Source organism: Branchiostoma belcheri, unplaced genomic scaffold (genome assembly GCF_001625305.1).
Source record: "Branchiostoma belcheri isolate BF01 breed outbred unplaced genomic scaffold, Haploidv18h27 scaffold42, whole genome shotgun sequence".
NCBI lineage: Eukaryota > Metazoa > Chordata > Leptocardii > Amphioxiformes > Branchiostomatidae > Branchiostoma > Branchiostoma belcheri.
The window spans coordinates 2,228,119-2,298,909 of NW_017804043.1; the positions used below are offsets into that span (position 1 = coordinate 2,228,119).

General features: G+C 40.8%; 7 protein-coding genes across 7 annotated transcripts in view; 1 reads left to right on the forward strand and 6 right to left on the reverse strand.

Moving 5' to 3' along the window:
- The window catches only part of LOC109478071, a 17,542-nt gene extending 11,415 nt beyond the window's left edge, over positions 1-6,127 (reverse strand). Inside the window, exon 1 of the mRNA XM_019779531.1 lies at positions 6,035-6,127. The gene's annotated coding sequence lies outside the window, so the exon portion shown is untranslated. The remainder of the gene's footprint in view (positions 1-6,034) is intronic.
- Positions 6,128-19,605: 13,478 nt separating this feature from the next.
- Positions 19,606-27,499, reverse strand: LOC109478070. The gene is made up of 4 exons (XM_019779530.1): positions 27,175-27,499; positions 25,373-25,563; positions 22,469-22,624; positions 19,606-19,858 (listed from the first exon to the last, which is right to left on the reverse strand). Exons 2-4 carry the CDS (start codon positions 25,559-25,561, stop codon positions 19,820-19,822), a joined length of 384 nt encoding a protein of 127 aa, XP_019635089.1. The 5' UTR covers positions 25,562-25,563; positions 27,175-27,499; the 3' UTR covers positions 19,606-19,819.
- A 6,747-nt stretch (positions 27,500-34,246) lies between these two features.
- LOC109478069 (golgin subfamily A member 4-like) lies at positions 34,247-46,003 on the reverse strand. Its single transcript, XM_019779529.1, has 9 exons — positions 45,896-46,003; positions 44,419-44,445; positions 42,976-43,100; positions 42,047-42,170; positions 40,846-40,914; positions 38,575-38,706; positions 37,742-37,828; positions 35,461-35,498; positions 34,247-34,347 (listed from the first exon to the last, which is right to left on the reverse strand). The coding sequence occupies exons 1-8, from the start codon at positions 45,989-45,991 to the stop codon at positions 35,493-35,495; spliced, it is 666 nt and encodes a 221-aa protein (XP_019635088.1). The 5' UTR covers positions 45,992-46,003; the 3' UTR covers positions 34,247-34,347; positions 35,461-35,492.
- Positions 46,004-46,452: 449 nt separating this feature from the next.
- LOC109478015 (golgin subfamily A member 4-like) lies at positions 46,453-56,801 on the reverse strand. Its single transcript, XM_019779464.1, has 9 exons — positions 56,702-56,801; positions 54,482-56,353; positions 51,972-54,167; positions 51,027-51,241; positions 50,109-50,727; positions 49,606-49,719; positions 48,537-48,684; positions 47,962-48,092; positions 46,453-46,605 (listed from the first exon to the last, which is right to left on the reverse strand). The coding sequence occupies exons 2-9, from the start codon at positions 56,288-56,290 to the stop codon at positions 46,453-46,455; spliced, it is 5,385 nt and encodes a 1,794-aa protein (XP_019635023.1). The 5' UTR covers positions 56,291-56,353; positions 56,702-56,801.
- Positions 56,802-56,917: 116 nt separating this feature from the next.
- LOC109478016 lies at positions 56,918-57,946 on the reverse strand. The gene is made up of 3 exons (XM_019779465.1): positions 57,814-57,946; positions 57,085-57,214; positions 56,918-56,926 (listed from the first exon to the last, which is right to left on the reverse strand). Exons 1-3 carry the CDS (start codon positions 57,927-57,929, stop codon positions 56,918-56,920), a joined length of 255 nt encoding a protein of 84 aa, XP_019635024.1. The 5' UTR covers positions 57,930-57,946.
- A 2,078-nt stretch (positions 57,947-60,024) lies between these two features.
- LOC109478017 (golgin subfamily A member 4-like) overlaps positions 60,025-70,791 on the reverse strand; it is a 34,248-nt gene continuing 23,481 nt past the window's right edge. Inside the window, exons 7-14 of the mRNA XM_019779466.1 lie at positions 65,997-66,095; positions 65,029-65,107; positions 64,346-64,530; positions 63,987-64,115; positions 63,783-63,846; positions 61,717-61,808; positions 61,104-61,253; positions 60,025-60,174 (exon numbers count right to left, since the gene is read on the reverse strand). Of these exons, the coding sequence (XP_019635025.1) occupies positions 60,025-60,174; positions 61,104-61,253; positions 61,717-61,808; positions 63,783-63,846; positions 63,987-64,115; positions 64,346-64,530; positions 65,029-65,107; positions 65,997-66,095 (948 nt within the window). The remainder of the gene's footprint in view (positions 60,175-61,103; positions 61,254-61,716; positions 61,809-63,782; positions 63,847-63,986; positions 64,116-64,345; positions 64,531-65,028; positions 65,108-65,996; positions 66,096-70,791) is intronic.
- Positions 66,113-70,791, forward strand: part of LOC109478066 (reticulon-4 receptor-like 2) — a 5,416-nt gene continuing 737 nt past the window's right edge. The window contains exons 1-3 of the mRNA XM_019779526.1: positions 66,113-66,840; positions 68,091-68,161; positions 69,560-70,791. The exon at positions 69,560-70,791 is cut by the window's right edge and continues 737 nt beyond it. Coding sequence (XP_019635085.1) covers positions 69,565-70,791 — 1,227 coding nt within the window. The 5' untranslated portion in view covers positions 66,113-66,840; positions 68,091-68,161; positions 69,560-69,564. The remainder of the gene's footprint in view (positions 66,841-68,090; positions 68,162-69,559) is intronic.

Consider the following 70,791-nt stretch of genomic DNA (forward strand, 5'->3'; position numbering starts at 1 on the left):
CTGGTATTAGGTACTTAGTAGTTGGGACGTCCACCAGTTTTTTAGTCATTTCATCGCAGTTACCGTTGGCCCACCAGGGAAGCTAGTAAGAAGCCGGTGGTAGATGCGGCGTGTGGGACCCAGGCTAGAACGGTCGTGGTGGAGACGGTAAAAATTACCAAAAAATGGACAAAAAAATGTTGACAAAAACACTACAGAGGCATTTTCTTAAGTGGAATATTCTGTTCATCCCCATTTCACTTATGACTTGAGATTCAGACACTGACAAGCACACAACTTCTCCAGAGAGTCTATACAGTATGGGACGAAGATGTGTTGTAATTTAATGTAATTTAATTTTATATTTATATCAGAAAGTTTATTGCAAATACTTGCCCGAAGGCTAATTGCAGTTCCAAACAACATAGAAAGAAAGTACAGTGGTATGTGAGACTATATCTACTTCTAACATTATACTATATTCTACAACATGACATGACACTAGTTTTACTGGGTTTGACTTCTTCTTTTTAGGCAGTGGAAGACGAATTTACCCACTTCTTCTGTAATATGTGGGTTCTTTGATTTTAGTAGTAAAAATGTTTTTTTGTGGTAGGGAACGGTGGGGAAGTAAGGCAGCATTTTGGAGCATTTAATATAACCAGCCGCCTCCACATGCCTGCAAGGCTGGTGTGTTACATTGAAGAACGGCTATAGCCGCTATACTACCAAAAACAACACAGAAACATGTGGATGAGTGACAATGATAGACTACCAGTGCCAGCCCTGTCGGATGTACACATGAATCACACCTTTCGGCATGATCCACACGCGAAACTGGTGCTCACGGGGACATATACAGACGTCATAACCGTGAACATCGTCATCAGCGTGGCAGAAAACATTTCCTTGACGATTTAAAGATCCTGTTTTGAAAGTGAAGATTTCTGTTCTGTTTTATTGAGGAAATAATTTCTGTCGCAATAGAGCAATTATGACCATCCAATATAAAATTTAACCAAACATCAAATGCCCCATGGTCTCAAATGTTATTTCATTGCCTGTCGTATATAATATACCTTTGGCCGCGGGGTTTGTTGCAATATTGCATCATTAAACATCAAGGTGGTGCGATACAAACATCCATTTCTAAGTTTCAGTAATATCAGAATTACTCTTTGGTCACAAGAAAATGATCCTCCCATTCGTCAGCTGCCATGCTGATTACTTTTGGTTTGGAAAAAATATGAACCTGAAATGAGTCGGACCTGGAATATTTTAGAACTATGTACGTTTATTTATTTTTTTTATTCCGAAACATGCAATCACAAGACGAGGTGACGGCACACTCAAGTTTTTTTCAACTTATATTAATGCCGCCACCAACACAGGGACAGTACAATACTCATTTTCACCTGAGCGAAGTGAGGAAAGTCGTGTAAAGTGCCTTTCCCAAGGGCACAAGATCGGTGGCATGTCAGGACTCGAACTCGGGGCCTCTGGTTCCGAGTCGAGAACGCTGCCGCTACACGCCACACGACCCCACTAACGTTTATTGGAAACCTAAGTTCTTGTACACTGTTCAAACCACTAACACCTTAGAACAGTCTCTTTTACTTGTAGCACCTGAAAATTTGCTATGTACTCTTCAGATTATACCTTTGTACCTGAAGCTGATATAACCAAAAAAACAATCAATTCAATTGTCAGATGTGACAGGATTTTGAGAAAATCGTACTTGCGTGTTGCCTCTCTTTGTTGAATGTTTGGGAGAAGCTGTGCTAAGTACGACGGCCGTACTTATGTATGGGACCTATTGCGTGACTTGATACTTAATTTCAGTGCGTCTTTGTACATTTTTTTTACTTTACTTTACTTTATTCATAAAAAATCAACATAGCAGTAGTACATGGTACAACTGAATTGGGTTGACCTAACAAAAAGTAAACACGAGTCAACTTAGCAAAAGTACATTAGAGACATCACAACACTTACATTATACATAGAGGCACTAAGCCTTCATTTGGCTGTTGTATAGACGGATTGAGTAATGTAAGAATGAATTATACAGTCTGTTTGTTCTAGCCCTGGGTACCCTGATCCCCCCCGAGTTCCTGAGAGACATTCCCGTTCCTGCTGGCCTCACGTCCGGTACCAAGTCATGCAGTGGATGCTCCGGGTTTAGCATGTTTTTGAGCAGTTTAACTGCCGCCAGTTCACGACGTTCCCTAAGAGTGGGAAGGACAGGGACACATTTTCTTTGACGCATATTAGTCTGATCCTAGCGTGTGGCAATCCGGATCTAACCGGGGATCAACCTGTAATCCCCACATCATTTAGACGAGATCCACTCAGCGGAATCTGCTTGTACGATGATCCGCCTTAGCAACACCCGACAAATATGACTATAATGCTCAGCCTGCTAATTCTCGTACAAATTTAATGACTGTCTCATGTACAGTGGGAATGCTGTCTCGTGTATAAAGTTGAGAAAAGACTGTCTTGAATGGAGGGTAGAGTGAAAAGAAAGTTACATAGACCACTTACCTGAGCCAGCATGGCTCTCCAAACAAGTACGGCAAAGCAATCAGCGCGTTGGTGCTTCTTTTTACTAGTTTACTATGTATACGTGGTAGCTTTATATAAGATACTTGAGTGCGCTACCACTTTGCGTTGTACTATGTTATACTGTTATACTGTGAGAACAATAAAACATTCGTTGATGTTGGCCGCCAAACAACAAAGAAGAGAAGGACTCCCATGGCCCACGCACCTTTCAGGCCCGCTGGAGAAGTTAAGTTACGGAGTCGTTGAGATATTGTTTTCATAAAAACAAAACTGAGAGAAAGGCGTGAAAGATGGTCACCTTAAGGGTTTGATAGAAAAAGGTCAGCACAGGCCAATGCAAGAAACATCGAGCTCGTTTCTTTTCTCGAAAATGGTAAGGGCGAAAGAAGGGGCTTGCCTAAAGTACCTTGGAACATTGCCCAAACTTGCCGGAAACTTTCGGGCAGGTCACGGGTGACGAGTGCGATGAAAGCACTAAAACATGAAAGGAATCCATGTAGATACAACCCATAAAGTTTAACTCATGTATATCTTTGTTTTACCCGTATCCACCGCCACAGGATACTCCTTAGCATCATGCTCAAAGGTACCAAGCCTCATTGCAGACAAGCCCACAAGGGGAGTACAAAGAACTTCGATTCTTATTAGATCTTAAATATTCATGGATTCTTATTGATTTCATTCCGGACGTAGGTGTTCCTATGCGGGTAATTTCTTGTGGGGTCACAAACAGATACAAAACAACACAAAGACAACGGCGGCGTAAAAAGAGGGGAAGTCATGTGGTGAATTGTTGAAACGTCGTCTGAAAATGACGTGTATGAGATGAGTTTTCCGGTGGTATTTCCTCTGGGGGTGGTCGTTATTGGAAACTGTCGAACATGAGCAGAGTGAAGGCGACAAGGGCGTTTTAGATGTGGGTTAGGTCCCAACTCCTTTTCTGCCTGTTAGATTTTGGACCCCTGGTGGCTTGTTTTGTGTTCGTTAGTGTCTATTTGTGACACCAGGTACTAGTTAAGTTATCCACCACACCATAGCACGCCACAGTATCTTAAATCAGATATAACTTGTCTCGATATGAACATATATTCTACCAGAATAGTACTGCCAAAAGTGAAGCAGAGACAATTGCCCTTGATAGAGCTGGCTGGAAGTACCTGGCAGAGGGGAGCAAGGGGCCAGTACCTGGCCTGTGCATATAGGCAGTAGGCAGGCAGGGTATATTCTACCTCACGACTGTACGAACGTTTAATTGCATGTTAATTAAGAAGTTGGAAAGGCTTGCACGACCGGTGTCTTACACAACTGACCACCTGTCGCAAGTAGCGTCTAGCCTTAATCGTCTTAGCGACAAGTATCCGAGGATCTTAACAGTTTAAGACTTCTAGACACCTGGCAAAGCTTATGACTCACGAAAAACAACTTTACTCACAATTCGCAGACAAAGACGATTAAGATCCCGCCTACTGAGGTGTTACTCGTGTAAAAGCCTTGTTCATATCCGCCTTTCCATTTTTAAGCTTCTATTTTTATAGCTGTCTATTAGTGCTGCAATTTGATGTCTATAATTTATCCTCTCTCTAGAAGCAAATCATTGTTACAGTACTTCATTTTACTTCAGTAAGCGTTTTTCCTCAAAATAGATGACAAAATGTCCAACTTTCTGTACACTAATTCCCTGAACATTTTTGCTCATTCCCTTAGCTTTAGAGTGATGATAGACATTAGACGCATGTAGTGCAAATACTTGCTCATCTTTCCCTCATGGTAAATGATAATTAATAACGAAAGGTGGAACCATACCTTCTCTACTTCCTACAAGGTAAAACATAACGCAGTCGGTGGCACCTTTTAAACCATTTTACTCCATTAAGTTTTACTTTCCATCGGACTTTTTTTTAGCGAACTCAGAGGTTGGTCCATGTACCACCCACGTAAGGCATTAGCCGTGCTCGCACAGAAATGGAACTCTTGCCAGGAAGTTAATAAGAGTGAAGATTGTAGCGTGTTCTGATGACTGAACTCGTACACATGTCACGTTACCGGCCGCGAGTGGCGCCGAGGGGCTATTACAGGACGGTTTTGTCTTCTGAAGTCTGTCAGTGACAGTTTTTTTTAGTGCCTCGCGACACGGATTTCAATCAAGTCAATTTTCGTTCAGGGGAGACCCTAGACGGCTGTATGTGAGTTTGGAATATAAAGCGCACAACCAGAAAGTTCCACACTAGTTTTGTAGCTACTGTAGGTACGTATAATGTAAAGTAACTGGTCTGGGCCACTCCATACTTCTGTAACCGACGTGTGTGGTTCTTTAACATGATCAATGTGTGGTGCTTTTCGTCCACCGTCTTGCTCGAGCTTACTCCCCTCCCAGAACTGATAGGGATAGAGACGGGATTACTAAACACTACACCACGGCACACTAGATCACTGTGGAATACCTTTCTTGAACAGCGCTAGCCTTTTAATACCTTTGGCATGCATAACATAACATACTGACACTGTACATGTATCATTTAGTTGTGCATAGGAATCAGATCACAGGAGAATGTAGTTTTGAATAGCTATTCTAAAACCACTGTCAGTATGACGCAAAAGCTGCGTCATAGTTGGATTGGACCAGATAAGTGGAGAAAGTAGTTTTGAATAGCTAGCCTAGAATCATTGTAAGAATGACGCAAAAAGCTACATCATAGTTGGGTGGGAATTACTTTTTTGAATAGTCAATCTGGTACTCCTGTATACATGACCAAAGTGCATGTCTTGGGTATTTCTTCAATGGCCATTCTAAACCATTGTATAAATGACGCAAGACACGATTCAAATTATACTAAATGTCCACCTTTTCTTTTTATACTGTGACTTATGGGTTAAATGCTTCATTGAAACCACACCTTTTGCAGCCTACATCCAATTTTAACGTTTGGTACAATGCATTCCGTACGTATTAACACAGTTAATAATTCATAAAAACTGCGTGGTGTATAATTGTATACCTGTGTATGTAAAAGGTCCCCCTTAAATAAAAACAGACAGAAAGGGCTCTTTGTTGCTCTTTTCGTGTCCTCTCTAATGCCATAAGTAAGTTGGTGGGACCAGAACTTAACGGGTTATTTGTAGTGCTAGGGACAGGTGACAATGTGTTTCTAACGAGTCGCATTCTTCTGTAACAAGGTCATACATATGCTCCCAAAAACTTGTTATTTCCTCGTACTTTTCACATATTTGAGAAGATATTTTCTTATCCAACTATGGTGTTTAAGAGTATCATTAAAAATTTATTAACACTTTATGTGTTGTGTAGCGTATAGCAGCGAGTCAAACACACATCACCACTTATAGATTGCATAAACCAAGGAGCTCTCACAAGGGCTTGAAACTCCCTTACATAAACATAAACGTCCTAAAATCATTGAATTAGCTAGTTTGTACTTATCCGATCATAATTAAATCAACAAGACATAAAGCAACGATACAAAGCTCTTACCTGTTCTGTTCTGTATTGCTCTGGTCGTCCCCAAGTTGGCGGTGTCTGTCCCGACGCGTCTGTTCTGTCCTTGGCGGCCGAAGTAAGCCTGGAACGCCCGAGTTATATGGACCCAGCCCGCCCGCGCTTTACGGAACGGTTTCCCTGGAGACCAGAACGTCACGCGGTCTGTCTGGCAGCTGATTGGTCAGCTGTACTCTCGCGAGATGAATTGCGCAAGATCGTCGTTAACGTTTGGCAGCCCCCCTCATGTTCTTGTACCCGGTGTCAAGCCAAATACATGATCCTGCCAAATACATGACTCCGACACTACTTGAGGGTTTCCAACGTACCTAAGACAAGGGGTGGGATGGGTTTAGTCGTGATGTGGGAGACTAAACCTAACCTAACCCTAGCCCTGAACAATGATCCCAACTCTAACCCTAACCCTAACCCTAACTCCTAACTCTAATACCAACCCTAACCTGAACCCTAGCCTGACCTCTCACGTATGTGGCAGCTCAAGGGTTTGGCTCAACACCGGAATGTTGGGTGCCGCAAATGCCTTTTCATTCATTAATATAAATTGTACTGCACAGTTTCGCATTGACAAAGCAGTTAAACTATCCAGACATGCCCCATTACGCAAGTAGGCCGTACTTGCTGCAATATCTTGCACATGAATTGCCTCCTCGCAAGAAAAATTGTTAGTGCGGGAAAGTCCGTTCAACGACACTTGAACAAGGCAGTTGGACAGACAGCCTATTTAAATGGCACCTCCTAGCGGAATTCTGACTAACTGCATCTAGTACGGTAGTATGAGCCACTGATACTGTGACTATGTGATTACGTTATAATGCATTTTCAGAGCTTCGTCTCACTTCAAAATCATTTAAGGAACTATTTTGCATGAGCTTTCAAGGCCAAGTTCCTTTGATATATAATTCAACACCTTGACTAAAGATAGAAGGGGTTACAGCGATTTTGGACATTTGCATGATAGAGTGCGAATGTCTTACCATATGTCGCTGTTACTGTTGTGCAGCTGGCGAACACGTCCAGTAAGACAACCCTGGTCTCTTGTAGTGTTGCTAGACGGTCTAGGGCTTCTGTAAGTAATATTCATTTATTTATTTCATCTTAAGACGACTGGGTAGCCCCATTCAGCTTACTTTAGCTGTTTTCCAAGGGGGCCCAGCAAAATTACACAAGACATTGTTACATACAGTAAGACAACATACAGTAAACATAAAAGTCCGATGCGTCAAAACAGAGTCATAGTCCTATACTCAAAGTTCTAGCCATTCAAAGGTCAAAAACACGAAAATCAAGGAATGGAGGTCAGAGGTCAGGTTTCATGTGACATATGTTTCAAGCCTGCTTTAAACTGAGATAGTGTAGGTACATGTCTTAGGTCTGCTGGAAGTGTTAATAAAATAACACGCAGACGTAACATAAGGACATCAACAACAGAGACATTTAGACAACGAGCGATCACCATGGCATCACAGCCAGCGAGAGGTAGGGAAAAAACGGGCGAGAGTTGGCTGATTTGCCTACCAATAATTTGCATATGTCTTCAAATAATCTGCATGTATATGATGTAAACAAAAGCAGCGACCGATCATGAAGCTATATTATATGTTTGCATGAAATGCCACCCTGACTTGTCAAAATACAAACTCAAGAATGATAATAATGCTAACCTTTTCTTCAAGTCACAAAGGGGGTGGGTACTTATTCAGGACCAGTAACATACTATGTAGTTACTATAGTGTCGAATCGTATATAGCTGTTTATCGTGCATGTATGGAGTCATCGGGTTGCTAAATCGAATTCACGGTAGTGTTTCCGGTATCTTTCGGCATAATACCGACTAGTTTTAGGGCTATATCTATTGATATGTCTTCTTTGTTTGTGTGCGAAGGCTGTATATGTCGTAAATTGTGAGTAAGATACAGAAACATCTAAGAAAAGGACGATTTTACCCACCTCTTGACACTTTGTCGTCCGACTCCCATGTTCTGAGGCAAAGGTCAAAGGTTACCTTGCCCATCTCGTACTCATGGTACTAACCTCGTCCCCAGGGCATCCGGCCATTATAAGCAAACCATGTTTTCAGCACCAAGGACAGGGCCAACATAAGTGTTAATAGGATGTATCCACAGGCTAGGAGGGCTCCAAACGTCACAGTAGTTTAAGGTATCAGCGTTGTGGAGGTATAGAATGTGTTTGATTTAAAAGATCCATCATTTTGTGGAATATGAAATTTTGTGGAATATGAATCTTTATTGCATGTTCTTGCCCAGATGGGCTAAATGCACAATATGACATGCAGTATGCAAAACATGAGTATTGCATACTGGAACGCTATATTCTAATGCTAATTGCTAGGAATCTATACATTACAACAATACTTAACACACACACACACATATACAGTTTCCTCCCTGCAACCCTGCTATTATTCTCTTCAAGCATCGCCATCGGATAGTTCGTTGTACAGAAAGTTCCCGAGTGACTCTACTCAGCAGCGCTACCTTACGGAGTTTCTTTGAACTTCAGCGTATCTTCCCTTAGTTCTATAGCAAATCAGTTGGCAAATCACACTAAGAACACAGACGTCTTTACGTTTAATAAGTTTAATAAGTCACAATACTCTTTATTCAACAAAGATATATCTTTATCCTTTTCCACATTCAGTATCATGGTAACTTAGCATGTTTGAAAGTCGATGAAAAAAAGAAATTCATCTAACAAGTTCAATATGGATCCTTGGGTTTCCGCTGTATTAAAATGGAATAAATGGACAATCCAGTAATTAGGGGGGGGGGTAAACATCTTGTCAATTGTTTAAATGTGGTCGCATTGGTTTGCATGGGAATACAACGAGGTAGTTCTCAAAACGAACAGTAAACAACCACAAAGAACTAGACATAAATATCTAGATGTGAACGTTGTGTGCTTCATCATAGAAGTTCTGTTTTTCATTTTCTGGTGTGTCACCTTTCCTTTTATCATAAAGCATAAAGGCGCTACATTCGAGAGGAAATAGATAAAGTTGCTATGGCATTGTCCTAAAATGGATCTTGTGTATTCTATAGCTTCCAGTCCTCATCGTCCAATACTCAAAATGCAGAACTCCATATTCCGACATGGTGTAACCCTTTACATGGTGTAACCCTTTAGCTACATATAAATATCAAACAACGATAAATATTCTCATACAACTTTTTCTTAGAGACTATAGACAATTGGGACAAAGTTAATAGCATAGAATCGCCTCGAACTTCGCTGATGACTTAGTAGAGATCATCCACGACGCATGCGTATTCTGGAGTCAGTAAAGGCTTCGGTGGCTCAGGGCATGATGGGATAGCCACGTCACCAGCGGACCCTGTTCTCGGCCTTGCTGGGATCTCCCTGCAGAAAAGTAGATCGATAAACAATACAAGATTTACTGATACTGACTGTATGTGTTTCAAGGAAACACCTTAGACCTAAGGGATATGGCATTTGTAGGGGCTCTGGAAATGGTTTCCTTGACCGGAGGTTTACCTCTAAATGTACTTACGCGGGGTCTCTCTGGAGAGAAATAAAACACAAGAAAAGGAGACGATTTTCAGACTGTGCGTTTCAAAATGACACCTTCGCGGCTCCCATATCTGCAAGCATCCCTGGCAGTCCATCCTTTATCACAGGTTTGCTTGAAGATGTACTTACCCATGGTCTCTCTGGAGAGAACGAAACAACTGCAGGAACAAAGACTTAACAGCTGTGCGTTTTAAAATGCACCTTTGAGAGTTCCTACATCTCCTGGCATCCCTGTCATTCTATCCCCGAGCAATAGTTTGCCTCAAACTGTACTAATCAGACGACGTCTTTATTGGTTTTCCAACCGCAAACATACATATGCAGGGAAGGACACAAGTCTCCCTGAATTGGGTAGTTTGTTACAATAAACACATAATACAGTACAATCGATAAGCAATAAACAGTAGTAAAATACAGCATAAAGATAGCAAAATTGGATGCAGATACAGCATGGGGTAGTTTATGAAACAGACTTGTTGTACAGTTTTATCGCACAATGAACAAATGACCTTTTCAACCGCTTAGTCCTGGCTTTTGGCACAGTGAAGGCACTGTCGTTCCGCAAACATCTACCTACGTTTATATTGGGTCTCCCTGAAGAAGACGGAAAGATTCGAAGGCAGAGCCAGGACACACGTACTTGATGTACAGACTAAGCTAACTATTCATAGGAATCTAAACCCATAACACAAGTTTTGTGTGTATGATGTACAGATGTGTTATTCTGTTCAGTGTCCGCGTTGCTGGTCGTTTTAAACTTTTAATAGCATGTATCTTCGGGGACTGAAGTGTTTTCTGGCACCTGTTCAATACTGTTAGAAACCAGCCTGCGGAAATGTCGTGTTAGCAACAGGAATAGTAATCCTAACGCGCACTCTTCCTCTGTTGTGTGAATAAATGGCTTCAATGATTCAAGTCGATCTCTGTATCCTGTACGCAGAATGGCATATATACCTTTTGGTCATTTTGAGTTTCTTTAGAACATTCTCTCTACTATACAAGATAAATTGACTAACAGATAATGATGCAGTACTTATTCATATCACAATATGTTTCATAATATGATATCAAGATTGTATCTTAATAGTGTTCACCTTACAGATTCAACGCGAGTTCTATCTGATTCTATCAAGCGAGATGCCGTAGAATGACTCTAGCTCCATTCTGTTGGTGATTTATTCCACTGCTGTGTCTCTCGGTCTTTGATGTTGTCCAGATACTCAACGATTCATGCCTAAGTAAACGGACCGTGAAGAGGGAGGAAGTGATACTTTGTAGGTGTAAATGGCCCTTTCCCGGGGACATGCATTCAACCTGTCGCCGTTCTATTGATGTTTTGTAAAGGCACGGCCACATTTGTCCTGGGCCGTTGTACGATTTTGATTCCGTAGGATTTACAAGCAGGTTGTGAGAGAACCAATCGACGATACGGGTCTAAGATTAAGACATCCTTGTCGATAATAAGACAGCTAATTTTTGGTAGATATCTGTCTTCAGACTTTTTAGAATACTTGTGATAGTTTCTAAAGATTTTAATACAATACTGAAGAATGGTCTGAGAACTTCAGAAATGACGATATCACAAAAACTTACATTAGACTACATTATGTTGACCGTCACGTTTACATTGAGTTCTACACAACCTTCATTTTTATTCCGTACGATGTTTGGCTCTTAGTTCACATCTAACTACAGATATGGGTATTATAAGTTCGCAAGGGGGTCATCAAGGTCATAATGCATCACGAGCGCAAGAACAACTTTTGATGTATGCTTTCCAAGGACACAGGATGCCCGGTTACGTCTGGTCCAGTGGCTCCACCTTCTGGGCCTTCCTCCAATTAGGACTACCTCTCAAGGTTTTTAAGATTTCACGTATCAGGGAAAGCAATGGAAAAAGGTCATCTCCTTAATGTTAATGTGAGAACAGGTGGTTGGAGTGAACTTAAAGTCCACTTAGAACGAGCTTTTGAATCTGAGTCAGCAATTTTTCTGTTGACGGTTACGCTTTTCAGTGTGAGAAAGCAGTGACCCAGACATTTGTGCTGGGCCTAGGGCATCGCACATAACTCGCACATCTACAGAACGTACTGCGCCTACGCGAAACCTGTGATGCATGCCACTCCAGGGATGTCGAATTCGGAAGATTCGAGGACGAATCTTGTAAAGAAAAGGGGGAGTAGTGTAGCAGTGGGGGGTTTATAGGCGCTACCAACAGATCCGGCAAACGGGTCTAGACCTGCTGCCATGCTGATTACTTTTGGTTTGAAAAAAATATGAACCTGGAATAAGTTGGACCTGGAATATTTTAGAACTATGTACGTTTATTGGAAACCTAACTTCTTGTACACTGTTCAAACCACTAACACCTTAGAACCGTCTCTTTTACTTGTAGCACCTGAAAATTTACTCTGTGCTCTTCAGATTATACCTCTGTACCTGAAGCTGATATAACCAAAAAAACAATCAATTCAATTGTCCGATGTGACAGGATTTTGAGAAAATCGTACTTGCGTGTTGTCTCTCTTTGTTGAATGTTTGGGAGAAGCTGTGCTAAGTCCGACGGCCGTACCTATGTATACTTGCTCCCCCCCTCCCGTGGGCAGACAAGTAACAGGCACACAAGACATTGTAACGATCTAGACACAATCAGAACTAGAACTGAAAGATCTAGAAACAGTAGCATACCTTTCCTTGTAAGACTACTGAACAAATACAACAATCTGTCATGACACGGTATATGCTATTGTAAATACTTTTAACAATTTTGCTGTTTTTAACCGCTTGACTATGATCGCCACCTATTGTAAATACTTTTAATAATTGCTGTTTTTAACTGTCTTTAATAATCGCTTTTAATATTTGTGCCAACCGTTTTTAACAATTTGTAATGGGGCAGATCAATTCAGGGCCCTGCGGGGACCCTGCTACTCTGTACAGCATAGTGAAAGAAATAAACCAGTATTATTATTATTATGAGACCTATTGCGTGACTTGATACTTAATTTCAGTGCGTCTTTATACATTTCCTTTGACGCATATTAGTCTGATCCTAGCGTGTGGCAATCCGGATCTAACCAGGGATCAACCCATAATCCCCACATCATTTAGACGAGATCCACTCAGCGGAATCTGCTTGTATGATGATCCGCCTTAGCAACACCCGACAAATATGACTATAATGCTGCTAATTCTCGTACAAATTTAATGACCGTCTCATGCACAGTGGGAATGCTGTCTCGTGTATAAAGTTGAGAAAAGACTGTCTTGAATGGAGAGTAGAGTGAAGAGAAAGTTAGATAGTCCGCTAACTTGTCCTGTATTAACATACCAACCTGGGCCAGCACGGCTCTCCAAATAAGAACGGCGAAGCAATCAGCACGTTGGTGCTTCTTTTTACTAGTTTACTATGTATACGTGGTAGCTTTATATAAGATACTTGAGTGCGCTACCACTTTGCGTTGTACTATGTTATTATACTGTTATACTGTGAGAACAATAAAACATTCGTTGATGTTGACCGCCAAACAACAAAGAAGAGAAGAACTCCCATGGCCCACGCACTTTCACGCCCGCTGTAGAAGTTAAGTTACGGAGTCGTTGAGATATTGTTTTCATAAAAACAAAACTGAGAGAAAGGCGTGAAGGATGGTTACCTTAAGGGTTTGATAGCAAAAGGTCATCACAGGCCAAGAAACATCTCGTTTCTTTTCTCGAAAATGGGAATGGCGAGAGAAGGGGCTTGCCTAAAGTACCTTGGAACATTGCCCAAACTTGCCGGAAACTTTCGGGCAGGTCACGGGTGACGATGAAAGCACTAAAACATGAAAGGAATCCATGTAGATACAACCCATAAAGTTTAGCTCATGTATATATCTTTGTTTTACCCGTATCCACCGCCACAGGATACTCCTTAGCAACATGCTCAACGGGACCAAGCCTCATTGCAGACAAGCCCACAAGGGGAGTACAAAGAACTTCGATTCTTATTAGATCTTAAATATTCATGGATTCTTATTGATTTTCATTCCGAATGTAGGTGTTCCTATGCGGGTAATTTCTTGTGGGGTCACAAACAGATACAAAACAACACAAAGACAACGGCGGCGTAAAAAGAGCGGGAGTCATGTGGGGAATTGTTGAAACGTCGTCTGAAAATGACGTGTATGAGATGAGTTTTCCGGTGGTATTTCCTCTGGGGAGGGTCGTTATTGGAAACTGTCGAACATGAGCAGAGTGAAGGCGACAAGGGCGTTTTAGATGGGGGTTAGGTCCCAACTCCCTTTCCGCCTGTTAGATTTTGGACCCCTGGTGGCTTGTTTTGTGTTCGTTAGTGTCTAATTGTGAGACCAGGTACCAGTTACTTTATCCACTACACCATAGCACGCCACAGTATCTTAAATCAAATATAACATGTATTGATGTGGACATATATTCTACCAGTATAGCACTGCCAAAAGTGAAGCAGAGACGATAGCCCTTGATAGAGCTGGCTGGAAGTACCTGGCAGAGGGGAGCAAGGGGCCAGTACCTGGCCTGTGCATATAGGCAGTAGGCAGGCAGGGTATATTCTACCTCATGACTCTACGAATGTCTTATTGCATGTTAATTAAGAAGTTGGAAAGGCTTGCACGACCGATGTCTTACACAACTAACCACCTGTCGCAAGTAGCGTCTAGTCTTAATCGTCTTAGCGACAAGTATCTGAGGATCTTAACAGTTTAAGACTTCTAGACACCTGGCAAAGCTTATGACTCATGAAAAACAACTTTACTCACGATTCGCAGACAAAGACGATTAAAGCTCCCGCCTACTGAGGTGTTACTCATGTAAAAGCCTTGCTCATATCCGCCTTTCCATTTTTAAGCTTCTATATTCATAGCTGTCCATTACTGCTGCAATTTGATGTGTATAATTTATCCTCTCTCTGGAAGCAAATCATTGTTACAGTACTTCATTTTACTTCAGTAAGCGTTTTTCCTCAAAATAGATGACAAAATTTCCAACTTTCTGTACACTAATTCCCTGAACATTTTTGCTCATTCCCTTAGCTTTAGAGTGATGATAGACATTAGACGCATGTAGTGCAAATACTTGCTCATCAACCCTTCATGGTAAATGATAACGAAAGGTGGAACCATACCTTCTCTACTTCCTACAACCTAAAACACGACGCCGTCGGTGGCACCTTTTAAACCATTTGGCTCCATTAAGTTTTACTTTCCATCGAACTTTTTTTGCGAACTCAGAGGTTGGTCCATGTACCACCCACGTAAGACATTAGCCGTGCTCGCACAGAAATGGAACTCTTGCCAGGAAGTTAATAAGAGTGAAGGTTGTAGCGTGTTCTGATGACTGAACTCGTACACATGTCACGTTACCGGCCGCGAGTGGCGCCGCGGGGCTATTACAGGACGGTTCTGTCTTCTGAAGTCTCTCAGTTTTTTTTTAGTGCCTTGAGACACGGATTTCAATCAAGTCAATTTTCATTCAGGGGAGACCGTAGACGGCTGTATGTGAGTTTGGAATATAAAGCGCACAACCAGAAAGTTCCACACTAGTTTTGTAGCTACTGTAGGTACGTATAATATAAAGTGACTGGTCTGGGCGCCACACCACACTTATGTAACCGACGTGTGTTCTTTAACATGATCAATGTGTGGTGCTTTCCGTCCAACGTCTTGCTCGAGCTTACTTCCCTCCCGAACTGATAGGAAGACGGGATTACCATACACTACACCACGGCACACTAGATCATTGTGAAATACCTTTCTTTAGCCTTTCTAATACCTTTGGCATGCATAACATAACATACTGACACTGTACATGTATCATTTAGTTGTGAATAGGAATTAGATCACAGGAGAATGTAGTTTTGAATAGCAAATCTAAAACCACTGTCAGCATGACGCAAAAGCTGCGTCATAGTTGGATTGGACCAGATAAGAGGAGAAAGTAGTTTTGAAAAGCTAGTCTATAATCATTGTAAGAATGACGCAAAAAGCTACATCATAGTTGGGTGGAATTACTTTTTTGAATAGTCAGTCTGGAACTCCTGTAGACATGACCAAAGTGCATGTCTTGGGTATTTCTTCAATGGCCATTCTAAACCATTGTATAAATGACGCAAGACACGAGTCAAATGATACTAAATGTACCCTTCAAAACCTTTTCTTTTTATACTGTGACTTATGGGTTGAATGCTTCATTGAAACCACACCTTTTGCAGCCTACATACAATTTTAAAGTTTGGTAGAATGCATTCCGTACGTCTTAACACGTTAATAATTCATAAAAACTGTGTGGCGTATAATTGTATACCTGTGTATGTAAACGGTCCCCCTTAAATAAAAACAGGCAGAAAGGGCCCCTTGTTGGTCTTTTTCGTGTCCTCTCTAATGCCATAAGTAAGTTGTTGGGATCCAGAACTGAACGGGTTATCTGTAGTGCTAGGGACAGGTGACAATGTCTTTCTAACGGGTCGCATTCTTCTGTAACAAGGTCATACATATGCTCCCCAAATCTTGTTTTTTCCTCGTACTTTTCACATATTTGTAAAGATATTTTCTTATCCAACTATGGTGTTTAAGAGTATCATTAAAAATCTATTAACACTTTATGTGTTGTGTAGCGTATAGCAGCGAGTCAAACACACATCACCACTTATAGATTGCATAAACCAAGGAGCTCTCACAAGGGCTTGAAACTCCCTTACATAAACATAAACGTCCTAAAATCATTGAATTAGCTAGTTTGTACGTACCTAGTCATAGTTAAATATATCAGACATAAAGCAACAATACAAAGATCTTACCTGTCCTGTTCTGTATTGCTCTGGTCGTCACCAAGTTGGCGGTGTCTGTCCCGACGCGTCTGTTCTGTCCTTGGCGGCCGAAGTAAGGGTGGAACGCCCGAGTTATATGGACCCAGCCCGCCCGCGCTTTACGGAACTCTCTCGCGGTTTCCCTGGAGACCAGAACGTCACGCGGTCTGTCTGGCAGCTGATTGGTCAGTTGTACTCTCGCGAGATGAATTGTGAAAGATCATCGCTTGACAGCCCCCCTCATGTTCTTGTACCCGGTGTCAAGCCAAATACATGATCCTGCCAAATACATGACTCCGACACTACTTGAGGGTTTCCAACGTACCTATGACAAGGGGTGGGAGGGGTTTAGTCGTGATGTGGGAGACTAAACCTAACCTAACCCTAGCCCTGAACAATGATCCCAACTCTAACCCTAAGCCTAACCCTAACTCTAATACCAACCCTAACCTGAACCCTAGCCTGACCTCTCACGTATGTGGCAGCTCAAGGATTTGGCTCAACACCGGAATTGGGTGCCGCAAATGCCTTTTCATTCATAAATTGTTCTGCACAGTTTCGCATTGACAAAGCAGTAAAACTATCCAGACATGCCCCATTACGCAAGTAGGCCGTACTTGCTGCAATATCTTGCACATGAATTGCCTCCTCGCAAGAAAAATTGTTAGTGCGGGAAAGTCCGTTCAACGACACTTGAACAAGGCAGTTGCACAGAAAGCCTATTTAAATCGCACCTCCTAGCGAAACTCTGACTAACCTGCATCTAGTACGGTAGTATGAGCCACTGATACTGTGACTGTGATTGCGTTATAATTTTTAGAGCTACGTCTCACTTCAAAATCATTTAAGGAACTCTTTTGCATGAGCTTTCAAGGTCAAGTTCCTTTGATATATCATTCAACACACTGACTGAAGGTATTTCCTCTGGAGATAGAGGTGGGTTACACCGATTTGGGACATTTGCATGACAGAATGCGCATGTCTTACCATTTACTGTTATTGTTGTGCAGCTGACGTAACACAGGGACATATGTGGGGTCGTGTGGCGTAGCGGCAGAGTGCTCGACTCAGAATCAAGAGGTCCCGGGTTCGAGTCCTGACGTGCCACCGATCTTGTGCCCTTGGGAAAGGCACTTTCCTCACTTCGCTCAGGTGAAAATGAGTACTGTATTGTCCCCTGTGTTGGTGGCGGCATTAATATAACTTGGAAAAACTTGAGTGTGCCGTCACCACGTCTTGTGATTAGATGTTAGAATATGTATATGTAAAAAAGGACATCACAACATTTAGACAACGAGCGATCGCCATGACAACAGGGCCAGTGAGTGGTAGGGAAAAACCGGCGAGAGTTGGCAGATTTGCCTACCAATAATCTGCATATGTCTTCAAATAATTTGCATGTATATGATGTAAACAAAAGCAGCGTTCGATAATGAAGCTATATTATATGTTTGCATGAAATTCCACCGTGGCTTGTCAAAATACAAACTCAAGAATGATAATAATGCTAACCTTTTCCTCAAGTCACAGAGGGGGTGGGTACTAATTCAGGACCAGTAACATACTATGCAGTTAGCTATAGTGTCGAATCGTATACGGCTGTGTATCGTGCATGTATAGTGTCATCAGGGTGTCAAATCGGATTCACGGTAGTGTTTCCGCTATCTTTTAGCATAATACTGACTAGTTTAGGGCTATATCTATTGGTATGTCTTCTTTGTTTGTTTGTGAAGGCTGTATATGTCGTAAATTGTGAGTAAGATACAGAAACATCTAAGAAAAGGACGATTTTACCCACCTCTTGACACTTTGTCGTCCGACTCCCATGTTCTGAGGCAAAGGTCAAAGGTTACCTTGCCCATCTCGTACTCATGGTACTAACCTCGTCCCCAGGGCATCCGGTCATTATAAGGAAACCATGTTTTCAGCACCAAGGACAGGGCCAACATTAGTGTTAATAGGATGTAGACGTAGGTTAGAAAGGCTCCAAACGCCACAGTACTAGTAGTTTAAGGTATCAGCGTTGTGGAGGTATAGAATGTGTTTGATTGAAAAGATCCATCATTTTGTGGAATAAAACACACACACACACACACACACACACACACACATATGCCTTGTATTTATGCACTTATGTGTCAGTGGTAGCCGCTACCAGCCTTGTTGCTGCCTGGTTGCCACTTCTTATGCACTGTTGCATTTAAATAAACAAACAAACAAACAAACACACATACAGTTTCCCCCCTGCAACCCTGCTATTATTCTCTTCAACTTCAAGCATCGCCATCGGATAGTTCGTTGTACAGAAAGTTCCCGAGTGACTCTACTCAGCAGCGCTACCTTTCGGAGTTTCTTTGAACTTCAGGGTATCTTCCCTTAGTTCTACAGTAAATCAGTTGGCAAATCACACTAAGAACACAGACGTCTTTACGTTTAATAAGTTTAATAAGTCACAATACTCTTTATTCAACAAAGATATATCTTTATCCTTTTCCACATTCAGTATCATGGTAACTTAGCATGTTTGAAAGTCGATGAAAAAAAGAAATTCATCTAACAAGTTCAATATGGATTCTTGGGTTTCCGCTGTATTAAAATGGAATAAATGGACGATTCACTAATTGGAGGGGGTTTAAACAGTTTGTCAATTGTTTTTTTTATTCCAACATGTAATCACCAGACGTGGTGAGGGCACACTCAAGTTTTTTCAAGTTATATTAATGCCGCCACCAACACAGGGGACAAATACATGACAGGACGATACTCATGTTCACCTGAGCGAAGTGAGGAAAGTCGTGTAAAGTGCCTTTCCCAAGGGCACAAGATCGGTGGCATGTCAGGACTCGAACCCGGGACCTCTAGGTTTCAATGTGGTCGCATTGGTTTGTATGGGAATACAACGAGGTAGGTCTCAAAACGAACAGTAAACAACTACAAAGAATTAGACATAAATATTTAGATGTGAACGTTGTGTGGTTCATAGAAGTTCTGGTTTTCATTTTCTGGTGTGTCACCATTCCTTTTATCATAAAGGCGACTACATTCGAGAAGAAATAGAAGAAGTTGCTATGGCATTGTCCTAAAATGGATCTTGTGTATTTTATAGCTTTCAGTCCTCACCGTCCAACACTTTGTTCAACGGAAGCAAAATGCAGAACTCCATAATATCCCGACATCGTGTAACCCTTTATCGCTACATATAAATATCAAACAACGATAAATATTCTTATACAACTTTGTTAGAGACTATTATAGACAATTGGGACAAAGTTAATAGCATAGAATCGCCTCGAACTTCGCTGATGACTTAGTAGAGATCATCCACGACGCATGCGTATTCTGGAGTCAGTAAAGGCTTCGGTGGCGCTGGGCATGATGGGATAGCCACGTCACCAGCGGACCCTGTTCTCGGCCTTGCTGGGATCTCCCTGCAGAAAAGTAGATCGATAAACAATACAAGATTTACTGATACTGACTATGTGTTTCAAGGAAACACCTTAGACCTAAGGGACTATGGCATTTGTAGGTGGTCTGGAAATGGTTTCCTTGACCGGAGGTTTACCTCCAAATGTACTTACGCGGGGTCTCTCTGGAGAGAAATAAAACACAGGAAAAGGAGACGATTTACAGACTGTGCGTTTTAAAATGGCACGTTCGGGGCTCCCATATCTGCAAGCATCCCTGGCAGTCCATCCTTTATCACAGGTTTGCTTGAAGATGTATTTACCCAGGGTCTCTCTGGAGAGAACGAAACAACTGCAGGAACAAAGGTTTAACAGCTGTGCGTTTTAAAATGCACCTTTGGGAGTTAGTACACCTCCTGGCATCCCTGACATTCCCTGAGCAATAGTTTGCCTCAAACTGTACTAATCAGACGACGTCTTTATTGGTTTTCCAACCGCAAACATACACATGCAGGGAAGGACACAAGTCTCCCTGAATTGGGTAGTTTGTTACAATAAACACATAATACAGTACAATCGATAAGCAATAAACAGTAGTAAAATACAGCATAAAGATAACAAAATTGGATGCAGATACAGCATGGGGTAGTTTATGAAACAGACTTCTTGTACAGTTTTATCGCACAATGAACAAATGACCTTTTCAACCGCTTAGTCCTGGCTTTTGGCACAGTGAAGGCACTGTCGTTCCGCAAACATCTACCTACGTTTATATTGGGTCTCCCTGAAGAAGACGGAAAGATTCGAAGGCAGAGCCAGGACACACGTACTTGATGTACAGACTAAGCTAACTATTCATAGGAATCTAAACCTATAACACAGGTTTTGTGTGTATGATGTACAGATGTGTTATTCTGTTCAGTGTCCGCGTTGCTGGTCGTTTTAAACTTTTAATAGCATGTATCTTCGGGGACTGAAGTGTTTTCTGGCACCTGTTCAATACTGTTAGAAACCAGCCTGCGGAAATGTCGTGTTAGCAACAGGAATAGTAATCCTAACGCGCACTCTTCCTCTGTTGTGTGAATAAATGGCTTCAATGATTCAAGTCGATCTCTGTATCCTGTACGCAGAATGGCATATATACCTTTTGGTCATTTTGAGTTTCTTTAGAACATTCTCTCTACTATACAAGATAAATTGACTAACAGATAATGATGCAGTACTTATTCATATCACAATATGTTTCATAATATGATATCAAGATTGTATCTTAATAGTGTTCACCTTACAGATTCAACGCGAGTTCTATCTGATTCTATGAAGCGAGATGTCGTAGAATGACTCTAGCCCCATTCTCCTAGTGATTTATTCCACTGCTGTGTCTCCCAGTCTTTGATGTTGTCCAGATACTCAACGATTCATGCCCAAGTAAACGGACCGTGAAGAGGGAGGAAGTGATACTTTGTAGGTGTAAATGGCCCTTTCCCGGGACCATACATTCAACCTGTCGCGGCTCTATTGATGTTTTGTAAAGGCACGGCCACATTCGTCCTGGGCCGTTGTGCGATTTTGATTCCGTAGGATTTACAAGCAAGCTGTGAGGTAACCAATCGACGATACGGGTCTAAGACAGCTAATTTTTGGTAGATATCTGTCTTCAGACTTAAGAATACTTGTGATAGTTTCTAAAGATTTTAATGCAATACTGAAGAATGGTCTAAGAACTTCAAAATAGGCGATATCACAAAATACTTACATTAGACTACATTATGTTGACCGTCACGTTTACATTGAGTTCTACACAACCTTCATTTTTATTCCGTACGATGTTTGGCTATTAGTTCACATCTAACTACAGATATGGGTATTATAAGTTTGCCCGGGGGTCATCAAGGTCATATAGCATCACGAGCGCAAGATCAACTTTTGATGTATGCTTTCCAAGGACACAGGATGCCCTGTTACTTCTGGTCCAGTGGCTCCACCTTCTGGGCCTTCCTCCAATTAGGACTACCTCTTAAGGTTTTTAAGATTTCACGTCTCAGGGAAAGCAATGGAAAAAGGTCATCTCCTTAATGTTAATGTGAGAACAGGTGGTTGGAGTGAACTTAAAGTCCACTTAGAACGAGCGCCTGAATCTGCTTCGGCAATTTTTCTGTTGACGGTAACGCTTTTCAGTCTGAAGAGGCAGTGACCCAGAGATGTATGCTGGGCCTTGGGCATCGCACATAACTCGCACATCTACAGAACGTACTGCGCCTACGCGAAACCCGTAATGTATTATGTACTGCACTTTGGCAGAACGTCTAGTTTAAGGCCGTATTCGGGAAATGGAGGACGACATCCTATCTGTAGTTTTGAATTGTTTGTGTCGGAAAAGATAGCGTCTCCATGCAACGGGAGAAATTCTGGCGCAACGTTGACCAAACATCCGACGAAAAACGTAAAATATTTCGCGGGCGCAGTACGTTCAGTCGATTTTTTGCATGTTATCGCATGTTATCATCAGTAAAAATAAACAATCATACAGAAAACAATAAGTGAAAATAGGCTGTGACACATGGCCTTTCAAAAAATGACGTGTCTATACAGGAAGTGACGCGAGAACTAACAGGAAGTGACGTATGTTCTTACCCTACAGAATCGCCACTTTCCAGTTTTCTGGTTGAAACAGACGTACATCCGGGCGAGTCTGTCCTGTAGCGTCTGTACGTCCACCGGCAGGGCGTCCCTGTCTACACCGTACGGAACCGCCCCTTCCACCGGATCACCTTCCGTCTCGTCTTCGTTCTGTTAGAAAAGTAACAATGATAAAGTTTTTTTTCCGAAACATGTAATCACAAGACGTGGTGACGACAAACTCAAGTTTTTTCAACTTATATTAATGCCGACACCAACACAGGGACAGTACAATACTCATTTACACCTGAGCGAAGTGAGGAAAATGCCTTTCCCAAAGTGTAAAGTGCCTTTCCCAAGGGCACAAGATCGGTGACATGTCAGGACTCGAACCCGGGGCCTCTGGTTCCGAGTCGAGAACGCTGCCGCTGCGCCACACGACCCCACAATAATAAAGTTGACCAGTGACTAGAACACTTTATATTAGCCTAGTATAGTACCCTTGTATGTTCCTTATGTATGTATGTCTAAGTCAAGTAGTGCATCTCTTGTCTCCAATTTTCTATATGCGTTTGTTTATGTGTCTGTCTTGACCTGTACCTAGCCCGTCGTGGCATGAATGTACAATAAAGGTATTTCATTTCAATATTAATGAAAGTTTATTGCAAATACTTGCCCGAGGGCTAATTGCAGTTACAAACAACATAAGAAAGAAAATACAGTGGTATGTGAGACTATATCTACGCCTAGCATTATACTATATTCTACAACATACATGGTATACTAGTTTTACTGGGTTTGACTTCTTCTTTATATGAAGACGAATTTACCCACTTTTTCTATAATATGTGGGTTCTTTGATTTTAATAGTTAATAGTCTGGTTAGTTTATGTCCGCTCCCACAGTCGCTACCGACCAACCATGCAACTGTGGGAGCGAACGTTCTCTAACCAGAATGGTACCCAGGCTATCAAAGCCATCCAATGCAATCTCGGGGTGAAAATCTGTCTGACATTGAAATTATTGCCATTTCTTGGCACATTGTCGTCATCAGTTCATACTTACATCGTTTGAAATAGCCAAGAAACAAGCTACGTGAGGAGTGCCGTTTTTAGGTGCCACCAATAAATATCTATAACCACACAGAATTGAGGCGTTTGGTATTGCTAAAAACATACACATGCTAAGTCCAAAACGACAGTTTTAAGTTATTTGAACTGTACATGCCGTACATAATAAACAATTTCAGTTAATCCTAAATGTGACAAATATGTCATTTTGCCATAGAATAAAACATCTCCTAATAGAAACATACAGATTACATTAAAATGACACCTCAGTATTTTGAGGGCGTCCCTAAACACCGTCTTGTTAGTTCGCCTCCTGTGTCCAGGCAAGCTTAATGGGAGTTTTTGACGTCTTGAATAGGTCACTCCAGATCTCTGAGCTTACCCTTTTGACACGAAAGATCATTTAGCGACCTTCTAGGGTCCCCAAGGAGGGCCAATTTGTCGCAACATTTTTAACAGACTGCGAAGAAGAGCCAACATTCTGTTAAAGTTTTCCCGTAGGATCAGGCAGGATTTTCTGTCTGACAGCACGGCGACTTACATGTCAATAATACATGCCGGATCACGCTCGTGTGCTGAACCAACACCTCGGGAGACATAATTAACACAGAGTAAATGAGTTGGAATTGACGGAAGTTCCTATTTTAGACGTTTCTATAAATCTATAGGGCCCCATTATACAAAAGAGGTTTGACTCCAAAAAACCTTGTCAAGTACATCTAGAAAAAGTACGATAATTTCCTTTTGGCTGCAATGAGGGGAGAAATTACATTAGTACGAAGCAATGCCTTCCGTATCAGAGCTATAACCAAGATATGATCATATTATGTGCTATGTACATATAGCGTAAACCATTTAGATCTGATGAAGATCTATGGGCCGTAATGTTATCAGCATCAAAATGTACGACTTAAAAGGGCGATGAATTTTGAGGACATAAAACGGCAAATATGTTTATCCCAAAGCATCACATTTGGCGCCAAAGGGTATTGTACAAGCGATATCGCAATCTGGCCTGAAACTCACAACGATACTATGGCCTAATATTCTTTCTGGGCGACTAATGGATACCCAAATAAAGTTATGTGAACAAGACTGTTACTTGTAAGCTTAGTTTACCATAATTGTCGTTTCCCTGCCTCTTTTTGTTTCTGCATATAATGTATAAAATCTCCTTAGAGTTTGTTTAATGGGGCGTAATTGTGAGGGGACCTACGGATCAACCAAACACACAAAGTAGTTTAAATATAGTAGGAAACCTTTGGGGGTATCTCTGACAGTTTAATTGCATCAGGTGACCACTAGAGGACTTAGATCGATGGATTAATCATTAACCGTTACCCGGAGGAAAGAGGCTGGTTTCAGGTAAGTCACGATCTGGAAATGATAGATTAATTGCACCCCCTCTAGGAGAATTGATTTCTTCATCAGTGCCCTCGTCCGATGACGTCTGTTAGACGTAGGACATGTCAAAGTTCGTGCAGTGATTGACAATGATTGACACAAGCCTCAGGCTTAATTATAATACCTACGGTTATACAAAATCGATAAATATTGGCAGATGAAGACTTGGCGACTTGAATTTTCTTTACTGATTAGCATTTTGTTTTGCATCTTTAGGCCACGTATTTATGGAATGAGTGGTATGGCTAATTTCATAACTTTAAGTGGCCAAATGAGATTGGGCACTTCTTTTGGGGCTACATATTCCTTCCTTCATGTCCCCTTCCTTCCCTCCCTTCCTCTCTTCCCCCTTCCTTCCTTCCACCTTCAATCCTCTTCTCTTCCCTTTCTTCCTTCCTTCCTCCCTTCCTTCCTTCCCTCCTTCCATCCTTCCTCCCATCCTGACCTGTGAAGTGGTCCCGTCCATGGGCAGCATGACGTCGAAGTCGTCCCCCGCCGCCGGCCTCCTGCCCCGGCCTGCCGCCGCCCTCTTGAACTCGTACCAGGGGAAGATGTGGTTGTGCATCGCGGATTGGGCCAGGCATGTCGTCGTGGCCATCACCAGGAGCACAAGGACCAGCGTCGAGGGCCTCATTGCTGAAACAGAAGAAGTCAAACTGAAATGTTTAGAGCAGAGCTCGAAATACCACCTGCATATGCAGGTTAGTGCAGGTAGAATTGGAGCAGTGTAGGTACATTTTTATATGTCTAATGTACCTAATCTGCATGCACCGGTCTAAGTACTGTTTTTGTATATACACGTACTACGTACTAGGTATTTGTGTATTGTCATTTGCTGCAATGGCTGTTGGCTCGTCTCAGTTTGAATGTAAGTAGTATATTCTTTTAACACTTGCCTCATGGCTTCAGTGGAGGGAGCTATAGAGATACAGCCGCTATCTAAGTTACAGTACCTATAAAAACTCAATTTGCTCATGGTCATGTTTCAGTGAGGTACCGAATGTTAGATACAAATAAAAAAAGACGCCAAGGGAATTACTTCCCACATTCCCAATTGATATCAGAAGCGCCACCTAAGATACAATCGTACAAACTAGCAACATTAGACGGCACGTTACGTTATGCCTTTGGCAGCGGCCCAAATGTAACATTTAAAGGCTTTGTAATTTCCTACAACGTTACGGTCGACTTGAGATCTCTACTATAACATAAATAACAAGGCGGAAAATTAACACATGATGTTGTCGCTATTCATAATCCACCTCACCGGGGCTGATAAATCCCAAAGTACGATCCCTGATTTAAAAAGAGACCATTATCAAAATATGAGAAACCCTTAATTGGACTGCTATCTGCAACGAATGTTCGCCAAAATTTACCGCGAGGCTTGGAACAACAACCTGCACAACAATTTTGTCTCATACCGACATTTTCGTCATAATTTCAGAATTATACCATTTGAGTAGCCCGAAAAGCAAGCTACGTGATGAGTCCCTTTATTTTTTGGTACCACCAATAAATAGCTAGAGACAGCCTATAATATGAAACAAGCAACCGTTTTCCGTCAGCATCATCGCATTTTTGCCTCACAGATTGGTATGTACATAGTGGATTGCTATGGGATATATAGAGGTTATTGAACTTGAAAATTCAGTATGACTGCACTGAAAACGCTTTGGGTGCCTTTACGGTACACGACAGAGCTTAGCTTTCCACCAAAGTGGTTTGTACACACCTTTAGGATGTAACCATAGCTTAAAGCACAAACCTCCGGTAAAAGCTAACAAATGGGCGCGCCCGGAGGGAAACACGTACGGGCGTGTCGAAATAGACAAATCGAAACGCTTGCTTCCATGCCCGGAGTAACATACTTAGTAGCTCGACAAAAACATTTGTCAAGATCTGGAGACGATCCTTGTACAAAATACCTCACACAGCATGCAAATACATGATATCACATTCAGACAAATCTTCAAAGACATTTGCCACAATCGGCACTCTTATGTACGTACAAGGTGGTTAGACATCTTCGATGGTCGCACGATCCTACAAATCCTTTTACGATATTCGGAAAACTGCCAAAAACGACACCCCAATTCCTCAAGACATTATTAAAAAGATACTTAGACATCTTAAATGGTCACGCTACCTTAACCTTTACGGACAGTCGGCAACGGTCACAAACGGCACCCCAACGTACTCTAAGACATTACAAAGCTGTTCTGACATCTTTTAGTAAACACTTACCGTATCCCTAATACTGAGAAGGCGGAGAGAAACGTCCTGTCCTGTCTGACACTCCCGATCACCCGGTCCTCCTCTCACCGACTGACGCTGACTGCTCGCCTGTCAGAGGGTGACTTCCTGGCAGGGAGGTTTTAAACAGATCACCGCCCGGCAGCTCTGCTTGGTTGGCTGTCCCAAAAGATCGCCGTGACGATAACGTGGGAAGGAATGGAGTTTTCCAGGCCGATCTCTGGCGGAGTCTCCTCTGAGATACAGTCACAGAGGACGCGCTCATCGCCCACGATCTACATCCATCACTGAGAGATGCATAGATTTATATGGCCGAGTTTCGGATGTTGCGCAACCTATTAAAGTTTCACATTCGGAAAATCCTGCAAGGGATGAACAGTGCCTTGTATATAATGTTGCATAGGAATCAATCATCCAGCTATCTGGTATTCCTACAAAAGACGTTTATGATTCGGTAATGCGCGATTCCCTGTCTCCCGATTACTTCAATATCTGACTAGATTGCAGGCACAACATAACATAACATTACGTCTACATCAATCTATGACCCAATAGAGCTAGCCAGTAGTGAGCAAGAGGCGTTTAGTCGGCGCTAGTCCGCAGTGTACTATTTGATTAAATGCTTGGAATAAAGTAATAAATGGGACCTACTGGGCGATGTCGATAACATCACCGCAAGTCACACATCTATGCACAGTGACGCTGGAAGGAAAACGATATGTGTGTGTTAAGTTGTACGTATGTGTGAACTTTCACGGGTAGGGGGAGAAGTTAGCCTGGAACATCGATAACTCCGCGGTTCCCGCCAGGCAAAGGAGCGCGTAGGGCCAGGAGCTGCAGATGAGCAACAGGCAGCAATGGGTCATGATAACAAATGGACTAGATATACAAAGTGCCTCCATTAATTAACATACAATGGTCGCTCTGGATTTTGAGAGAGAGCATCTTAGAAACCGGATGTGCACTACTGAGTCAAGAGCACTCACATGGGCTCAACTAATACACCACTTATGACCATATTTCCGGTAGATATAGAATAAATCCAGTTTAATCGTCGTTTTGGGTGACTCTTAAACTTCGATCCACACAGGGCGTCGCTATGGGGATTGTGTCTCTCGAGGGCATAATTCGTGATGTATTTGCCTTCAAACAGGAGCAAATTATCCAGTCGGAGCGGGTCCTAGGGTACCAAGAGAATCATTAGAGCCAACAGCAGAAGTTCTTTAATCCTTTAGTCCTACTTTGTGCTTACCGTTTCGTGGAAAAGGGATTTGAAGACCGGTTGAGTTGTACCCCAAGGGAATCGTTGGGAGGATTTCACAACGGACCGAGGACTCCCGCCGTATTTTGTCATGGCTCTGCGGGTCAAAAAGTCCCCTACTGCCGTGCTTGACTATGCTCCATGGGACCACGGGCTCAAGCGATGTTTGTTATGGGGTTAGATGCCAACACATTTGGGAGAGATCTAGGAGGCCCAAACAAATTAATCTATAAAGAGATTACCAGAAATACCCGACGACAGTTCAGAACCATCAATCATATGAACATATGGATTATGTTTGGTAAAGTCCCTGTTACACATAGCCTAAGATGGCCTCCCGAACACTGCCGAACTCCCCCAACCATGGTTAGGAGTGGGTCAGGAGCAAGGTCTGCTGTGGTACATGTAGGCTGGTGTTCAAAGGGATTTAGTCTCTACCAGGCTTGGGGAGGCGGATGGAAAGAGTAGAAATCGGCCAAATAGAGAGATAAGCATGCCAACATGTCCGTTAAGGGATTTGTTCTTTCAACGGACAAACTCCCTTGGCATGCTTATCTCTCTATTTGGCCGATTTCTACTCTTTCCAGCCGCCTCCCCAAGCCCGGTAGAGGCTAGATGAGATCTGCTACTATTCGGCTGCGTCATACAGCAGTACAGAGACATTATTTTACTTTCATGCATGTATAGAACGGGTCATATGTCTGACATGTGCTTTACAGTGTTGCTTTGATTACAAGCGTGACCTTTGGCGATCGGAAACGGCATCATTAACGTTTCCAGCGCTAATGCGATTTCAAAGAGGACGGGATCCCTCCCGAACCGGGTTCAATAGTTCCGACACCACATGACAAGTTGTAACCGCCAGACCTTTTAATTGCACTTTAGAGACGAAAACGTATGTGGAGAATGGAGATGATACGTACACTTTCCTTGTGACGAAGTGGTTTTCAGTCTTGAACTGTTACAGATTGTACAATTGATGACACATGTTCCAATGGTTATATTTTCCACTGATAAGGCCTAAGAACCTGAACATGGCTGTAGTAAGTTCGGGTTAACATTCTCTATTGTGTTGCAATACAGTTCAGTTACAGTTCAATTATAACTTTGTGCTGGTATTAATGGCTCTCTTTGCAATCAAGTTGATGGCGGAAGAGAGTTGGCAATTATACTAATGATGTTTTGTTTGTTAAGTGTCACTGAGAAACCTCCGGTTCTTAAGAGGGAAGAAAATGGTCTTAAGCATGGCAATTATCAGCTGTTGTATGTGATTGAGTTGGGAATACCGTAGGATCACCGGACCTTGAAAAACGAACATGTTGCGTCGGTGGCGCAACGGTTAGAGCGTTGGACTCGGAGCCAATAAATCCCGGGTCCGATACCCGCCGCTGTGCCCTTGAGAAAGGCACTTTACACGACTTCCCTCCCTGTACGGTGGAGTGACGCCCACCGAGCCTCTTTGGCTAATCATAGGTTGTCTAAACGTTTGTCAAAAACACACTGCGGATTTGGTGCGCCAATGTGCCAACAACTGCACATTTGCGACCGAGAGCCGCATATTTTTAATGAATGAATGAATGAACGAAGACCTTTATTGCACATTTCTGCCACACTTGGCTAAGTACAGGTCACAACAAAACAAGATGAATGGACACGGTTAACAGATACAAAATTAACTAACTAATTATATAAATACGAAGCACACCCTTTTTCGACGCCCCTTTTTTCTACCGCACAGTCTTTCGAAAAAACAAACTGGTCAGAGATTGTCTTCTCGGAGATCACATGCCAAGGTTCTATTTCCCACGGTTACGTATGATGCTCCGAATTGAGGATGACAAGTTGAGAGCCTGACCGCTTTACTGATGGATACCTGATCTATCTCTTCAGACAGCCCATACTATAGTGCGGAGTAAGGGCAGGTGAACAAGTAATTGGGCGCTAGATGAAGGCAAAACTATTCATAACACTAGAAAAAGGTAACTTTTGCAAAGCAAATACATAATGTTTACCTTCGCATATGGTCTGCCCTGTTAATTCTTACTCAAACACATAAATAGTGACACGAGTCTAAATCCCTCCTACTAAAAATTGTAACATTATGAACCCTGTATGTAACCCAACACCAGTTACCATGGTGAGAGACAGTCTGGTTCAGGTCATTGACCAGGTCAGAGGTCAGTGTTTTGATTTAATTTATTGATTTATTTGAGAGGAAGAAACGGTAAACATGAAAAGCACGTAGGTGTAGATAACCATCTACATTAGAGTGAGGATACTCTTTTGAGAGATTGAAGTCAGACCGATTTTTTATAATTTCGGCATAACGCCTTAAATCCCCGAATATGGATTAATTGAAGTGATTAATGAAGAATGGCTTAGAACAGGACGGACAGAAGCACGTACTAAATTTAAACATATTCTCAGAAACCATTTAAGTAACGACTCGGACACAAATAGACCTGTTGGATTCCAATTTCAGCACACCAACCCAATCAAACCTGAGCGAATTGTTACAGGGAAACAAAACGGGTCATATTCATCCAATTCTGGGGGGAAATTGTCCTCAGGGACACGAAGAAACCAATTTACATCTCAGTTGTATCCAGAACCGTGCCTAGCTAGATCTGTGCCTGTGATGTAGGCATTTCGTCGGTCTTACAAGACCATGAAAGTACTCAATCTACACCATGTACTTATTTTTGGTTTTGCGCTTAAAGCTTCTCAGTTCTGATGCGTGTCTCTGTGCCTGATTGGGATAGGATCAGGTACGGTTCTAGAGTCTCCAAGAATAGTACCCAAGAACGTAGATTTGTTCCGAGTATGTCTTGATACAAGGACCATCCTTGCCCTGTTGCAGAGAAAGTATATCTGCACGGAAAAAAGTTTATGACCAACAACACATACGTCTTGTGTGATTTATTAACTCACCAAGCGCCATCTACTCCAACATAATACACAAATCAACCATTTAATTTGATGAATTGAAAAAAAAGTCTCTAGCATAGGCCTTGACAGATAACTGTTCCAAATTTTTTCTTTTACACTTTTTTAATCACATTTTCAGTATTCTATTCTGTCTTAAAGCATTATATTTACATTGCCTTATGCACACACTTTTCTGTACAGCTGAATTCTACCTATAGTTATACAATTGTAGGCTTACTGAACATTGTCGTTGCACAAATTGAGTCTTAATTCACACAACTTACCAGCGTCTTGCACTGAAACATTTCTAATCGGATAAGAAAACTGCAGTTTCTTTCTGACAAACAGAATCACTATACTGGAATATGTGCACACTTTTCTTGTGTGTCATTCTTTCTTTCTAAAAGCATTCTTCTTAATATTCTACACTTACTGTTGACTTGTTTCTTGGCTACCATAACGACATAACACTTATTTGTAGTATTTACATTTTGGAAGACCAGATATACAGTTGGCATAATGTTTTTGGACTCTTGTACCACATATTACTGTTTGCTCTGAAATCCAAATGCAAAAGGCATCCGCGGTCGAGTGATTTCATCTTAAGTTAGTTACACATTTTGCCTTTTATAGTATACCAAAAGGTTCAATGTTCATGTACATCTGCTTATTCCTGTGAATCTCATACTACCAGAGGAGCTAATTTAAAATGATCCCAATGGTCATATCTGTGACAGTTTTCACCCTATGTAAATGATTCTTGGATAGCAACATTAAGTCTTTTGTTACAAGAAAATGGACAATGCAGAAAAGATTACCTAGTTACCTACATGTATGTGACCATTGAGTTACATGTACAATGTATCACCACATATCACACATACTCTTACTAATCAGAATGGACAAATCCAGCACAGAAAAAAGATGATGTTGACATTTTTTCCCTTAACAAGGATTGAAGGAAAGCACATATTTTCCAAATGGAAAGATATTGAATGTGCAATAACTGATAGAAACTCATTTAAGGTGAATCGTGCAATATGGGCCATCCCGTATTCATGGCACATCTGTAGAAATATCCTCATCTACACATGTTCATGTTCTTCTTAAAATGTTAAACTACAGTAACTGCAAACTGCTTGAGCATTATAATGTATACTTGCCAAGTAGAAGATGGATTGGACTACTGTAACCAATCCGATCCTGTTTCACATGACCCTAGTATGATCTTACTTGCTAAGCAGATATTTGATAGGAATACTGTTACCAATCTGGTCCTGTTTCATCATATAACCCTATGATCTAAAAATATGATACCTGTGCCTCTTGTATATCTGCCCTAGATAATCAATGTAACAGCACCTAGAAGTGTTTAGCCATACATAAAGATTTATCACTTGCCTTAAACACCAGGCATCCCCATTACCATGCCCCAAACCTCCCACATCAATAACTCTCGCTCCTGTAACCACAGAAGTAAAGCCCTCTGGGGCAGCAGTGCTTCTCCTGTAAATCTGCCTAAGTGTTTTAACGATGATTTACAGCCTCCCCTCAGACCATTAACACCAAACAAACTGTGCATATTCACCCATAAAACAGATGGGGATGAATATCTATAACAAAGATAATACTTTGATCTTTTAAAAGAGGTGTAATCGTGGTGTTTAGTAGTCTAAGAGTAATGATTGTGCTGTGAGCTTGACAATGTTGGGTGTGATTAGATGTAAATGTAGGGAGATTATGTCGGCTTCTGAAAGGCTTCTGGCTATGTGTGGAGGTGCCAGGTTTATTGCATAACTAACATTAGTTAGACCAGACACTGTCGCACTTATATTATAGGCCCTTCCACTGGTCAGGCCTATAGAAGCCTGATGACAGACTCTAATAGACCCATTCGACTTTCAGGGATCGCATAAACTGCATACGTCACAGAATAACCTTAAATTGTTGTACGGAATGCCACCATACAAAGTTGGTGCCTGTTTTCCTGTCATTTCCGCATATATTGCCGAGAAGATAGACACCTACCTTTTAGAAAAAAAATGATCTGCCAGGGGAGACACCGCGAGCGCAAGCCGCGTTCGACTTCAGCGTCCTAGAACAACGTTCTTTCGAAATGTCCCCCCTGTGACGCAAGTAGTTTATGCGATCCGTGAAAGTTGAATGGGTTTATTGAGCAGAACTTGGGAGAGGAGACCCATTCAGCCCTTAATGGCAAGAGATAGTGGCTAGATTTTCTACTACAGTTTCTTGTGGATCAATTCTCCTTTAACTGCCTACTCATAGGTGACAGCTATTGCTCAAGGTGAGGGTATGGAATAAAACACAATCACCACCCTTTACTATATAACGTATGATAACATATTCATGTAATATGCAACTTATTCAGAATTAATTAATTTAAAAAATTCAATGAGCATTCTTAACAGAAACATAAAATTTGACACCAACCAAATTGCACACACAAGATAACCAATAAGATACAGAAACAAATACAATCATATTGGAACACTCCTTCTACCAACCCAACTTTAACCATAATATTGCATCATATATTAAGGCTCTAATGCACTAATCCTTGAACACATAACAGTTCAAACATTTTCTTTTCCTACTGAATGTTTTATACTACATTGTGCTAACCATTCTGTTTGTAAGATACCTGCGTAGCTAACAGGACAGTATTCTTCTTGAGTTACATTTTAAATATATTTTTATAATTATGTACAACAATTCTGGTACTAACCGTAGCCACTATAGTGGTAATAAAAGAAATATGATTGCTGTTACAGTAGTATTATAATATACATCTTTGCAATAATTGTGCTTTTTAATTATTAAATAATACATTCTGTAACTTTAGCACTTTGTATCAAACTACAGTTAAACTTGCTGGACTGCAGTAGTGGGAAACAGGAATAAGCTTCTCTGTGATGTTGTCTGAGTTAAGGTGATGTCAGTGGTGACAGCCACCCCTGAAATGCACAGAAAACACAAAATATTAATTTATGAAGTATACAAAGAGATACATTGTAACTATTCAATGTAAAATACAATAGCAGACTAAAGAGATTCTGGTCTGGCAAAAACATTCTGAGAGAGGGGAGCGCTTTTTACACAGGCTAAGGTTCTCTACTGTGGCAGAGGGAGTTATGCTGTGGGAGCACGTCGGCAGAACGTACTGCACCTGTGCAAAACCCGTAATGTATTGTACATAGCATTTCGGCAGAATGTCTCATATAAGGTCGTATTCGCTCATATAAGGTTAGCATTTCGACAGTCATTTCCAAATGTTGTGTCGGAAAAGATATCCTCTGCAACAGGCAAAATTCTGATGCAACGTTGACCAAAAATCCAACTAAAAACGCGAAAATCCAGAGTTCTGCGCAGGCGCAGTATGTTCTGCCGACGTGCTTGCTGTGGGGGAGTTATGCCTCTCTCTCCATGGATACAGCTCTCACATTAAAATAGCCCTTCCCCCGAAAAGAAACCACCACCCAAGCCAATCGCTGCCCCACTAGAAGTTTGCACAGGAGGTTAATTTTCCTATCATGTGAGAAATGTTATGAAAGCTTGCTGCAGAAGCAAAGGCATGAAATGGTGTCCCTGGCACCCTGCTTTGAATGAGCAAAAATCCATGGCCAGATGGTTTCATCAGCTTAACCTTTCTGTAAAGCATACAACATTCTTTCATGTAACAGTAGAAACCCAAGACATTAGTGTTAACAGTGATTGTAGCAAGACAGAGACAGGCTTGGTCAAATTACTCCAAATATGTAGCTCCTTACAACACTGAATGAAATTTTCTATGTTGATGTTAGAGATCCAGGTATGGAGAAACAAAATTTAATTACTCAAGCAACTGCAGTGGATAGATTTAAATCTATCCACATACAGCTGCTTGAGAAACTTTTTCCTTGTGTGAGCTGAATTTCCATTTTTGCTCTGATATGCTTTCAATTTGCAGAGAATATTCTCCATAAAATAAGCTGCCTAGAAAACCTTACAGAGAGGAGTAAGGAGATATAGATGGCAGAGATAAAGGCAGATTAATGCAAGAGAATATCAAACAACAGAGGCCAACTAACCATCCACGTGTGCCACACCATACAAGCGCACACTATGACTGCATGAAACATGACAAACAAACACAGGGTTAATAAGGAATGCAGCACAACAAAAGGAGAGCAGCTGTTGTTATACTGTAGTACAGTAGTTTCTAGTATAGTGTCATAGGGTTGTTGCTAAATAGAAGAGGTTGCTATGTATACTTTTTTTGTATAGCATCTTCTACAAATGTTGTGCAATAAAGTTATCACTACTGGTATCAAAGTTATCAAAACAGAAAAAAAAATACAATCATGTAGGCCATTTACGTGATCGGATTCTATATTAACCAACATACATGTACAAAGACAAAAGGCTAAAGAAGTTCCTATGGTCTACAAGCTTATTCACAGCTATGGTTTATTAGGAGGAATATAAAAGCTAAGAGTGTAAATAAACTCAATGTTCTTAAACATCTGAGCATGGTGGCATTATGACAGTAGCTGCTTTTGGCCATATAGTTGTAAATGAATGAAAATGATGTCCTACATGTAAATCATAAAAAAAAGGAACAGCTTATTTCATGATTATATTATAATAGTAAATGTGTTCTATCTACAGCTGATGTGTTATTCATTTTCTACACCACTAACTGATTCAAAGATCTGTGACTCACACTATACATGTACATGTATGCCCTACCGCTTTCCCACCCACAACTTATCGGAAATTCTATCTACCCTGTGGTGCAAGGAACACAGACAGACTTGACCGTGGGATAAATTTGCCTGCAGTTGAGTTACTTTCCACAGACAATGATTTTAAGATTGAGGCCCAAAGTTCAATCACCTACCTGAGGTATATAATATTTTGTCCATAAAAAAGGATGTTAAGCTATAAAGTTCTGAAAGATAGAGCTGTATTAACTTCATTTCAAAAGAATAATAAGTGTAACAAAAAAGTACCTTTAAAGTTTAAATGAGTTTTTCTTTTTTAAAAAAAGGAATTGAAAGTCAAAACTGAAAATATGATCATGGTTGCCATGTCCTTTGGGAAGATACCATTATAAGAAGGCTATAATTTTCATATATCTGGAGAGATTCCAAGTTGCAAATGATGCCCATAAGACAGATTGTCTTCCGGACTGCTGAAAGTTAGATTTTCTGCTTATTAAGAGTAAGAATGATTAATGGCAGTAATTTGGAAAGAACAGAAACAAATTTGTGGTTGAAACCCTCTGGGGGAAAGGAGTTTCTGGTAGATGGTATCTTTGCTTATCGGAACCGTGATAGAACGGACTGTACATAATTATTGTAAATTGGTTCATACATAATGTGAAAGCAGAACACAGAAGAACATTCCTGTATGTGTCTGTTTTTCATTACAAGTAAACACTTCAGACAAATTCACACAACATTGTATGCAACTGGACTATCATAAATTATATTCATTGTACTTTATTTTAGATGTTTGCTTGCTCAAAGGTTGGTACAAGTTGGAAGTATCTAGTCTTAGTGGAATTTTTCTGCAATGAAATATTGCCAGACTTGCTAATCAACTAACAAACATCAAGCATGAATTCAAAAGATAGGAGAAGCTTTTTCACATTTTTGGTGTGTGAAGGAAGTGGGGCAGTTCTATGTCTAGGTACATAATTGTATAGTTGACAGGATTTTTCACTCTTGTGGGACTGGGCCAATTTCTTATGACGTCTCATTCCTTCTCATTTACTCATTTACACATTTATCTAAACCAGGAACGAGGGGGTGGCAAACCCTGAGTTTAAACCCTGTCCACTGGTGTATCCTAATGACTTCCTGAGGGCATACACCACGTTCTTCTCCACAACCTCTGGATCAAAGAGGTCGAAACGAGGCAGCTTCTGCACTGATTGATTAGCTAATTTTGCAGCCGTCACGAAGTTGGAGTATTGATCACGCACTTTGAGTAACACTTCCTGGGTGTCCCTGATTGTGTTATAATTAAGCTACACGTAATCTCATAATTACTTCAATTCATCAATCTGACAGATAATCGGAAGTCTTAAGTTGTATCTGGTGCTTTAAAATCTCCTTGGCTACTACTCCCCACCTACATAACAAATCACACCTTTAAACTCAGTAGTATTTACATTGTACTGTAGCCTCTCTTAATTGCATGGATATAGCAATACAGAAGACTAAGTGGAAGATTTGAAATGAAACAGAAATGAAGAGAACAAAGTTACCATCATGATTGATTTTGTCTCTCCAGAATTGGCCAAAAAATGTGAAAGAAAAAAATGAAGAGAAATTAAGAAAAGAAATTTTAAAAGAAGTTTACCGTAGTTTTTGTTTCCTCCTGCTCCAGGATTTGCCTGGTCTGTTCTGCTGGGAACTTCAAGATGGCGGCTATGACCTTGGCCATAGTCTGTGGAACAAGCAAGGTCAAACAACAGATGAAAATCTTTATGATCAGCTAGGATTGCTCACTTTATCCCAAAGCTGATTCAGCTCTGGCTACAATGGACCTACACCATTATTACGTCACAGTTTGTTTACCGCAATGAATGCCGGTCAATCAACATTTATATTGTACAGGGGTGCGTAGCACGGTGTGTGTTTGTGTAGCGTTAGCCTAATATAAGGCTTTTAATACAGTACTACTTTTGTCTAATGTCACAACTAAATCACCCATGCGGCATGCAATGCTGTGTGAACACAGCTAAACGCAGCAAAAATCAGACATACCATTCTTTGAAAACTTTGAAATGATCTTTATTCTTTAACTGACGGTTCTAGAATGTTCATTAGAACAGGTAAACAAACTGTGACGTAATAATGGTATAGGTCCATTAAGTGTGACAAAAGTTGTATTGTTTTACACATCATGCATTCAAACAAGACTTTTTGAAATCACATCAAAGTACTCTGCTTTGTGTCCCCATTCTGTAATAATAATAATAATCACAATCATCCAAACAGTCTTCCAAGGGAGATCGCTAAGATCAGGGACAGACAAAGATTCAAACGTGAGGTTAATTCTTTCCTCAGCGCAAAACTTTGACAGCGTTCTGTCTACTAAGGCAGTCCTGCTGCTAATGCTGAGTGAGAGCTGACATAGATAAAAAAACAAAACAAATTGTCAACACACTTCTTTCTCAAAGTCTAACTCACCTTTGTTTCTCTGCCCATCATGTATTCGAACAAGACTTTCTTTAAGTACTCTGTTTCGGTGGGTTCTGTGAGCAGGGGACCGAACGCATCAGCCTCTACATCATCCTCTTCTCTACCCATCGCTGAGGCAAGCTGGGAGACAAAAACAGATTAACGTTAAACTTTTAATTGCTGAAACATTTCAAGAAATATATCTTTATAGCTCTGTAGGGAAAAAAGGAAAGCATAAAGTGGCAGAAGAAACAGTCAACAAGATTTTTATTTTATTCACATTTATTTTCCGAGGATGAGGCAAAAAGTTATAAAACTTATCTCAGCCCTCTCCTCACACATAAAAGGATACAATAAAACAAAATAATAATAATAATAAGAAATGACAAGGGTACATAGTAGGCTGGTGTACAAATCAAAATGAATCAACTAAATCAAACAAAACGTCCTGTCTGCAAAATAAAGTTGAAAACCACATCAAATATGTTACAGTTGTTGACAAACGACAATGAGGGGTTACCCCTGAGAATGGTTGAACATAAAGTGTTGTCGGTGACGTTGTTTGTGTCAAATGGCAAAATGTTAGTTAGAGATGATAACATGTCAATGCGTTCGTCAGTGTACAGTGGGCAGTGTAGGAAGTAGTGTACAGCTGTTTCGTTGAAGTGACCACATTTGCACGCAGGACTGGGCACACATTGATGCGTCAACAAGATGAATATGGATTGAAAAAACAAATTGATATTCCTGAGAATTTTTTGTGTTGGAACAAAAGATTTAACTTTAAACAATGTAACTACCAACACAGATGAACTTTCATGATTGTAAATTGATATTCTGTTTCCCCTTTATAATGTACATGGATATGGGTGAAAAATACATCATACTTAAAAAGGGATACTAAGTCTTGCAAGAATCAAGGAAGAAGTATATTGTGTGTAAAGTAGATAAGAAAGCTTACAGTGTTGTTAATATTAGCATCTATAGTCTGCTATAGGATGACTAAAACAACAACAAAAAATCTTGCTTTATGCCCCCAATGGGCCATGATTAAATTAAAAATAAAATACATTACACTATAAGAACAAAACAAACAAATCAGAATGAAATCTGAACAAAAGTTACACTATGAATGATTAACAAATGGTAGAATATAAGTAAAATTGATAGGGATTTCTATCATATATAAACATATTATAAAGAAAAATAAGTAAAAGTAAAGAATCAAATATCAATCAATTAGAATCAAATGAAACAAAATTGGAAACAATTTCCTCGCATTAAGTAATTAAGATAATGCATTACAACATAAATAATCATAAATACAACAAGGAGAACACAGGTTAGGTACATGTAGACAAGGACAGGAATAGTTGCAAGCATCAAGGAAGTCGTGAATAGGGAAGACAGCTGACAATGTTGTGAAATATTAGCCGCTATAGTTTGCTAAAGGATGACTAATACATGTATAACAACAACAAATCCTTATTTGCTTTTTACCCCCAGTGGGCCTGACCATTATTTTGATGAATGTTCTGGATGTGTAAAAACATCCCCCATCACTAATCCATGTAGTTTTACCTTCAATAAAAGGATTGACACTTATGATGAAGAAGCTTTCCAGCATAAGAGACTCAAATACTCCTTAAGTCCTCTTAAGCACCGACATTTCCTAATAATGGTCTAATAATTTCCTTCATCAGAGAGTACCAACTACAAATGTACTTCATTACTACTTGGGATGTGTGAAAATGTTGGAGCTTCAGAGATTAAACACTGATCCATGTGAGATGTTTGTGTGCGACTTTTCACATTAAGGAACAGCAGGAGACTTGTTAAGTACTCATAAAGTCTTCCTGAGCGCTGACAATTGTTCAGCGGAGAGTTGGGATCAGTGAGGTATCCATCGTTCCTACCCTCTGTTTCAGCTGTTTCTCTTGCTGCCACTGATCACACTGATCCATGACAATATGTTTGTGTGTGACTTTCACATTAAGAGACAGCAGGATACTTCTTAAGTACTCCTGAAGTCTTCCTTAGCACTGACAATTGTTCAGCGGAGAGTTGGGATCAGTGAGGTATCCATCGTTCCTACCCTCTGTTTCAACTGTCTCTCTCACTGCCACTGATCACACTGATCCATGACAATATGTTTGTGTGCGACTTTCACATTAAGGGACAGCAGGAGACTTGTTAAGTAGTCCTCAAGTCTTCCTTAACGCTGAGTGTTCAGCGGAGAGTTGGACACAGTGACAGAAGTGAGATATTGATCGTTCCTACCCTCTGTTTCAGCTGTCTCTCTCGCTGCCTCAGACCTTCCAGCTCTGCAGTCTGCTGGGACAACTGAGCCTGAGGAGATGGAGAGAGGATTGGCAGGAAGACATTCCATTAATGCAACAACCATGACAAGGAAAGGCAAAGGTTCAGTAGGCTTTATGTGGCTGTAAGCTAAGGGCAGTTACGTAGGTTGTGAATCCGTGTCTTAATTGGGCATGGTATTGGAAGGTGGAGGCCATCCTTCTCTTTCATTGCCTTGTACATGATTGTACCTTGAAGTTCCCTACTGAAGTTGGGTACCCATTTTACACCTGGGTGGACATGTGTGATGTGCCTTTCCCGAGGACATAATGTCTAGCCAGGAATCTCAGAAGTTGAACCTGTGATTCCTCAACCCCATCTCTGCTAGCCAAGCTTTTCACTTATTGCTGCCACTTTTCAAAAGGTCACAACACACATTTCAAAGATGTAGACTTGTAGGCCAATGTGTGGGTTTGTGAGCAATAAGGCATTCATTACAGGGCCTCAAGGGACTCAAGGAAAGGCTCAAAAGTTCTCTAGGGTAGACTAACATTTAAAAAAAACTTGATACAAATGTAAGACTTGAATGTGAAGTTTGGTTTGATAGCTCTGATCTACAGGATCCTGTTTTATAGCTCCTCACCAGAGACACTCATTGTTGATTCCCATGCATCTTTAGCAGATGGTGGGCAGGAGCAAAAGTGTACTTAAGAAACAAATCTATGCCAAGGTACATCTCAAAACATAAGTCCTTGGCAGCATACGCATACGTGTACTACCTCTAACTCTTCAACAATGATGTAAATGGGAAAGGAGCTACAAATGGTAAATACTCTAAGACTTACAATCCTGTCTATAGTGACCATCTGTCCACATAGACCAGATTTTATTGGCCCTCAGAGCAGTCTTCTTTATATAGGTAGTTTTGACTGTACCTTGGGGATGAAATAAAATGTTTTTTTGTATCGCACCTGCAGCTCCCTGTTGAACTCTATCCACTGGGATACAAGTTAAGACATTCAACACTTTATTTCAAAAGCAGGTAAATACACTTACAATCCTGTCTATAGTGACCATCTGTCCACATAGACCAGATTTTATTGGCCCCCAGAGCAGTCTTCTTTATATAGGTAGTTTTGACTGTACCTTGGGGGTGAAATAAAAATGTTTTCTTGTGTCCCACCTGCAGCTCCCTGTTGAACTCTATCCACTGAGCAGCAGGGTCCTTACTGACGTCCCCGTCTGGAGGCAGCTGGGGCCGGTTCTGTTGGGCACGGACCGCGTCACGCGCCTGGTCCAGATCTTTCCTGCAACATTATGACATAAAACAAATACAGTTATTTCCAGGAAAGTAAAATTGAATCTGTTTCCAGAAATATCATCGGGCTAATGGGTCATAGGGAAATAAATTATGTTCTTGTGACACAACCTAAAGAAAATTTACCTGGCTGATGTTATACAGGCAGGGAGATGCAGTTTATATCAATAATATCAAGATTAAGACTTGATGAATTTTCAAATGTACATTCCCAAACTCTGAAATCTCACTTAACTGATGGAAATGCTTGCAATAAGATGTTTGAAGCATTGCAGTTGCATAAGAGCAGCCTCTTCGGGCAGCTCTTCCCTACACAGATTTAAGTGGTCTTAAAAATGTAGACTTCCTAACTCTAAAATCTTGGTAAACTGATAAAGATCCTGCAGTTGTCAGTTTGACATGGGCAGCCTCTTGAGCCTGATCTAGCTCTTTTGTAATTTTGTAATTTCATACAACATTGAATTTACTAAATCAAGATACAGTGGAAGACATCTCAGTGGAAGACACTGATTTAAAGTCAGGCCCTAGAAGACATATAACATGTACTATCAACACAAATGTTTGTACAAGTGGATTTCAGTTTGAAATGGGCAGCCTCTTGGGCCTGATCTAGCTCATCAATGTAATTTCATACAATAGTAAATTTACTTATATCAAGATTCAGTGGAAGACTTAAAGCCAGGCCCCGGAAGACATACATAACATGTACTATCAACACAAACATTTGTACATGACATTTATAGCATTTAGTACTTTTTAATTTATTTCCATGGGCATGATGATTTCTGTAGTACCTGAGTTGTTTCTTAAGCTGTTTGATCTGTCTTGCGTGCTCCTCAGCCTGAGTCTTAAGTAGCTGGGCCACGTCTTCCTTCCCCTCCAGGGCCAGCCGAGCCAGCATGTTCTGTTCCTCAAGAACCTGAGCAAGGGAAGGCTCAAGACGTGAAAGTCACTCTCCACACAAGTGACAGTACTTAGTAAAAAAAACACCATGCTGAAAAAATGACAGCTACCAATTCTAATACATCATCTACCAAAATGTGACAACCTCTACATGTAGGTAATACTATGCACAGTTAAGATGTGCAGGTCCTGGAGTGCTTTAGACTGGGGGACATTGTATTGAAGATCTTATAATAGTAATAATACATGATTTTTCAGGATAGCAGATATATGTGACCCGGCAATGTATGCTTTTTTAATACACTAGATGATCATGATCATGTTAACTTATAATGTAATTTTATCTGTCCCTTTTTGGGTCCAGTTGTGCTGAAACGTGACCCTAAAAAAGCATGAAGCAATGCTTACACAACTTCTTTCACAGCTATAAAGAATATGTCAGTTGCTCCAATAATCAACTGTGTGATGGCAACAGTAACCATGACAATGCAGATGACAACATGAGGCTGAAGTGATGCAATGTCTGTATATTGTACACAGGTCTGGGGGTAATGGGCACAAATTAGGACACGCACAGATGGACTTTAAAAAAATAAAAATGAAAATGGATATAAAAAAGAAATACTGATGATAGCAACAATGAAAATTTCAACCACTGGTAAATGTTGGATGGTTGTGAAGTTGTGAGGTGGCATGAAATATACATGTACGATAGCCCATAGGTACAAATCAGTTTTCAGAAAATATGCCAGCTAATTTGTATTTGTGGGCCTTCGTACAAATGTAATGCAGTATGTAAATTTTGAATGTTAAGTTGATACAGAGCATTTTTTGTGTTTTGAAAATTTGGTTAGTTATCGATAATCCTGTCCAAAAACTTTCTGAACTTGGATGCCATATTATTATTATTCCAGTTCACTACAAATGAAAGGTTTTGTAGCTGAGAAACTGAAATGATGATAATACTAAACATAACGCCATGCAAACTTGATTTTATGGTTGACATCAGTGTACGCCTTTGGCTGTTAACTGTACAGAAAGATGCTCTTGTCATCTGGCAGATTGTCATAAATCCACTACTTTTTACTCAGCAAATAGCAAAACTTTAATTTTTGTAAAAAAAGGGAAGATATGCTCAGTAGTAGATCTACAAACAAGATTTGTATTATACAGAATCTTAAGAAATGAGTTGTATATACTATATTGACTTTATCACAAAATAAGATGATTCTACTCTTTCATTCATCAGAATGGCAAGTTGTATCAGATCATGGGTTTCCATGTCAACCATAAAATCAACTTTGTTTGGTTGAAAGTCCAGGGTGTGGTTTTACCTGTGCCTCAGGGTCTCCTGCCTCCCACTGTAACACAAACACAGCACCAACAAAACGTCACAACAAGCACAGGTCACGTCACAAGTACGCTGCAAGGAACGTGCTACTCAGAAGACATCAAGAACTACAAAGTAAGCAGCATTGTGCAATGAAAAATACAAACTACTGTGTCAGAAAAGTTCCAAAGGAGTTACAGTTGTAGCAAGTTTTTAAAATGAAGGTGTCAGAAATCCTTTTGCATAGAAGACTATAATAATTACAGTGGCAGAAAATTCTTGAAAGGTAATCAACAACAAATTTAAAATAAAAGTAACACAAACGTCAAGGAAATATAACTTGTAGAAAAATAACTAGTACATAAAATTAGCCAAAAAATTCAATATAAAAGAAACAAATAAATATTGAACATTAGACATTGAAAAATATCATAATATTTCAAAGGTCTTCATGCAAACAATATGGGTGTAGACAAAGACTGTCAGTATAAACACAAGGGAAGAGCTGGGAGCAGTAAGAAGGTGCAGTGTGTATGCTGTATCTCACACATGTATGTTTGTCATTGCTGTATGAGAAGCTACAAAACTATCAAGGTTTGCATCACATGCTGTTTTACAAGTGTATAAAAATACAAAAATGTATATGTTATGTAACAGATGCACCTTTGTACTGATTTAACAAATTCCAGAATGGCTTACATAGTAACAGTTGTCTATCAGCAGTAAGGTTTTCTTGAATTTAAACTATATTTTTCCATACCACTTTTTTCCCCAAACAGGAACAATGTCATCAATTTTGAATACATGCAGACCCTGATAATTTGTGAAACTGCAAGGAAGGATTATGTTTGAAATAAATTATATAATATATATCATATTATTTGTTCAATAATTGAAGCCAAAGCTTATTGCAACTGCTTGTGCACAAAAACAGCACATATAGAAAAAGCAAAGTAACAGTAAGCCAAAAGTGACCAACACCTTTCCACACACTACAAAATACTCACCAAACTCTGACATCACAAAAGTTGGACATACAAGTAGTACCAAGTTTTAACTTTAAATTGTTGTTGTCAAATATGTGTCTAGAATGAAAAGTATGGATACAAGAGATATCTGTGTAGGAAAAATACATGTAGTACAGACTGTCAGAAAAAATACAAAAATAGAACTTCTAGGACACTTAAAGTTGGTTTATGTGTATATTTGTAGTTGAAGTTGGCCTAAAAAGATGTTCCATGAGTGTTGGCCGCAAACCACAATTCCTTATATGTGTCTTTTGTCTCTTTATGTCTCAAAGCATTAGATTTTACCCTTTTTGCATGATATACAAAATGTACATGTAGTTCCTGCATGTGCTCACCACCTGTTCTTTCCTGATATCTGTATACATGGACATGAACCAGTGTCTACCTGATGACACTCCACCCCCCTATTCTACACACTTGACCCCCCTCCCCCCTACACCCCAGTGCACAAACCTGTCTCTCCTGGTGCCACTCCTCGGTCAGACTCTGTACCTCGTCCTGGTGCCTGTCTTCTCCCTCCTTCTCTTGACGTCTCAGGGCGTCCTTCATTCTTTTTTCCAGTGCCTGAAAAGTTGACAGCATTTTGGTATACAGTTTTGGTATTATCAAATACATGTACATTGACTACATGTACATTACTTTTCTCACTGGAAAAGAACATTTGTTTTTAACATTAAGCAAAGTAGCTGTTTGGCTACCAATTCTCTATTGGAAATGGGTTAAGGCAGCAGAGAGAAGGGTTTTTTTTTTTATTCCAACATGTCATCATCAGATGTGGTGACGACACACTCACGTTTTTTCAACTTATATTAATGCCGCCACCAACACAGGGGACAAATACATGACAGGACAATACTCATTTACACCTGAGCTAAGTGAGGAAAGTCGTGTAAATTGCCTTTCCCAAGGGCACAAGATCGGTGGCATGTCAGGACTCGAACCAGGGACTCTTAGTTCCGAGTCACGCACTCTGTCGCTACGCCACACGACCCCACATGAAAGAGAGAAGTTTAAAGTGATACCTGTAGTTCAGCAGCATGACTGGTCCTCTCAGAGTCCAGGTGCTGCTGTATGCTGGCCAGCGCTGCCTGGTGGGAGTAGTCCTGCTGTTGTAGCTGTGTCTGCAGCTGTTCCACACGGCTGGACATCTCAACTTCTCGCTCCTGAGGGACAGAAATAAACAAACAAACAAATAAATATCTGCAGACTAGGGGTAATAGTCTTGTTGCTGCAGCTGTTCCACACGGATCGACATCTCAACTTCTCGCTCCTGAGGGGACACAAACAAACAAACAAACAAATAAGTAAGTAAACATCTGCAGACTTGTGGGAATAGTCCTGTGTCTGTAGCTGTTCCACACGGCTCAACATCTCAACTTCTCGCTCCTGAGGGAAAAGAAATAAACACACAAACAAACAAACAAATAAATAAACATCTGCAGACTTGGGAGAATAGTCCTGTTGCTGTAGCTGGATCTGTAGCTGCTCTACTCCAATAGACATCTCAACTTCAAGCTCCTAGTCCTAGGGCACAGAAATAAAGTTTTTTTTAATAAACAATTGCACACAGAACCAACCATGCTGCAAGTGGAAAATAAGAATCCATCTACATGTTCTTCAGGGCCCTATAACCATTGCTCAACTGATCATCCATTACTCACGCGTGTTTCATTTGCATAGCGTGATGTCACAGAAGCTGTGCACTGGATTGATCATTCCAGTTGTGCAGTCAAAAATTTGGATAATTACATGACTAGTCTAACTTTTTGTATTGGCAATTGATTCAGAATGACTCCAACCAACAGAGATGAACTTACAACCTACAGCACAACAACCTGTTGGCCTTCTATGTCAAAATGACAAAGTGTTACCTACACCATGAATAGTCAACTTGGCCAGGAGACAACCCTTAAAGAGGCTCCATCTGCCCTTATTGATTGTTCTCTAACATCTAGTTTGCTTCAGGAAAAGATCACTTCGTTCAAAACAAAATCATGGACGGGCAAAGACCTCTTACAACACATTGATTTGCAATGCATACCCCAAGGTTAACATAACATACACAACTTTGCACACAATTGGACTAGGGTACAAATTACATCCATCTTTCCAAAAAAATATATTACTCATCAAAATTTGTATCTATTTGTGGTTAACACGTCTTTGGAACTGGGTAATTTGATAAACTCTTCCAGGCCTGTTTCTTCATCACCCTCTAGATGATGACAAAAGAGTTATCGACCAAGAATTGAGGTATTCAAAAACTCGTATTTCCCCAGAACTATCGTAGACTGGAACTCGTTGCCACCAAGCACAGTTGGGGCATCATCACTAGAAAGCTTTAAACAACTCCTGCAATCAAATGTGCAAACTTTAAGATTAAGTGTAACAAGTCGTTCGGTGTGATATAGCTAGCTGCCGCCGCGCCGCGTGCCTGCGAAGCTGGTGTGTTACGCCGAAGGGCAGTTATACCGGCTATACCGATACAGAAAAGAAAATAATTATCAAAAAGAAAGTACCTCCAGTTGAAGCTCATGTCTCTGGATGGCCTCGTCGATCTCCTTGTCCTTGGCCTTGAGTTCCCTCCGTACCTGCAGCAGCTCCTCCTTATACTGCTGCTCCAGGTCATCCTCTATACGCTGCCCCCTACCTGTAGCAGGGAGAAGTGCAGTAGCTTTACATAGAACCTGATGTACAACGCACTTGACAAGGAACACATAATACCCTGACTTCCTCACATACATGTACATATAGCCTCTCTCATTTGTTACTAAAACTCCTATTCCTTTTGGCTTATTTTGATGGAGAATTCCCTGAACCTCCCTCCTCTGTTTAATGTTACTTGTACATATTGTTATAATATGTTGGTTTTACTGTAGTACTACAGCCCAAAAAAGAAAAGAAAGAAAAAGAACTGTAGTTGAAAGTTTACTGTAAAGCTCGGCACAATTCAGCTGTGGCTGCAAGGCCAATCTACAGTTTTTTAACAATAAAGCAATCACTACTACTACTACTACTACTACTACTACTCTGTACCCCCCTCCTCTCTACATGGTACCCCCTCCCCTGTACCCCCTTTAGTCCACCCCCTCACCTATAGCCTCCCTCAGCTGTTCCTGAAACTCCTGCTCCTGTTTGCTCATCTTCATGGAGAACTCTCGGACCAGCTGTTTGAGTTTGGAGCCGTGTGTGTTCTCCTTCTCCTCCAGTTTTCCCTCGTATTCCTGACGCTGGGCTAACAACTGAGAGGAAAAAAAAGACAGTCTGTTTATTTGTGCCTTGTTTGTTTACCATATGGTACAATGGAGGGGGAGACAAAACACTAGATATAAAAATCACCTTTACAAGTTGTCTCCATTAATAGCTGAAGTCAGTTATACATGTATTGCACTTGAAGAGGAAACTTTGGTCACAAAATAAAAATAAATGTAGCTTTCCCAAAAATTTTGAATACAACAGAAAACAAAATCTACCCACTGGCGACATAAAATGAGGGAGCCAGTAACTTTGCATTATCGATAAACATACATGTACTACTAGTACTACACACAAATAATATATTTGTGTTCAAATTCTTGAAGCAAAAATCTGTAAGGGGTGAGCAATGAAAAATTGTACAATTTTAAAACAAACTGCACTTGGAGAAAATGCTCAGATTCTAACAACATGTGACAATGGAAGAAGGATAATATTGAACAAGTTCAACAGAATAGGTATTAGTAGACAATAGTCATCTCTTTGGTTGCATGGAGAATCATACCTTCCCTTCTACTTCCTTCTGCTGCTTTGGGTACAAAGATGTCCAGCATTAAAAATGGAAAACAAGTGAAACAAAACAAACTAAATGTGAAATGGACAAGCACTACACTCCATTGGACAAATAGTGAAATGGTGAATGAATTAGCATGTTAGATGAGGAAAAATTATATGATCATGTTAAATCAAGGTAGATTAATATAATATGATGAAGATCAAGAAATATAAATTTAATGTCATGCAAAATGGTTATCAGCAGTCAAAATACATGCTTTAATCATGTAATTCTGCATTATGATAGGTCAAACCAGTGCCTGAATGCCATGCTGAAGGTTGGTAAACTAAGAAAAAAAGACTCTGAGGTATCTAAATTTTCAAGTCACTTCTTCTTTTATTCAAAACTTCACCTTCTCATTCATCTCCTTCTCGTGTGTCTCAGTGTCAAACTGGAGTTCTGCCCTCAAGTCTTCCAGTTCCTTCTTCATTGTTTTGGCCTCCTTCTTCATGGATGACTTTTCCTTCTGAAATCCCCAAAAAAAGGAACACTTAAAGATTATCTGCACTCTGTATTCACGTTCCGAAATTTTTCTAGAACTATTCATAGAATCTGAAGTACATTGTAAAAGCAAACATATCTCTGTCCAATCTTGATTTCTGCATTTGCCATATTCTATATTACCTTGTACATTGTACCTTTACATGTAGCTGCTCTACTCATACATTGTAGTTGACTTACACTACACTGGATTCTCTGGTAAATTTCACACTCCTAGACATAGTAGGAAGTGTAGGAAGTGTGATAAGGTATGCTCAAAATTGTGTTCAAACATATACCGCACTATTGCATTTCAAGCTTCTTCTCTACGCTTCTTTGCTCACATTCTTAGACATTCAACAACAATTCTCTTACCTTAACCTCTTCTAGAGTCTTCTCCGTCTGTTCCAACTGAGTCTTTAACTTCTCCACCAGACTAGTATTACCACCAGTTTCAGGCGGTGACGTCCCTTGCATGGATGCCTCCTCCTTCTGCTGAACCACTTCTGTGACTGGCACTTCCGTGGCTTGCTGTGGCTCTTTGCTATTCTGGAGTTGCTCTTCAGCTTGTTGCAACTTAGCTTGCAGCTCTGCAATGGTTTTCTCTGCTTCTTCTTTACCCTGAAGTGATTCTTCAGCCTGTTGTAACTTTGTCTGCAGATCTGCAATGACTGATTCCTGCTCTTCTTTCTTCTGCAACATTTCCTCCGCTTGTTGGAGCTTACCTTGCAGCTCTGTGATGGACTGGTTGCTTCCTTCCTGACTTTGCAGCGATTCTTCAGACTGTTGCAACTTTGCTTGGAGTTCGGAGATGACAGTTTCTTGTCCCTCTTTACTGTGAAGTTGTTGTTCAGCCTGCTGTAGTTTGGCCTGCAGCTCAACAATGTTCCTTGTCTGCTGCTCACAGCTGTGAAGGGTTTCCTGCAGGACACTATCCTTCTCCTCCAGTTTGGACTGCAGGTCGGCTAGAAGGGACTTCCTGTCTGACTCCAGTCTAGGAAGAAAAAAAGTATGAAGATTCTTAAACCACATGAATTGCATGCAGAACAAGCAGAGAAAAAAAAACTTTGCCTAAACCTCCAAACTTTTTCCCCAAAGGTACTTGAATAAGCATTAGTCATACCAGGTTACAATGGCAATTAATGTCAGTTTATCCAAGAATACAAGATTGATGTACCAGAATTAAAATCATTGTACCAGGATGTCTCAAAATCTACTACTGTCCTTAATTTCCTAATGGGAAAATTCCACTCGACTAAAATTGGACTAAAGTTGTTTTCCTTTGTAAATAACCTTTCCCTTTCAGTCTGCAGTTGTTCCTGTGCAGCCTGCAGCTCTGTCTGCAGCCTTGTCACCTCCTCAGCCTGTGTTCCTGCAGCAGCAGCCTGGGATTGCTGCAGCTGCTGCAGTGTCTTGTCCTTCTCCTGCAGCTGTTCCTGCAGGGCTTTCTTCACCTGAGCAATCTTCTGCTCTGCTTTCTTCTTCAAGTCAGCAAGATTGGATTTTCCCTGTAAGCAACAGCAAGAAAAGACCATTTTCAGTCATGATTTTCATCTTACTACATGGTATACTGGTATTTGCGAATCAAAAACATTGCTGATGCTTTAAGAACTTTTTGTGAAAGCAGAATTAGCTTTTGTCTGCAAATAGCTATACCGGTAAAATATCTATACTGGTACATATGGTAAAATATGGTTAATACTTTTTGACTGTCATTATTATGTATTGCAACAAGACTAAGATTGACTTATTAGAAAGACCTAGCTTATTTAGACTTGGCCTATATTATAGCATAGCAGTTTCTAATACCTATGATACTTATGCCAGCACTACCAAATTGGTCACAGATTTAGGGTGGGACACATTAAAGGACAGACGCACAGCAAGTAGACTCACATTACTTCAGAAAGCAAGACACTCAAAAACAGCCCTTCCGGTCAATCCCGCGCCAATCGCGACACTTCAACTCCAACTCATACAAACCTCTAACGTTTCACAAAGACTGCTACAAATATTCATATTTTCCACAAACTGTCAGAGATTGGAACATTTTGCCCCAAGAGATAACTGATACTGCGGAACCCACGAAGTTCAACGCTGCAGTACTACAACACCTGAGGAAGCAGCAATAACGCATCGCACAGCTCCCCTGCACGTTTTACCCCAATCTAGGGGTGTTGTGCAGTACCCGAACAAGACAAGACAAGAGTTTATAAAGATCAGAAAACAATCAAACACCTTTTCCGCCAGTTCTGTTGCTTGAGTCTGCAGGGCCTCTGTCTTCTCCTGCTGCAAGATGGCCACCTTGTCAGACAGTTCCTTGTCCTTCTGCTCTAGTGCTGTTTTGTACTCCTCACACTCTAGCTTGACTTCTTCAATCTGAGCGGTGAAGACACTTACTTCATTCTCACTTGTCTCAAGCTTCTGCAGAAGGCCCTGATGTTTTTCCGTCTCCTCTTTCAGAGAGTCCCTTTCTCGGACGACTTCGTCGTACTGCATCTGTCTGAACTCCATCATGTGGTCAAACTCTGCAACTTTCTTCTGAGCTTCTGCAAGTCTCTCTTCCAATCCTTCGTTCTGTTCCTGACTTTCTGACAGCTGCTGTTTCAAAGATGCTAACTGTTCTCCCAGCTGGTTTTTCTCTGCTTCTGTCTGTGTTGCACCTTCAGCATGTGTTCTTCTTGACTCCTCCAACTCCTTCAGCAAGTTAGCTTTCTCTTCAGAATCTTGTTTTAGCTTATCCTGGCTCTCTTGACATTGTGATTCTAGTGTGCCTATCTGATTGGCATTATCTTGTAAGGTTGACTCAAGTTCTTTTATTCTTGTTTCTCTTTCAGACACTGCAGCCTCGTGCTCTTGTTTCTGCGTTTGCATCTGTGTTTGTAGTTCTGAGATCTTATTTTGAGCCATGGCAATCTTCTGTTCTGCCTTTTTCTTCAGCTCTCCAAGCCGAGTTTTTGCTTTGCTCTCCAAGTCGGAAGCTTGCTCCTGTAGGACCTTGGCATTCTCTTCCTGAAGTTTCGAGATTTCTGCCACCTTCCTCTCTTCCGCTATCCTTGCAGCCTCTTGCTGGTTTTGACACTCGGTTGTGAGCTCTGCAAGCCTGGTTTGTAGCAGCTGGCTTGCTTGACTACTATCTAGACTCTGTTGCTGAAGGTCTGAAAGTGATTTTTTGAGTTCTGCTATTCTGGTTTCTCTCTCCTGAACTTGAGCATCACAGCTTTCTGTCTTGACCTTGAGCTCTTCCTGGAGGCTTTTGACCTTGGATTGGAACTCTCCAAGCCTCTGCTCAGCTTTCTCCTTAAGTTTTGTCAGCTTTGCCTGAGCCTGTTCTTCAACCTCCTTGACACGCTTCTCTAATTCTGACTGCTTTTCCTTCTCAAGATCAGCATACTTCTGGCAGTTTTCCTGCTCTTTGACTGACAGCTGTTCCTTCAGCTGGTCTACCTCCCCCTGCAGCTGTGCCACCTGCTGTTCATACTCCCCAACCTTCTGTTCAGCTGTTTGCTGCTTGGATTCCAGTTCTTGTATCCTGGTCTGGCTGTTCTGAGTCTCTGCTTCAAACTTCTGTGCAGTCTGGTCTTGTGTTTCCTGTAGCTTTTTCAGCTCACTCCTTGCCTGCTCCAGCTCAGCTTGTACTTTTCCCAACTCCTCCACTTTTGTGCTACCATCCTGTTGAAGCGCTTCAAGCTGTTTTTCCTTCCCGCTCATCACGTCCTGTAACTCCTGGATGGTGCCCTCTCTGGTCTTCAACTTCTCCTGCATCTTTTGGACCGTTTCCTTGAATTGCATCTTCAAGTTCTCAGCCTCTTTTTCCATCTTGGAGATTGTCTCGCTCTTTTCTTCAAGGGAAGCTTTCCACTTGGTCTCCACCTGTTCCAGTTGTTGCCGGTGTTGTTGTGTGAGATCCTGAAGCTGCTGCTGGTATTCTGATACTTTATTCTGCAGGTCCTGCTGCAGCTCCTCAGCACCAAGCTTGGCTTGCTCCTCCTTCTCTTTAATCTGCTGCCTCAGCATCTCCACCTCCTGGGTGAACGAAGCCTTCTGGGATTCAAGCTTCTCTTGGTACTCGCTTACAGACGACTTGTGCGTCATGGCAAGCTTCTTAAGCCGTGCTCCCGCTTCTCCCAGCTTGTCTTTTGTCCCCTGAAGTTGTTGAGACTTCTCATCAAGCTGCCCTTGTAGGCCCTTAACAGTAGCCTGGTATTCCAAGTCTTTGTCGACAAACTCTCCTACCCTGTTCTCAAACTGTAGCCTCTGTTCCTCCATGTCTGCCTGCAGTTTTTTCTTCATCTCGATCATGTTGCTCTCATGTTCTGTGTGGAGTTGTTGCAGCTGTCCTTGGTGCTGAACGGTCAGTTGCTCCAGCTGTGTGGAGTGCTCCTCTCGGAGCTGCTGCAGTGAGGCCTGCATTTGCTGTACTGTTTCCTGCACCTGCAACAAAAAAAATATATTACTGGAAAAAACTCTCTACTTTAACACTATGGTTAAAATAAAGAAGTATTTTTTAATAAAAATTTGGCTTAATACATCAAAAATGCAATAGCTGCTATTGCTTTCTATGTGTGTGATAATATCTGTCTTTCTATCCTGTAAACAAAATTTTGAGACACCAAACCTAAATATGAATCTATTAGCAAAGCATTGAAAAAAGCAATGTACTGCTGAAAATAGACATAAACGTACATGTACAGCTACAATTGTACACATGTGTATAACTGAGAAGAGTATAGAATTTTGATCCATACCTTGTTTGTATGCTCAGCCTTCATAGCTTCCACAGACTCAGCATGCTGCGTCTCTAGTTGTGACAGAGCCTCTGACTTCTCTCTCTCCAGCCCCTCCAACCTCTGCTGCCACTCAGCTTCCTTAGCAGTCATCACTTCCTGCAGCTCCTGCTGCTTCTTCTGCAGCCCTGAATCCCGCTCTGACTGCACATCCTGCAAGGCCTTCTCCTTCTCCTCTTGGATTGTCTTGAATTGCTGGGAAAATTCCTCTTCTTTCGTTCTCAGAACGGTTTGGTGATGTTCTTCAACTTCCTTACGAACAGTCTCTACCTTCTGTTGCCATTCTGCTTCTTTAGTTGAGAGCAGTTCTTCCACTTCTTTTTCCTTGTTCTGCAGAGAAGATTCCTTTTCTGACTGAAGGTCTTGAAGAAGTTTGTCCTTTTCCTCGTGAACTGCTCTGATCTGCTGTGAGAATTCCTCCTCTTTTGTCCTCAAAAGAGAATCTTTCTGCTCTGTGATCTCCTGGACCTTCATCTCCCATGCCTTCTCTTGCTCACTAAGCTTCAAGCTCAGCTGTTCTTCCTTTTCTTTCAGAACGTTTTCAAGCTGTGCAGATGCTTCTCCCTGCTGTCCTTCAGCTTCTTGTCTGATCTCTTGAATTTGCTTTGAATATTCCTCATCCTTCGTCTTCAACAACTGCTCATGTTCGGCTTGTAATGTCTTCACCCGATTCTCTGCCTCTTTACTTGCAGTGTTCACTTTCTCGGACAGGTCTTCTTCCAGCTTTCTCAGTGCTGCTTGGTGTTGCTCCTGTGCCTGCTGTAGGTCCCTGCTTGCTTGTTCCTGAGCTGCAGTGAGCTCTGTCTCCCGGCTGTGCAGGTCTGCTTGCACCTGGTTAGCACTGGCCTGCAGTTGGGTACGCTCCTCTTCTAGTGAAGCAATCCTAGCAAACATCTGTCCTTCCCTCTCAGATGTCTCGGTCTTGTTCTTCTCCATCAAGAAGGTGACTTTTTCCTTCAACTCTTCTTCACGTTTCTCAGACTGCTGTAGTTTCTGTGTCCAGGCCTCTTCCAGCTGTTCCAACCTTGTCTTGGCCTCCCTTTCCGCACTCTCAAGGGTGGACTGCAAATTCTTCATCTCAGATTCGTGTGTTGCCTGAAGTGCCTCTACCTCTCTTTGGTTTTTATTACTAATTTCTTGAAGCTGGTTCTCAAGCCCCTCCTTGATGTTTAGCGCTTCTTTCGCTTTCTCCTCCAGTTGGTGTCCTAGCTGCTGCCTTTCGTTGTTGAAGGATTCTTGAATTTCCTTTGAATCAGCTTCATACTTTTGGGTAAGTTCTCGTATTCTTACCTCTAACTCTTCAACCTTAGCGGACATTTCTGTTTCTTTCTCTTGAAGGCTATTTTTCAACTGTTCTCTTTCATTATTGAATGAATCCTGGGCTTCTTTAACTTGCTCTTGATGCTTTCCTTGCATCTCTTGTATTCTTAACTCAATATCTTGCACCCTACTTGCCTCTCCCTCCTTAGCTGACAGCTGATCTTGTAGCTGTTTTCTTTCACTATGTGAAGATTCTTGAAGCTCCTTGAATTCTGCTTCATGTTTCTGATTCAACTCTAGTATCTTTGCTTCCAGTTCCTCAAACCTGTTTGTTGCCTCCTTCTCCTTTTCTTCATGATCTCTAAGAAGTTGCTCCCTTTCTGTCTTGAAGGTCTCCTGTAGTTCTTTGACCTGGGTTTGGTGTGTGGAGGTTAGCTCTTGTACGCTTGTTTCTAAGCCTTGCACCTTCTCGGCTAGTTCCCTCTCTTTGGTTTGCAGTGACTCGACCATCTCCGAGGATTTCTTGTAGGTTTCATCCTTCTCTACAATCTGCTGCTGGTGTTCTGTGGTTATCTACACAGAAGTAAAATATGTTAATCAGGCCTTTGTTGGAAAGGACAATTACATGACTGTATGTGAAGGACAATTATGTGAAGGATGATATTTATTAACTTGACTAAAGACATGTACATGGGTAAGTTGGCAAGACACCATAAAAATTTAAAGATTATCTTTACTAAAAATTGAAATAATTACAATGGATGTACATCAAAATCAATATATGCATGTGCTGGTGACAGGTGGCTAAGCCACTTGCCATAAGCGAAACTTGTAACTATAACTGCACAGGTATTTTATATCCTACAGATATGTACTTGACAACATCAACTACATCAGATTCTTATGTTATCTCATCCATACCTGTTGAATCGTGTTCTCCAGTTCCTGTACCCTGTGCTGGTACTGTGTAACCTGTGCTGCCACCTCGCTGCCCTTCCCCTCCAGAGCTCCCTGCAGCCCGGACAGCTCCTTCTGGTGCTGTTCCCTTAGCTGGCTCATCTAATTTAAGGTGTTAAGATACCAGTATTAATTAGCGATACATAATAATTATTTGTTCTTATCTAATAATTATAATAATTATCCGTACTATTTGATCAATTACTGTTATGTGTCATACAATTAATGTTTGTCGGAGGAAGATCGCAGACAGGCGATAACGGCTTTTTATCTTCCCCCCACATATCTTATTTTGCTATGGTATGTTTATTTTATTACTTTGATTATATGCTAATAAACAAACAAACAAATATACAAACCTTCTCTGTTAGATCTTTCTGGTGAGTCTCCTTAAGCTGGGCCACGGTGGTGTTGTGCTGGTCTCGGAACTGTTCCAGCTTGGCACGGAACTTCTGCGTCAGGTCTTCTAGTTCTTTTCTACAAGACGAAACAAGTTAGACAATCAGAGAGTAAGCCTACTTTCGTTTACATGTCTCTCAGTACTGCAATGTTCTTACCAGGTATGAACATTAGGAGTACACAAACCTTTCTATTCTAAGACTTCATTTCACCTGATAATCTGAGTGCCTTTGATTCATTTTTACAGTTTATGTGGTGACTTAAAGTTATGATCTTCTCTCATCAGAATCTGGCCAGGAGCCAGCAGGAATTACATGAATGTAGACATGGGGGAATTCTGGCAGACAAGGACTGCATACTTTCCAGGAGTCTAAAATCTCTGATCTCTTGTTTCTGCTACAGTTACATGTATGATGTCTGATCTAAAGAGTGAGAACGATAAAAACTAGCTTAAGTGCACTGTGAACTATGTAACACCTTTAGTGCACTATGCACCAAGTAACATCTAGTGTCAGTGCACAGTAAACCAGTCAGAATTGCCCTGATGAAGATGACAGACGGTCATCGAAATGTCGGCTCTTGAAAAATAAATGGTTGTGATGAAAGAACTTTGCTATTCAGTCGTTTACCAACCTGATGAAATTATTTACGGATGGTAAAGAGTGAGAAGTTCTTACTTGTGAGCCTCTTCTTGCTCCTTCTGCCTTGTCTCCCATTGCTGGATGGTGTCGATGGTCTCCTGTAGCTCTGTCTCGTGTTTCTGAGTCAGGCTCTCCAGCTGCTGCTTACCCATCGTCTCCAGGTTAGTCGTGATCTACACAAACAAACAAAAACATAAGAATGCAAGATTCAGTTACCTACTTGTGTGTGTGGCATTTTCAATTAACCCTTGTCCTGCTGGAATATTTTAAAGAATATTTTTCAATTTCATGTCTTAATCAGGTCATAGACCCCCTGCCTTTTTTGCCCTCCGGTGGAGTAGTTGCGTTTTGCTGCGGTGTGATGCGTTACACAAGAAATACCCCAAATCGTACCTATACAGGGTGCTATATGGGTGGTACTGTATGAGCAACCCATATACATGTATGTATGGGCTCTGCAGGGCAAGGGTTAATATATAGTAATGGTTTCTATAAACATCATTCAATATCTTTTACAGAGTTCATGTACAGGTACATTGTATCATCAATATCTTTTACAGAGATGAGTTCATGTACATGTTGTACAGGTATCACTCTCTCAGTGGAGGTCCACTGTGCACCAGGATAGAGGAGATGTGGAGGGAAGCACACCAACAAAAATAAAAAATTTCAAAAGCTGCATGAGATATAAAAAAATGTAAGGATGAAAATATCTGAGACAAGAAAGCCTTGAAAGTTATGTTTTCTGTTATGGACTGCATATGCCATACAGTAATGTTTGAATTATAGCAGATACCAGTGAACAGCAAGATTTGAAAAAAAATCTGATTCTTTTTTTTTTTCAAATTTGTCCATTTTTTGTTTGATGCATGTCTATTTTCTATAAGTTCTTACAACAATATTACTGAGTGCAAAGGATGCAGAAAGAAGGCAAGGCAGTTTCAGTATTTTTCTGCACATGCTGCTTAGAAAATATCTTTTGACACCAAGTCTTGCTACTGCGGTGCTTTGATTATTGTGTATCTTTCTCCTCATGTTTCTCCAGTACACCACTGCCTCAGCATTTTCAAAATCAATTGTCAATTAGTGAGACTCCTTTAAGTGCAGCAGAAAGAAGGCAGAGGAGTAAAGACAGTAGTTTTTCAGCACATGCTGTTTAGAAATCTCTTGACACCAAGTCTTGCTACTGCTGTGCTTATAGATTGTTGTACACATGTATATCTTTCTCCTCATGTTTCTCCAGTACACCACTGCCTCAGCATTTTCAAGAATAATTGAGTGAGACTCTTTTATGTGCAGCAGAAAGAAGGCAGAGGAGTAAAGACAGCAGTAGTACCTCCTCTACTTCCTCCTCTCTCCTGGCCACAGCCTCCAGGAGCTGGCACACAACAGGGTTACAGGAAGGCAAAAGAAGGAAAATTACAACATCTGGGGAAGAAGGGAAGAGAGGACTTTGTACAAGCTGAAGGTTCCAATATTTCCAGACAGCTTTAAAGATGGTTTTGTTCTCATTTTGGTGCACCACCTTGTTTTTAATCTCTTTAAAAAGCAAATATAAATTCTGACAAAGCAAGTATTAGTTGGTAGAGGATTGTTTCAAATTCATTCAATTTGAAAGAATATTGGCTGAAAGTGTAGGCAGAAATTTCTTGAAGACTAAGCCAAGAAATGATTGATATAAACTTTACAACTTGTTGTATTTTTTTCATGAAACTCTTTAGACTTGGAATTTGTGGTATCCTTCAGAATGTACAAAAGTCCTGGAAAAGGACATGAAGAAGAAAAAATTCTATGAAAGGGCTAAATAAAAATGAGAAATGGTTTCTAATGAAGAAGGAGGCAATACATTAAGAACTTGTGGCTAATCTAGTAGGTAAACTGACTTTTACATCTATTCACTTCAAGCCATTTCTGTGAAAAGAAAATAAGATGAGAAAAAGTCCAAGTAAATTTCCTTGACTATCATGAAAGTTCATCTGTGTTGGTAGTTAAATATTTAAAGTTAAAACTTTTGGTCCAACACAAAAAATTATCTCACCTAGAGCTTTCGACCAGGGCCCATCACCCTTCATTGCACCGCAACGGGGCCGACATTGTCTACCAGACACCTTTGACCCAGTGTTGACGTCACACTTCAAAGAAGCCACGTGACAAGCTTCACTGGGTCAGTCTACTGAGAAAGACCACAGTGACTGGTCGAAAGCTCTAGGTGAGAGAATTTTTTGTGTTGGACCAAAAGTTTTAACTTTAAACATAAATTTCCTTGAGACTTTTCCTTACTTCTTCAATCTCTGCCTCCTTGGAACCAAGCACGTCTTGAAGCTGCTTGTCCTTCTTGGTGGCCAGTTCTGCCAGCCTACCCTCCCACTCTGCCCTCTGCTGTTCCAACAACTGACCCTGAAACAAAAGGGTTTGGATACGTCAATGAAGGTTTGATATGAACCAAACAAGGTAATGAAGAAAAGAAGATACAGAAGAAAACTGTAACTCAAGTAACTTGATAGATTTTTAAATTCTGTCAGACGTTTCAAGTTGCATCCACTACTTTTTGTTGGATGCTACTTGAAACATTTTATGACACCATAACCTCATCAGTGGTGAATAATGATCCCTCACAAGTGGTGATGTTAAATCCATAATCACCCTGACCAAAAGGGTCAACCGATTCACTAGGTACATTGTATGAGATCAGACTCAGTCACCCTCTTTGTGTTTGACATATCGTGCAATGGATGATGCAGTACTGCTACAGTTTTTCCTCAGAGAACTTTCTGAAACAGATTTGCTTTTATTTCAATCTACCCCCATCTTTAAGACGTTCTGACCCCCACCTTAGCCTCCAGTTGCTGTAAGTTCTAATTCCTGTTCTTGTTTAAGAATCCCTTAGGACATAATCTACCCCCCATCTTTAAGACGTTCTGCCCCCACCTTCACATCCAGTTGTTGTTCTAGTTTCTGTCCTTGTGTTGATAGTTTTATCTAACATTCCTGGACCAGGTCCTGTAGTAACTACATGTATAGTAGCCATCATTTCATTTTGGAAGATGAAAGGCCTACTTAAGTATAATTTGCCCCCATCTTCAATCCTAAGCCTATCAAGCCAGGGCCACTCAAAGACTGCCATTACCTGCATGGGTGCCACCAGGGGGCAGAAGGAAGAGAGGTTGGCAAAAGAACACCTGGTGAAGAACTTTTCAAGAGGGCCTCAAAAGGGCAAACATAACCTGGGAAGAGGCTGAGATGAAAGCTTGTTGTCTAGTGTGCCTGTAGGCACAGGAGGGCCTAAGGTCTAAGGTAAGGTCATCTTTAAGACGTTCTATCCCCACCTTCGCCTCCAGTTGCTGCTGCAGCTGGTGTTCCCGTGCTGACAGCCTGGCCTGCCACTCCTGGTCCTTCTGTAACAGCTGCTCCTCCACAGCTGAGGCAGACTCCAGACCTCCTGAAGACTGCTCCACGTTCCCGTTGGTCTTGTTGTTCTGTGTGGAAGGGACAAAATAGTTTTATTGTTTTGGAATAAAAATTCATCTATTACAGTAAATGACATTACAACATGTACCAACAAGCTTTAGTGAGATCTCTGACCCGTGTCAAGTTGGCATTTGTAGTATAAGCACTTTCTTTTGTGTACTGGAATAGCATTTTAGATCTTCATATTGTACTATCAAATTATGATTTAACCCAAACATATTGTTCATCTCTAAATCTACAATAAAATCATAATATATTATCTTTTTATATGAATTTTTCAATGTTGTCTTATTGATGTGCAGGGTTAAGACATAAGCTTTTGAAAGCTATGAGTATTCAAATTCAAAAGTCTGACACAAAATATAATATTGTGCTCTGTGCAGTTTTATACTGTAAAAGCAACTCACAACAGAGATGACTTTATGAGGAAGACCAGTTTTTTGGCTAAAGAATTTCATAGTTATTCCTCACCTGTTCCAGTTCCTTAAGTCGTGCCTTGAGTTCTGACACCTCCTTGTCTTTGCTCTTGTCACCTCCTGAAGACTTCCCCAGCTCTGCAGATACTACAGGAGAGAACAACCAAGGAGTCATTTTCATACTTTCAAGAAATTTAACAATCCAGTGTTGACTAACATAAATTCTACCTTCTATCTATCTGACAGTCTGCATTATCTTATCAGTAAGGTTATCCCTTCTAAAAACCACCAACTAGTTGTCCAGCCCTAGCTATAGCTATGCATAATGCTGCAGCAAAGCAATAAGAAGGTGTACATGTACATGTAATTGTAAGCTGCTACTAGAAAACACATGCACTTCTATACGTACATGTAGCTTGCTACTTGCAAGACCTTGCTACAAATTCTTGCTGCTGCATAATCTTAGCAGCCTACCAGGAAAGCAGGCAGAGTTGGAAATGAAAGTAGACAAAGCTGGAGGCCGAGTTTGATTTCTTCTACATTGTGTATATGATGACTACTGTTACTGTAAGTCTTTGTATACTGTTATCTGCAAAATTTTGTCTGAGACCAATTTTCTTCAGGACCTTTTTTCTCATGCTTTCTTTTTTTGTGCTTGCAAAATATCTTCTTGAACCAAGTTGAAAAATAAGATATCATAATGACAATTGACAACAGATGGTAGGGCAATTTGAAATGTATGATTTGTATTTTTGTATTCACAGCACTAGTGAAAGATATTGAGGATTCAGAGTCCTAACCAAAACTTTAACCCTTGTCCTGCTGGCAATTTTTACACAATGTTTTCAAATAATTTCATGCCTTAATCCGGTCACAGACCCTTGACTTTTTTTGGCCCTGCGGTGGGGCAGTTACTTCCGCATTCGTTGCATTTTGCTGGGATGTGATGCGTTGCACAAGAAACACCCCTAAATCGTACATATACAGGGCACTATATAGATAGTACCATCGATGGTACTGTATGTACAACCCACATGTATATATGGGCCCCCCAGGACAAGGGTTTTAAGGAAGTGTTAGACAGCCTACAAATGTATCAACTACACTATCCTATGAGCCATGTTACATGTACTCACACAGACAGGAGTCCAGCGATGGAACATGCAACAGAGAAGTGGTGAGAGTTAGTGGTTATGGCTGAGAGTGGTGCATAGATAGGTTTTTTGCTATTCTATTCTATGCAATGACTAATCTCTTATTTCTGCCAGGTTCCTAATACTGCCACATTTGAAACTATAGTGAAGTCAACGAGATCTAAAAATTGAATGCACCATCTGTAACGATCCCAGAGGTACATGTATGCATATACTTCAGAAATCTATGTTTGTTCAAGATATTCTTGTCTTGTGAATGCCTTTTTGATTGATAGCACTGTTCTTCAATGTGGCAGTCTTAGGGTACTCAGTGAAATTCTGAGGGTTGACATCTTGTTATGGTGATTTATAATTGGTGCACACAGTGTGAAGTTAGATTATGTTTAATGGTACAACACTGCCTAAGGCCACACCAATTTAATTTGTTGGTTCTTGGATTCGCCTCTTCATTTTTTTCTGATTTGCCAAAAAAAAAAAAAAAATTTGGTTTTGAATCAACTCAAAAATGCTCATATTTTGCCCCCAACAGTTGAGGAAATTCCTTTTCTTCCTAGTTGTTACAGTTTTTTCCATCTTCCAATGCAGTGGTTTGATTAAAAGTTCAAAATTTATACTTTAAATTTTAACCCAGCCTTTTGTGTTGACTTCATGGCTCATATTGTAGCATTTGGGGCTATAATAGGATGTCTAGACCTGTTTTTATTTTTATTTTTTTCGCCCTGTCGCTTCATATTTTTTCTGAAAAAATCTGAGAACCAACAAATTAAATTGGTGTGGCCTAAGGTGAATTATATCTTTGACTATTCAGCATTTCTGTATTGGGAACAAAATTTCCCAACCATACAACTACACATACTATTAATATGCATGTAGGCAGCAAGTTATTTCTACTAATCTAAGGTGAATGGTCAGACTACAGGGTAAGAAGTAAGGGTCATAATCATAGAAACAGCATAACAGTGCTCACCTATCTTCTGGGCTTGTAGTTCTGCCTTCAGCTGCTTGATTTCTTTATCTTTGCCTTCCAGACTCTGCGACAAGAAAATGAAAAAAGTGTGTTTTATGATCGACTTCATAGTAATTTAAAAAAAAAGGTTTCCTTTATTTTTACCATTAACATATTCTCCTGATAAGAGACTGAACCAAATCAAGAAATGTAAGCTAGCCTGACCTGCAGTAAGTCCTGATGTTGTGACGTCAGAGCGCGGCTGGATTTGGTGCTGGACTCCAGCTGCTCGATCAGGTGCCGAGCATCCTGCAGCTGGCCGTCCAGCCGCACCTGCTCTTTGTCCTTCCACTCCTAGTGAAGCAAAAAAATACAGAAAAAGTTTTACATGCACTTAATGGCGTGTCTGCGTGCCCCAAAATCCGTAGGATTCCGTACGGAGGTGGTACTCACCACGAACGGATGCCCTACGTTTTCCCACGTTTTTGCACATAGACAGCATGCAGAAGCACGTACGGTGGGTTGTGACCAGGTTGTGACAAACAAACAAACAAACAAACAAACAAACAAGCAAACAAACAAACCTGTAGCTGCTGGGCCAGTTGAGTCTTGCTCTCCAGCTCCGTGGCCAGTTTCTCCTTCTCGCTGGTCAGCTGAGCTGTGCGCTCCTTGTTGTTCTTGATCATGTCCTTACATTTGTTCAGCAGATCCTCAAGACGTCGCACCTTCTCCTTAAGGATCACGTTCGTCTTGGACAGCTCTGAAGAATCTTGGTAAACACAATCAAAGAACTTGTGTCAAGAATCAGTAGTGGAAACATACATAATTTCAATTAAAACAAGTTACATTTTACATTTGATCTACTTTTAGTCTTGATCAATAAATTCTACTTCCAGCCCTAAAAATATGACCCAAAACAACTCCAGAATTGAGAATGTTTTCTTTACACTTAACTCTAGAGAAAGAATTTATGATATTGAGCAATTGCAAGTATTTTGTACAAAACCTAAAGACAAGTTATACTGTAGTTATACTATAATTAGTTATACTGTAAGTATTTCAGATAGTTATACTGTAAGTATTTCAGATAATTATACTGTATCAAAATGTCAAAAAACACATAACATAGAAAGGTACAAGACAAGTTAAGAAATTGTAGACAAGTACCGTCAAATATCTTCACAATATTCCATACACATGATCCATGCTAGTCTACAGTTTCTATAAATTCAAAATGGCACAAATTTGAGAATCATGGTTGACTCACCAACAGTGTCCCCATCTCCCTTGGCATTGGCACTCCCTTCAGCAGCATTGTCCAGGTTTCCTTGCTTTAGCAGCCTCACCTGACACAGATAACAACAAAATTGATGTTACTCCAACCAAACTACATTATACTGTGTGATAATCAATAAAACTTGATTTATGTATTTTATGACAGGCCTCAAAATTAACTGTTCATACTATTGTCCCAGAATTGTCCCAAACATAGATTTCAATTGTCCCGAACTGAGGATGGACTGTCACAGCCTGCTTTTCAGGAAATAAGTTTATGACAACAATAAGAAAACAACGACAACTGAATTTGTACAACATGATAGTACATGTATCATGGGCATGGCACCATCTTTGAGGCCCCCCTAGAATCCCTGATTGGTCAAATTTAAATGTTTGAACATAAATTTGAATATTATGGGCTGCATGGATGGATTGCATTTTCTAAACGACTTGGATGGTCTCAGTTGCCCCGAAACTGTCCCGAAATGTAATTTGAATTGTCCCAAGCTGAAAATTTAGTGTCATTTGACACTGGGACAATGTTAATTTCGAGCCCTGTATGATATTCCATATCTGTGAGTTGTGGTGTGGTGTGGTGTAGTGGTAGAGCATCCAACTGTCAAGCAAGGGAACCCAGGTTCAATCCCCAGGGTTGGACCCAGACATATTCGGACATGCACCCAGACGTTGTGGCCTTGGAAAAGGCACTTTACACACACTCCCCCCTCAATTAGAGAGATCCTGGGCCCTACTAGGGTTTGGGTTGGCGTTAGGGAGGGCATCCAGCCATAAAAAAATCTTGCTTAAAAGAAGACTTGAAGTTGATGCAACTGAGCTCAATCCTCAGTTTCAGGGGGAAAAGACGTTAAAACTGGATAGATAGATAGATAGATAGAGAGAGAGAGAGAGAGAAAGAGAGAGAGAGAGAGAGAGAGAGAGAGAAAGTAAGTATACAACCTGTGTCTGTAGAACTCCGATGAGTTCATCCTTCTCCTCCAAGTTGAAGCGGAACTCCTCCTCCAGGTGTCGTTTGGCCTGCTGGTCCAGGGCTGCTGCCTGGAATAACACAGCAAGGGCAATATAAACATTGGTCGACTCTTTAAAAAGATTGTTGCATTATGTGAGGTACAAAATTAGCAGATGTGTGACTTGAACTCACTTCTGCTGACAGATTTATAAAGAGGTGATGCTGTCTACAGTCAGTACTTCCTCCCCTTTATGAAGAGCATCTATCTTTCCAACAACTGTATTTAGTAATTTGTTAGTTTCATAGTTTATATCTTTTGACGATATAAAATGACTTGATAGTTTTTTTTAGAACTTCCCTTCAAAGTAGTTATGCCTTGTGTATTAGCAGGTACTACATGTAGTACTTCATGTTATTGTAACCACTGAGTTACAAAACACTCAATTCTGTTGGCTTTGGCTTTGTTAGAAAAAGACCTTGTATCAAGTATCAGCATAGCAACTTTTATTACACTAAACCCGTTTGGTAAATAAATAGGCACTGGTATTTTCTAACGACTCCAATGTGCCAAACAAGATGCAAATAGGATATACCTAACACACCCTACAGAAAGATCAATGAGCCAGCTACAAGCTCATTCATGGTTCTTAAAAGGAAACATTGTTCAAGTTTCTTTGTATAAATAGAGGACTTGAAGGGCACTGCACAGTTGAGGTGGTGCAGTGGAAACAAGACAGTGCAACTCGTCTTAGAACTGCCAAAAATTGAGTCTGACAGTAACTGTTGATGACAGTTGGAACTACCATAAACTTTTCAAGGAAGTACATTGTACATGTAAGTACCTTTTTCTCCAATTTTCCTTCCTAATTTACTGTACTGGGTTTAGCTAAAGCGTAAAGGTATAACATTCTGTTCTCTTGAATTAAGAACTTGTCTGAGACTAAATCCTTAAGAACTTGTCTGAGACTAAAACCCATATGGTGCCTTGTTTAATACTTACACTTAGTCTAGTATCTTGGTATCTTACAATGTACAATGCAACTTGAAACGTGAAGGTTCAGGACCGATAAGTTTGCCTCAGCTTGATGTGCCTTTCCACCCAAAATCCTATTTGCAAAAGGTGATTCATTGGTTTCTACCAGTCCCGCACACACAGGTGTGATATTTGACCCAAATCCATGTTGACGTTTTATGACTCTCTATTCCACCAGGAGGCTGCGGTGACGTCGTTGGTGTTCTTAATCTAATTAACTACAATATAGCTCTGAATTCACTACTCTGTTAACATTAGTACATAAAACAAGGGAAATCGTAGATTTCAAACCTCCAGGTTTTTTTGTGTTCTATTGGTTTAGGTTATTTGTTTGTGTGTAGTATGAAAGTTATGTGCGTAATATGTTTGTATGTGTTTGATGGCTACTGACAGTTGGTTCGGTATGGACTGTTGATTAACGTGTCTCAAGTCTGACATCCTGCACCGTCACCCCCGCCGTCATCCCGCGCCGTCATTGCTGCGCCGTCACCCAAAATTTTTATCGGAACCAGGCACCCCTCTGTTTGACTCATTTTGAAACCGCCCCATTCCTTAACAACATGGTAATTACCATTTTCAGCATGGCGGGGGTGTCCGGAGCACTTAAAAACCTTTTATTTCGACACCCATAAACACATATGCAATTAAACAAAAACGTTCTGCATCATCTGCAGCCCAATAGCAATACGTATACCGAACCACAGACAAATCCGTCCAGCCGATCGCGAGAAATAGCTGCTGACAGAAATGTTTCGAACCATAGTAAAACCTCCTCGCGGAAGGATATCTCCTTCCCCGGAGGTAATAACATCTCAACGAAATGAAAAGAGTAAAGAGAAGCCAGAGGACGAATAATCACTTGAGAGAAAATTAGGTAGGCTGTAGTCAGCATGTCAGTCGTTCTGTAATCACGATGTTTGTCATATCTTATCCAAAGGACATACATACACTATATAGTAAATTAGATGAAGAAAACCGATGATGTCACCGCAGCCTCCTGGCGGAATAGAGAGTCATAAAACGTCAACATTGCACCTTTCTTTGATTGCAGAAGTACCGACTTGAAGTGGATTTGAAGCACAAAAAAGAACTGTTTCAGTGTCAAGGATCACTACATACCAGGTATGACTTTCAGTTTATCTTGAGAAGCAAACATTACCAGTTGGCCTATGTATAGGCTGGCTAACTATCACAGCGGTCGGTTGCTAGGCTAAAAGTCGCATTACTAGCTATAGGGAGGTATCGGGTTACAGAACGCGTTCGAACGTGGCCGCGCGGGAGTCCCAGGCCGGCCCGGGGGCAACGGGTAAAATTTGAAAATAAACAAATAAAGTAATTGGAGAGTAAATACTCGTCAAAATAAAATGTAATAAGTGATTTTGTTTACCTTAAATGTTATTCTTGCACTGCCTTTGCTCCACTTTGTGTACATTTGCTTCCAAATGAGATCAATTTCGGATTTCAAAAAGGGTTCACGAGAACCAAACAACTGATTTTAAGAGGCCCCGAAAATTAAAAATAAGGTTAGATTTTTGGATTTTTAGAAATATTACAGTAAATTTAAACTTTTTGTCTTAGGATTTTTTATTTTTTAACTAAAACTCGACTTACAGTCAAAAGAAGAGCTAAAAACGCAGTGTTTTAACTTTAAATACCGATAATTCATAATCGCGGCCATATTTAAAAAATCCCTAAGACAGAAATCTGCGGAAATCGTTGCTCTTCCAAACAAGCCCTCAATGAGGTAATTTGAGCGATTTTTGGGAATGGTTAAAATACCATGTTTGCATGCGTGCTATGACACTTGGATATGGGGACCTGGATTTTATAACAGCGTATACAAGAATTCTGACCTTCAAGGTCACCCACGATGGCGGCAGTAGCTTCGTTACATGTTACATATCCACAATAAAATCACGGCATAGATGTAATGTTTTGAAAACGGTTCATATTTGTGGAAAGGTGGATTTTTCCTGTTCCGTGGTATCCCAAGTAAAAAAGGGCTTGAAGTAGCCGGTTGTAGCGACTTTACTGTAAATGACCGCGGGTAACCCCAGATCGAACGCCCGCTCTATTCGAATGACGTCATATCGAACAAGATTCGCGGGTTTGGGGGATTCGATCTCCATAGTAGCGGATTGGGACTTTTGGGCCCAAATCTGACCATCGTGTATAGTGTCTTGCCCAGAAAAAATCTGTTTGGAGCTTAAACAGTCCTGCTAGAGGTAAACAACCTGTTGCAATAATATTAAAATAAGACAGTTTCCGGACAATTCTGGATATGTAATTCTTTGATTCTTAATCAATTTTCAATTTCATGTTGCAACTGAATATAACCAAAGAGGTTGCAAGGGAGTCTGAGGTGTCATTTCTTTGCTGCTTAAACAATGTATTTTAATTGAAATGCCAAGAAATATTTAATTCAATCTATCAACAAAAAAATGATTTAAAAAATCTATGAATATCACAATGTATAGGTGTATGGATAATAGCTTATTGTGCCATATATGATCTTTCAAGGCAACATGACAAACAAGGTGAGGACATTGCTGGTTCTTCTGCTGATCATCCTGAAGGAAACTGGACCAACCAAAGCCTGCAGCAGCAGCTGTTCATCAGACTGTGACTGCAGCAGGAGAGGCCTCACCAGTGTTCCTCAGGACCTGCCTACAGCCATCACAACGCTCAACTTGCATTGGAATGCCATTACAACAATAGAGCAATATGACTTTTTTCCATATAGGAGTTTGGAAAGATTAAATCTAGGACAGAATCAGATCTCTATGATCCATGTCAGAGCATTCCACAACTTGACCAGCTTAAACGAAATAAACCTTAGTCAGAATCAACTGACCAGTCTCTCAGCTGACATATTTGAGGGACTTGGTAATCTGCAGAGCTTGTATCTTTCCTCTAACCAATTGACCAGTCTCTCAGCTGACATATTTGAGGGACTTGGTAACCTACAGACCTTGAATCTTTACGACAACCAGTTAACAATCCTCTCAGCTGACATATTTGAGGGACTTGGTAATCTACAGACCTTGGATCTTTACTATAACCAGTTAACAAACCTCCCAGCTGACATATTTCAGGGACTTGGTAACCTTACAACCTTGACTCTTAACTCTAACCAATTGACCAGTCTCTCAGCTGATATATTTTCAGGACTTGGTAACTTACAAACCTTGGATCTTTCCTTTAGCCGATTGACCAGTCTCTCAGCTGACATTTTTGACATACTAGCTTCCATTCAATATGTTGATATTTACGACAACCGCTGGCAGTGTGACTGTAGGATGCTTCCCTTTAAGCAAAAGATGAACGGTTCTTATGCATTTGAAAACCAAATCATCTGTGCTGGACCTGGTAACCTTAGTAGGAAAAGCTTACTACGAGAGGTAAATCCTGAAGATCTGATCTGTGAACAGACGTCAACAGTCTCCTTCTCAACTGACCCATCTACTGTTGCTGAGGTTTCCACACCAACATCTTCCACAAAACTCACAGCACACATTGCTGTCACCTCACCTGACTTGTCTGCAGTAAGTACTTCCTCCCCTCTTAGTAGCACAGTAAAATCAACACCACAGGCACCAATGTCTTCCCCAACATCTAGCATAACAAACATCCCTGACACTTCGGGCTTGTCCACAGCTTCCCCTTTTGGCCAAACCGTAAAGTCAACATCACAAACACCTGTATATTCCACACTACCCATTTCCAGTATTTCTCGAAGTACAGAGTTGAGC

What these genes read in the sequence shown, in the direction of transcription:
- LOC109478015 (XM_019779464.1), bottom strand. Translation starts at nt 56,290, where the DNA reads ATGGTCGAGTCACTGCAAACCAAAGAGAGGGAACTAGCCGAGAAGGTG. An exon ending in AGGCTGAGCATACAAACAAG is followed by an intron (nt 54,168 to 54,481) that starts GTATGGATCAAA and finishes TTTTTGTTGCAG; the next exon opens with GTGCAGGAAACAGTACAGCA. An exon ending in AGAAGGAGATGAATGAGAAG is followed by an intron (nt 48,685 to 49,605) that starts GTGAAGTTTTGA and finishes TTTTCCTCTCAG; the next exon opens with TTGTTAGCCCAGCGTCAGGA.
- LOC109478070 (XM_019779530.1), bottom strand. Translation starts at nt 25,561, where the DNA reads ATGAGGCCCTCGACGCTGGTCCTTGTGCTCCTGGTGATGGCCACGACG. An exon ending in TGGACGGGACCACTTCACAG is followed by an intron (nt 22,625 to 25,372) that starts GTCAGGATGGGA and finishes CTTTTCTAACAG; the next exon opens with AACGAAGACGAGACGGAAGG. An exon ending in GAAAGTGGCGATTCTGTAGG is followed by an intron (nt 19,859 to 22,468) that starts GTAAGAACATAC and finishes ACTTTTCTGCAG; the next exon opens with GGAGATCCCAGCAAGGCCGA.
- LOC109478069 (XM_019779529.1), bottom strand. Translation starts at nt 45,991, where the DNA reads ATGAAGGACGCCCTGAGACGTCAAGAGAAGGAGGGAGAAGACAGGCAC. An exon ending in CAGCTTAAGAAACAACTCAG is followed by an intron (nt 42,171 to 42,975) that starts GTACTACAGAAA and finishes ATAATGTTGCAG; the next exon opens with GAAAGATCTGGACCAGGCGC. An exon ending in AGTTCAACAGGGAGCTGCAG is followed by an intron (nt 40,915 to 42,046) that starts GTGGGACACAAG and finishes CCATCTCCTCAG; the next exon opens with GCTCAGTTGTCCCAGCAGAC.
- LOC109478016 (XM_019779465.1), bottom strand. Translation starts at nt 57,929, where the DNA reads ATGGGTAAGCAGCAGCTGGAGAGCCTGACTCAGAAACACGAGACAGAG. An exon ending in GAGCAAGAAGAGGCTCACAA is followed by an intron (nt 57,215 to 57,813) that starts GTAAGAACTTCT and finishes TTCGTCTTGTAG; the next exon opens with AAAAGAACTAGAAGACCTGA.